General features: G+C 49.9%; 1 protein-coding gene, 1 long non-coding RNA gene and 1 pseudogene across 3 annotated transcripts in view; 1 reads left to right on the forward strand and 2 right to left on the reverse strand.

The window, feature by feature from the left end:
* Nucleotides 1-3,790: 3,790 nt before the first annotated feature.
* NEURL1B (neuralized E3 ubiquitin protein ligase 1B) lies at nt 3,791-43,687 on the forward strand. Of its 2 annotated transcripts, none has more exons than XM_017662913.3 (5): nt 3,791-3,991; nt 23,683-24,228; nt 36,896-37,615; nt 39,488-39,613; nt 40,015-43,687. In XM_017662913.3, the coding sequence occupies exons 1-5, from the start codon at nt 3,961-3,963 to the stop codon at nt 40,200-40,202; spliced, it is 1,611 nt and encodes a 536-aa protein (XP_017518402.2). In that variant the 5' UTR covers nt 3,791-3,960; the 3' UTR covers nt 40,203-43,687. The 2 variants fall into 2 exon arrangements, with proteins under 2 accessions (XP_017518402.2, XP_017518401.2); XM_017662912.3 differs by having other exon boundaries at nt 3,792-3,991; nt 39,958-43,687.
* LOC108398723 (cleavage and polyadenylation specificity factor subunit 5 pseudogene) lies at nt 24,239-32,224 on the reverse strand (annotated as a pseudogene).
* Nucleotides 43,688-44,578: 891 nt separating the features above from the next.
* The window catches only part of LOC140848487 (uncharacterized), a 44,129-nt gene continuing 18,100 nt past the window's right edge, over nt 44,579-70,607 (reverse strand). Inside the window, exons 2-3 of the long non-coding RNA XR_012129480.1 lie at nt 48,115-50,479; nt 44,579-47,472 (exon numbers count right to left, since the gene is read on the reverse strand). This is a non-coding gene — a long non-coding RNA (uncharacterized lncRNA). The remainder of the gene's footprint in view (nt 47,473-48,114; nt 50,480-70,607) is intronic.

Genomic DNA, 70,607 nt, shown 5'->3' on the forward strand with positions numbered 1-70,607 from the left:
TGAAGCAAGCAGGAGACAGAAATTGTTGGAGAGAGATGGCGGAGAGAAGAGGGCAGTTATCTTTCTACAGAGATGCTTTATTGGGTTTCAGGAAACTGTTGGCCCTTGGCCTTTTCAGAAGGCCAGCAGGAGACCCACCCAACAGAACACTGTTGATGTGTGTTGGGGCAAACTCAGGAGGAAGATTCTGTCCACTCAGCTATCCTGTGCACCAGTGACACACTCCGCTTTGCAACTGGCTGCAGCACCAAATTGCATGTGCAGGGGGAGAGGACAAGAAAAGCCATGGGATGAGCCTCTTTCCCTTTTTGCCTTGGCTGCCAGGTAAAGTGCAGCCAGATTCAGTTACACACAAATGTGATCTGCTCACCAAGTGGCTTCACTGCTGTGAGCCTGTTTCCTCATCTCTGGAGAGAACTGAGACCCTCCTGAGTTCTGCCTCCCTCTGGCTATGTGCACTCGGCAGTTCCTTCCTCTCTCTGTGCTGCAGTTTCCTCTCCTGCAGGCCCAGAATTGTGGTACTGGCTATGCTGCTAGATTGTGAGGAGGATCAGTCTAAGGGTGCAGCCTGGAGCCTGCAACCTGGTAGGCATTTTATAATCAAGAGCTGAAAATGTTGCTTTTGTGGGTGAAGTCCTGCTGTGCCTGGAAATTGAGTGTTTGATAGGCAGCATTTGCTGAAAAGTAGAGCCTTCTACAGCAATTTTAAAACCAGGGTTTCTGGTATGACTGCAGCCTGGATTCTTGGTTCTTGAGCTGCAGGGAGGAGTCTGGGCAAACCAGGTTCCCCTGAAGGAAGGAGTCTTTTCACCTAGGTGTCTGCAGTGGGCATACCCCTGAGTTGAGTGTGTGCTCTTTTCACAGGGTGCACCTGCCTGCTACTGTGTGGGGCAGGGCCTGCCAGGGCATGCCCCCAGGGAGCAGCACCAAGGAGCCCTGCCAGGGCTCTCCCTGTACGCACTGTCCGGGGAGGCTGTGCCAACACTGTACAAGCAAGAGAATCAGCCCCACCCAGGGGCCCCTATAACCTGATCCTGGTGCCAAGGGAGGGTGCCAGAGCTGCAGGGTTCTAGATGTGGTTAAGGGTGGGAGGTGCATGGAAGTCAAAGCCAGAAGAGGTTATGACTAGAGGCTGTTGCCCAGACCCCAGAATGCTTCCCTATCCCCTGCTTCTGTTTGCACACCTCCTGTGACACAGATCTCCCTCCCTCCCAAAGCCACCTTCCCCACTTTTGCAGAGCATCTTTGTCTTGCTATTCAAGTGTGATGCCCAGAGCCAAACCACCTTCTCCCAGAATGATCTACTCAGCATGCACTGGAGCCCAAGCCCTTCCTTTGTTCTGGACACTTTTCCGTTAATGCATCCCTATTTTGTTTCTCCTGCACATTTCACTATTGGTCACACCAGAGTACAGGGCAACTATCAACTAAGACTCATTCCTTCACAACTCTTTCCTACCCCTTCCTTCCTCCCTCCCCTCCTTCCCTCCTTCTTTCCATTCTTCTCCAAGTTCAGAGAAATACATTTCTTCAGTCAATGTGTACTGAAAACGTGTGTGCCAGTCCTGTTCTGGGCACGGGAGATTTAGAAATGTATACCACTGGGTCCTGCCCACAGGAGGTTTCCCATTTGCCAGGAGAGGATGGAAGGATGAAGCTATGGCATCTGCCCTGAGGGTATAATTGAGGCCAGAACAACATGCAGTAGACCTCAGAGGGGTGAGCAATTACCATATATGTACAAATATAAGGCAGCCCAAATAAGGGGTAAGGGTATAAACCTATTCTCTCAATAAAAAGATGCACAATAGAGTTGAATGATATAAATTGAGCTTAAGGGATAGAGATAAAATAGTCACACATCTACTTGTAATACTTGTTTCTTTAGTTAGACATATTTTAAAGCATTTTTATACAAAATATTAATTTGGAAATACTGCTTTTGTCTGATCTCAAGTTTCAAGAAACAATTTGGTTCAAACTCTTTATGTGTGGCTTTGACACTCATGCCACCATCACCTGGTGGAGGATGGGGCTTTTTCAATTTTCCAGATGACCAAGGACCAAGATGCTAAAACACAGCCCTTTTGGATCTATATGCCAGGTGGCCACTGGACCGTCCCCTCCATCTGCACAACAGTAGGTAGTTCATTTGCTGCAGGTGTGCATTTGCGATGGTTCAGCACAGCCACACCTGGATGCTCTGAAAGTGACCTTTAAAAGGCCTGTTTACGACAACCTCCCTTGCAGTCACCCTTTGTGACCTTCCCTATGTGACTCTTGCAGTTACAAAGTCCCATTTGCAATGCATTGCTTTATAAGAGTAAAATTTCCTCAGCTCCTTTTATGATAATGTTGATCTTGATATGCATCCCAACGTCACATGGATTGAGGGTGTATTGAACTATTGTACCTTTCCCAAACAGAATTTTGTGTTTACAAATTAAGTGACTGAGAGAGCACTTGAAATATGAGAAATTAGTAACTCTTGCAAGACCACCTTATATTCAGACATATATGATAAATTGGTTATAGAGAAGTCTTCCCAGAGGTGAAGGCTTTGAACTGACATTGAAGAATGAGAACCCTCTGAGATGAGTCAGGCACTCTAGGCAGAAGGCACTGACGAAACTGAGTTGGCAGGGTGGGGGTGGGGGCGTTTCTCCTGGATAACCCTCTTTCATTCACATAACTCCAGGCTAGCTTGGCTGGGAGATCTTGGGCACCTCTTTTCCATTCTCTGAACCTCAATTTCCCTATCTGTGAAGTGGGGGTAATAACACATATTTCATAAGGTCTTAAAGGTTATAGGAGCATGGAAAGTCGGAAAAAAAACTAGTCTTCTTGGGCAAGTTACTGCACCTTCTGAGCCTCAGTGTTTCAGTCTGCAAAATGGAGCTCAGTGAGGCAGACATGACAGGCTTCCCTTCTCGTTGGGTGTGGTCTGGGTTCCTGGGCAAGAGAGTTCTCATAAAATGCCTTTGGGGTGAATCAATGAATGAATGAATCAGGAGTGCAGTTACTCCCTCTGCCACTGACACGCTCCTCAGCTGTTCCTATTGCTGATTTCCTTGCTGTCCATTCCTTGATGACACTCCCCCCAATCCAGGTTCTCCTTGAGCCCCCATAGTTATTCCACTACTCCTATCTTGTTTCATTTTCTTCCTGTCATCATTATACTATGTGATCCCAACTCCTTATTTCTGTCTTCTCCACCAGCCTGCCTTATTTGTGTCTACAGTGCCAGCACCACACCTGGCACATAGGATACGCTTAATAAAATATTTTAATGGGTTTCCTCCTCCCAGACTTTGGACACCGCCTCGGTTTCTCCGACTTGTGGGTACGTGATCCCACTCCCACTACGGTCACCCTCATTAGATTGTCTTCACGCCCTTTACACCGTCCGACTTAATCTGCCTGTGTGTAACGTCCCCAACCCACACCCCGGAGACGTGCTCCGCCGGGGCGAGGTATTGTCCTCCTGCTGTCCAGAACCTGGAATAGGGCCTGGCACACAGTGGCCTTCTGAAAGTATTGGAATATAGGAATAAAAAAGGCCAGCAGGATGACGAGCTTGGCACTCCGAGGGCTCCCAGCTGCCGGGCGCGCCTTCCTGCCCCGGGCGCGGGAACTGCAAAGGCGGGAGGCTCTGCAGTCCCCTCCCGCCTCCCGGTGCAAACTTTCAAAAGATGCGGCGGCCACGGCCCCTCCCCTCCCTGCGCGGTTGGAGGCCTCGGGAGGCGGGGGCGGAGCCGGCGGGCCGGGCTGGTGGCTCCGCCTCCTCCTCCCGCCACCACCGCCTCCCTGCCGGCGCCCGCCGCAGCTGCCGCCCGCCAGCTCGCCCGTGCAGCCGCGATGCCCCGGAGCCTGACCCTGGCCCGGGTCCCCGGCCCAGGGGGTAATTAGCCTCTGGGCACCCCGAGCGCCCGGTCACCAACGCCGCACCCCGACGCAGCGATGGGCAACACCGTGCACAGGACCCTGCCAGGTACGCCGGGGAGCCCTGCCGGGCGGCGGACGCTGGGGTTCTCCTCCCTCCGGGAAACCCACTGGGTGACTTCCGGAGAGCCACCCAGCCCTCCTTGGAGACCTTGGCGCGCGGCGGGCTGGAGTCTTTGGTGTCTCACTGACCCCGTCTTCGCGCCCGCCCCGCGTCTGGGCTCTGAGCTCTAGGAGGGCGGGTACCGCGTCCTGGTTACCCTGGGGACCCCAGTCTCCGTTCTCCCGGCTTGGCGAGATGCGCAAAGGGGCCGCTGGGGGGCTGCTGCGCGCCCCCTCGCCTTTGTTCCAGCCGGAGGGCTGTGATGAGGGAGCCCCGGGCGCCTCGGGGGGTGACTGGAGCGAGGTTCCCCAAGGCTTCCGACGGTCAGAGGCCGCCGGTTGTGCCGAGACTGCAGCTGCTGAGAGTGCGGGGTGGAGGGTGGGGGTGGTGCTCGCTGGGATACCCCAGTTTCCAGCCTCTCAGCGCCCCCGCAGCACATGCTGCCTTGGTTTGGCCATGTTCCCACGCGCACCCCGGCTGCGCCCCCCTCTGGTATCTGCACTACTGGGGGCTCTCTAGCCCCTGGGAGTCTGCTGCAGAACGAGTGCATCACCCCCTAGTTAGCACAACCCCAGAATTTTCTTGGCCAGAGTAAGGGGATGGGAGGGTGGAGGGTGGGAGTGGGTAGAGGTCTCACTAGAAAATACCTGGTAATTATGGGAACAGATAGATCAGTGCATGGAGGCTCTGTGTCAGGCACATTGCATACCCCAGTGCAATGCAAAGAAGCTTTGCAGTATAAAGAGATGTATCTCAGTTTTACAAATGGATAAATTGAGGCTTAGAGGAAGGGAAATTACTCATCCAAGGTCACACCGCTAGTGGGAGGTGAGTCTGGATATCAGGATGGAAGTCTGCTTGCCCTCCCTACCCCCATCCACCAAATCTTTAGAATAAATCTATTTTGGTTTAAGGCTGGGCATTGGTAGCATCCTTTAGTCAGAAGGTGAGAGATGTGTTTATTTTTAAAGTACAAAGACCCAGCTCAGTAGGGAAGCAAGTCAGCTGTGGGGCAAATTTAGTGTGAAGCCAGGTAGAGCAGGACGTATGACCCAGTCTCTGCTCTGACACACTCTCATACAGCCCTCCCTTCTAGGCCTTATATAAAAAAGAATCTCTTCCCCCTGGAGGGGATTGAAATGGATGATGCTAAGCCAGGGATTCCCCAGGCCAGCTTATAAAAGAGGAGCCCACTCCTACTTTCTAAGCATTGGGGCAGCTTTAGAACCGCTGCTCTCAAACCGCCACATTCTGAAAACAGTGAAGTCACAAGCAGAGAGTCACCAGCTCATCAGAGGCAGAGGTGGGATTCAAACCCAGGTCTGCTCACTGAAGGGTGGCCTCCACCTCCTGTGACCAGGGCTCTTGCCCAGATGGGGAGAGCCCAGTCAGGAGGTGTCCAGGGATGTTGGCAAATATGGCAGCACATATTCTGCCAGCCACAAAGATGAGCCGAGGAACAGGCCCCTTTGTAGGATTTCTTAAATAAGAAATGTTTATACTGTTCTAGTAAAAAGTCATTTTACCACCTGTGGGTTAGCCTTGGGGTGGCTGAAAGGGCAGACACATGCCAGGTGGGCTAAATATAGCTAGAGATTTCTGTAGTCTCCATCCTCCTGACCCTCACTCTGGATTGGGCCATCCTGGGCTGAGAGGCCTGGGTTAAGGTCTGTTATCCATTGAAGAAGCTAAGTGTGGGAAATTCAAACTCCCCACTGGGCTGAAGCTTGCACTGACTTTGAGGTAGGTGACAGGACTGGAATTCTTGAGCTACATCAGGTTGTTGCCAAGAATATGAAGAACTGTTTATTGTTTTCTGACCTGCCTGTAATTAGTTTCTCACAGATACTGTGCCATTTTTAAACAGCTCTTTGCTCGGTATGTAATGCTTCCCACACCTGGAATATCTTTTCTTGTCTAGTCCATCTTTCAATTCCAGCTTAGTTGTCACCTCCTCCAGGAAGCTTTCTCTGACCACCCACACCCAATCCCTTCCTTCACTCTGCTACATAGATACCTTAAGTCTCTGCTTGTTCATTTGACCACATTGCATGGTCATCACCCATCTCCACACTCACCTTGGAGCTGTCAGGACAGACACCTTATCTTGATCATTTTGTATCCCTGGTTGCCCAGCCAGAGTCTGGTGCCCGGCAGGAGCTAAGAACCGGGTGGTAGAGCTCACATGTTGCCTGTATCTTAAGCTGACAGAACACTTGGCTCAGTCTTGTCCTGTAGAAACCCTTGTGCTTTCATTCTCGGGAAAAGGACACATGCGTGGGGTTCCTTCCAAAGGACTTGAAATACAGAGCTGGCATTTGCAAGCACCTGGCTTTCCTGCCAGGCTTCCTGCATATGTGGCTTCATTTACATGCCAAGCATGATGCTTCTTAAGGCTCTTGCACTTGCTGATCCCTCTGCCTGGAACATTCTCCTGCCAGACCTCCAAGTGATTTCCCCTCCCTTCCTTCAGGTCTCTGCTCCAGTGTGGGTCCTACCATTGCACCTGCCCCCAGTACTCCCCACTCCCTTTACCCTGCTTTGTGTCTCTCCTTAGCATGGATCACCATGTGCTGTGCTGTATGTGTAGTTAGCTGTTTATTATGTCTCCCCAGGGAGGATTTCATCTGTTGCATTCACTGCTGTATATTCAGCACCTGGAGCAGTGGCTGGTACCTAGCAGATGTTCAGTAAATATTTTATGAATGAATGAATGAACTTAATTCTCGCAACAACCCTGCAGACAGAGACTATTATCTCCATTTTACAGATTAGAAAACCAAGGCTCAGATAAAGACTTGCCCCAGCCTCATGGCTCATCCAGCTGGCTGAACTAGGATTGGAATCCACGTTGACTGAGCTCCAAAGTCCTGCATTCTTCCTCAAACATGCAGTATCTTCCCAAACCCTGGTTCAGATAACATTTATCAGGTTTGCCCCAGAGAAATTTGGCATGTTACTGTGTGTAATAAGGAAGTGCCAGAGGAAGGGAGGTCAGCTGTGGGGAAGCCCCTTGGCAGTCTCATGAAGGCGCCAGCCCATTTAGATGAATGCCCTATAAACAGAAGTGTTGGGGAGTCAGTGCAGGACCCCATATTTGCTAAGTTCCTACTGTGTGCACTACCATTCCCTTTCTAGGTGCAGCTCAGTCCTGCACAGTAAGATGTAGTTCTCCTCCATTTTATAGGTGAGGAGACTGAGGCACAGAGATTAAGACTCTTGCTCCAAGTCTCACAGGTAGTGGCAAAGCTAGGCTTAGAAGAAGGTCTGTGCTGTTCTCTGGACTGCATTAGCTTTGGTCTGGGTTTTGTAAGGGGAAAAAAAAAAGTGTAAACAGGTGGCAAGGGGGAAGAATTCCAGGGCAGGTGGTGGGGTTCAGGGAGGGGAACTCTTCCCCTTCTCTCAACAGCACATTTCAGTGCTTCCCTCAGTGCACCCCTGGGACTCACCTGTAGTTCTGGTTGGAAGGGAGGATGAATTCAAACTGCCAGTTGGGTTTAATCATTAAGTTGGTCCATGCTTGACCAAGTCAATGGCTCTTTTTAGTATTAGTTCAATAATCAGGCATCCTGGTGCTTTGGAGTGAGGGAAGTATATTGACCCTGCTCTGTGCCAAGCCCTGAGTCAGGGGCTTTACCCACATTACCTGATTTAAACCCTTATAACAGCTCTTTAGAGAGGCTATATTTGTCTCCATTTTACAGATTGGCAAACAGAGGCTCAGAGAGGTAAAGGACAAAGACACACTGGAGTAAGGGGGAGAACCAGGCCTCCTAACGTAGATGGACCGTCTGCAAGTGCTGAGTCCCGAATAGGAAATTGCCGTTCCTACTGGGCCACTCAGACGCCCTGCAGAGCTCCTGGTGAGGAAGTGTGTGGGTGCAGGCCTACATGGGTCAGATCTGCTGTCCCTGGACAGTGGGTAGAAATGCTGCCAGAGCCTGGCAGCCACCTTTCCCTGGATCTGGACATTCTCGGTCCTTGGGAGGGCAATGGCCTTGTCACTTTGCTTACAGCCACCGCAATGGCTGCATGGATGACCCCACCAATGACATTCCCCTCTCTCTATGGCTGTCTTCCTTCTGTACTAAGTCACAATGTAAAGTTAAGCTGGGCTTTCCTGCCTTATATTACCCCATCTGCCTTCCCCCCACCCCGTCTTGAGGAATCCCTTTTACAGTCTCCTGGGTGAGCAAGAGGCCTAAGCCAAGCCTCTCAAAGTGATAATAGTTCATCCAACAGCCCTGCAAACTCCGAGGCTGTCAACATATAGTTGCCCTGGAGAAAGGGCACCTGGCCTGTTGGCTCCAAAGCTGCAGACCCACAGCTTTACTCAGGGCTCCTATTGGGCTGAAAGCAACTGTAAGTAAGCAACTGGTCAAGGCTCCTCTGTGACAGCCTGCAAGTGTGCTGGGGGCCAGGGTGGGCTGGGCTGGAAGCAGCAAGTGGCCTTATCCATCAGTGAGGTAAGGAAGAGGGGATGGGTGTGTCCAGTGGGCAGGAAAAGTGGAGAAGTTGCCTGGGGAGAATCTAGAGCCGGAAGGGACTAGGGCCTCCTGTCTTTACCTTTCTCCTGCTACCATCTCTTCTCCTTTCACTCTCTCTCCCCGGACAGGAAAGGCGGGAGCTCTGGGGCTATGGGATTAGGGGAAGGTCTTCCTGGAGGAGGCGACACCTGAAGGAAAGCCATCTGAATGTCTGCCTTCCCCATTGGAATGTCATCTCTTTCTGCCTGCCTTTAGGGTCTTCTGGGGCTCAGTCACCCCAAGGCCACTCTGATTCCATTTAGGTGCTGTGCCCAGACTGGGGTGACTCTGGGGTCTGCCCTGCTCTGCATTTTCCTGAGTGTGCCCTTTATTCATTTATCTGACATCTTTTGGGCACCTGGCATATTCCAGGCCCTGGGGGTTTGGGTGTAAACTGTTGGTTATATACCCCAAACATGGCCTGGCCACCAGACCAAGTGGTCTATCTGCTGTGGGTCATGTGTGACCAGCTTTAAAAAAAATTTTAATGACATAGAATAGAATAAATAAAATATGGAATTTACTCATGTAGTAAGTTTATTTTTGCTTCATAAACTTTTGTTTCAGCTGTGTGCGTGCGCATGTGCTTTGTGTGTGTGTCGCAGCATAAAATGTATTGGTCTCCAGGGGGTTTGCTGATTAAGAGTTATGATAAGACCACTCACTGGTCTACAGCACGGGGAGATCTGGTGTCCAGATCTGGCACACAGATCTTGGGGTCAGGCTGTCTGCGTTCAAATCCCAGCCCAGCCCTGGCTCAGGGGGGTGACTTTGGGCAAGGCACTCCCCTCTGTACCTCAGCTTCCTCATCGTAAAATGCGGAGGAGAGAGGGGCTCCCTCATGGCTGGCAGTGGTGAGAGGTTAGTGAGCAGAGCCGGCAGTCTTTGCACAGTGCCCAGGGCTTTTGCTATCATGGTGATTGTTGCTGCTATGGGAAGGAGAGGCCTCAGGCCTGCCCCTGGGTTGGGGGTGCCCCAGGTGACTGCGAGCCTCAAACCAAGGCTCTGGATTGGGAGGTGTCCCTTTCATGTGTACTGGCAGCTATTCCCAAAGGCTCCTTGAGGTCTGTCTGGACACCTGATTTCCAAGGAGAAGAATCTTCTTGGCAGGTTGCATTTTGCAGTTATCATTTATTTGTTCACCAGAACTCCAGGCTGGGTTCTGTGCTGGGCCCAGTGTCACAGGCTGGGTTTAGGGACTCAAGGTCTAGTGAGAGAGGCCAACCAGGACAGGGCAGTTATAGTAAGTGGGGGGACCCGGGGAACCATGAGAGCCAGACGAGGATGCAGAAAAGTTCAGAGGAGGTGCTCTCAAGCCGAGACCAGAAAGCACAAAGTTAGCCAGGAGAAGGGAACAAGAAAGGCAGAGGAGCTAGAGGTGCAAAGGCTTGAGGGGAGTGTGGGGAGCGTAGGGTTCTCAGGGCCTTGGTGCACGTGGTAGCTGTGGGGTCAGAGTGATGGGCAGAGGCCAGGCTGGAGGAGGGAGTGGTTTCTTGCAGTCCTGCCATATTTAGGAGGCTTAGATTTCTCATCTGCCACAGGGATGATGCGCCATGTTTGCCAGGAGGGGCAGAGCATTTTCACTGGGCTGGGTCACAAGGACCCCTGAACAGACTGTTCAATCTTCCACATAGACAAGAAGAGTCAGCTCTGCTGTCTTTCGGACCAAAGGGCTTTCTGTACTTAGTGGGGTTCTCTGAGGGCTTAAAATAGAAGCCCAGAAGTCAGGTGTGTGATTAAAGTTGAAAGCAGAGAAGAAGAGAGGAGGTGTGTAGGTAGTAAGCACACATGTAGCACTAGTAGTAAAGTGGTCGGAACTTCAGCATGTTTGCCCCCATGCCTTTTATCTATTTCCTTTCATTTACCTATTTATTTCTATTTAAACCAGGATCAGCCTTCCAGAAATAGTCTTCCATTTCACAAATAATTAAACTGAGCTCACAAGGGTAATGAGACCTGCCTTGGGACAGACAGCCAGGAAGTGGCAGAGCAGAATTTGATCTCAGGCCTGCTCGGCTCCTAAGCTCATTCTCCATCACCAAGGGGCAATGTTCCTTAGGGCCTATTGGGGCCACTACCCTTTATCCTCATCCTGAGCCCCACTCCCGCCTCAAGCTGCCCTTGTCACCTTCTTTGTCTTGGGACAGTGAATTATTTCAGTCCACATCAGGCAGAGTGAAGCCACCTATGGAAAAGTCCATCCCCCATCCCACCCCCCTGTAGACTCTCACTCAAAAGGTGGAGGTGGCGTCTGGGAATCCTTCCCTGGAGAATTTGAGCTCCTTACCCTGTCTTCCTTCTGCATTAGGGCTCTGCCTGGTACAAACTAGTCATGGTTGGCCACCCCCACCTGCCCTTGGAAGGCATCACAGTGCACCTATACCCTTCCCTGGAGCCCATCTGCTCATAGGCCTTTCCCACCCAGAGCTCCAGGCATCCCCCACCATCAGTCAGCAAAGGCACGGGGCCGGGGTGACAGCCTTTTGTCCTGCCACACTCTGGCTTTCCTGCAGGCGAGAAGCATCCTGTCTCCCTGTGTTGTCACTCTCAGCAGAGTTGGTAAGAGCACAGGCTAGGGTCCTTCATCCCCGAGTCTGGGTCTGAGTCTTGGCCCTGCCCCTAATGAGCCAGACAAGCAACTGGATCTCTCTAAGCTTCCATCCCCTCTTCTGCAGAAAGGGGATAATGATGTTACCTTTCAGGCATGCAAAACATCTGACAGATAGTTAAGTGCTCACATGGGGTACCTGTCACGATTATATATTCACCGAGCAAACAAGCCCCTGCTCAGTGCCAAGCCCTGCACTCCCAAGGGAGACAGACACAAAAGAATAATATAACCACTAACTTGTATCACACAGCCAGTCTGCCAGACAGCTGTTCTAAGCAGGTACCTGCATTTAACCCTCAGGACAAGCCCTGTGAGATAGCTACTCTTATTAATCCCATGCAGCTATTAAGTGAACAGAGGGAGGCACAGAGAGGGAAGATAACTTGCCCCTGGGCACACAGGTCAGGTAGTCCAATATGACTGGTCTAGGAGGAAGGCATGTTGGGATGGGGAGGATGAAGGCCTGGTCAGGTGAAGGGCTTTTCACACTTGGACAGGAAGCCTTCACAGTACTGAGCAGAAATCTGAAAGCACTTACAAGTCCTGGCAGATTTGTTTTTAGCTGTTCACCTATGTCTTTAGCCGTTTGTCTCACATCCTCCCTCTAGGCATGGCAGAGTAGGGGCAGTCTCCAGGTGGCCTATGGGTTCACTGTAGGGACCCCAGCCGCTAGTCCCCAAAGTCTGATGTGTAGATTTCCAACTCCCTTCAAGGCAAGTCAGGGGATAGCTGATGTCCTGAGGGTTTTCTACACAGCAATGCAAAGGCTATGTCATCCCCAGGGGAGCAAAGAATCTCCAGCAGCCTGGCCTGGGGATCTCTGGAGCCTGAGAGCTGCCTGCAGATCCGTGAGGCTGCGGAGCTGACTTGATGGGGAAGGGCAGTGTTGGCCAAACGCAGACATGACCAGCGTGAGGACGTCACATGGAGGCAGATTCTAGCTCAAGGGAGGAACTCTGTGAAAGCTGTCTGGAAGTGGAATGAGGAGAGCAGGGAGGAAGCACCCTTTGCTGGAAGGGCACTGGTGTCTCTCCCAGCTGGAGCTTGACATGGCCACTGCAGAGGCAACTGGGGCATCAGAAGGATCCAGATGAATTGTCCACTGAGACACCTTTTTACCCTGGGGTCTTATGGGGAGTGCTGTCCTGTGCTCGTCTGCTGAATGCCTGCAGGGCCCTTCACAATGTTTCATTTATATAATCCTCCTGCCAGTTCTTCATATTGGAAGGTTTTGGCCCCATTTTTAAATCAGGAAACTGAGGCACAGAAAGATCAAGCTACCTGCTCTCGCCCAGGTCTGTTCCCTCCCCCGAACCACCCAGCCTCAGCACTTTTGCTGACTCAGCCACAGGTATTTCTGAGCAGGTGTGGGACAGCCATCCTCAGATGTCAGCCTCAGCTCACCCTCATCCCTGCTTCTCTCTTCATTCTTGTTACTGGGACTCAGGGCAGCTCAGAGCTGGCCTCTTGCCTCACCTCTGGGCAGAGGGGAGAAAGTTCTTTAATGAGTAAGCCATTTGGGGAAAGGGGTGGGGTGTGGGTATCTGGGATTGTACTGCTGCTCAGAAAAATGCCCTCAGCTATTAACAAATGTGTTCTGTTTACCTCCTCAACATTACACATTGTTTATATCACAATTACATCTTCGGGCATGCGTCTTCTTTCCTTTTCCTCCAAGGATGATGGATTTATGAGGTGGGTGGGCACATGCATCCCCTGTATCTCCAAACCTGGATCTGCTTGGTAACTTTCCACTTTGCAGAAGTGCTTCTCCTCCCCTCAAGGTTCAGAGAAATTCAAGGGCAGGAGATGGAAGAGCGGAATTTCCCTGTCTCTGGGGATGGTGCAGCCCTTCATCCCAACAGGTCAGCCAAGGGCTCTGTTCCCAGGACCAGAGAGTGCTTGGAATCATCATGTCCCACCTCCTGTTTGGTGGATGGGGGGCACTGAGGAGCAGAGCCTTGTACAGGGTCACACAGATTAAAGATGGGGTCTTTGGCTGGAATCCCAAGATGTGGTGGGAACAGCACTGGTTTTGGAGGTAGTCTCAAGTTCCTATCTCAGTTCTGCAATATCTAAGTTGTGTGATCCTGGACAAGTTACTTCCCTCTCTGAGCCCTGTTTCCTCATCTTTAAGATGGGAATAAGGATGGTATTTCCCTCATGGGGCTGTGATGAAGAGTAAGTAGGGGATTCCGTGAGAATTCTGAGCCCAACACAAGATGAGGGCTCCATTAAGTCCCCTTGAAGGCAAGGAATCTATGGGCCTGAAATTGATGTGGAAGAAAGAGCACTGGACCAAACAGTCCTGCTGGGTTGCTCTTCTCAAGTCCCTGTGATGGATTTACTAAAGTACCAGTGGGTCAGCTGGGGAAGCAATTCCACATAATGGTCAAGAGCATGCATGGACTTTAGATTCAGATCTAAGTCGATTCCTGTGCCTCCTGAGCCAAATGTCCTCATCTGAGAAATGGGTTCATAGGGCTGCAGAATGATCCCAGTGAGCTAATGATTCTCAAAACACAAGAATTTAGGGTATATATCAGGGCTCCTGAGTTTACATTCCCAACACTTTTCATTCAAGCTTCCTACAGTATCCTTAGCCCACACTCACCTGCTCTCGTGAACCCTCTGATGTTTGGAGGAATACCAGCATGATGGATGAGGGGGAAAGAAATGAGAAAGCTGGATCTTCAGAGAAGGAAGTAGAATGGGTCTTAGAGCCAAATACGACAGGGAAGGAAGTGACATTAGTTGAGGACCTACCATGTGCCAGGCACTGTGCTGTTCCTTCTCTTCAGGAGGGGATGACTTCTATACTTTGCCTGAAGCAGCCACAGCATCTTCACTCTAGCCTTGGGAGCCAGGCTGCTATGGGTTCAAATGCAAAGTCCACCACTTCCTCACTGTGTGGCCTCGGGCAGCTGTCCCAACCTCTCTGAGCCTCCCTTCCTCTGAAGCAGAGGTTTGGTAGCAGTCGACTCCAGCATGGTCAGGAACACCACAGGAGGTCTAGTGGGCAGCGGGCCAGTTGCAGTGTCTGCATGGCCCCGGGGAGGTCTGCCTTTCCCATCACGCCCCTCCCCCAATTCCTGTTGCAGACCTCAGGGACCGTAGGCGCTGGGGCTCCATCCTCCTGCTGTAATCAGTCACCCGCTTTCCTTTTTTAGATGCTGCTTATTGTTCATCCCAAGTCCTGCCAAACTGTAGCCTTTGAGCGGCTCAAAACAAGCTGATTAATGACATCCACCCCTCCTCACCCCTCCCCAGCCTGAGCCAGGGCATCTCACCCCCTCGTTCCCAGAAAGTGGCTTAAACGACTTGTACATAGTCTAGCTTGTTTTCTTGCAACTCAGGGGTAAGCAAGGGACCTTGGGGAGGAGCAAGGCATCAAACAGGAAGGATGCAGCCTTTGGAGTCAGATGGGACCAGCTTTGAAAACAAACACCGCCCTCACAGGCTGGGTGGCTGCTGGCAAGGACATTCTCCTCTCTGGGCCTTGGTCTCCTCATCTGGAAGCCACCAGGCAGGGTGTGGCAAGGAGTGAGTGAGCCACATAGCAAGTGCCTGGCACACACTGGGTGTGTCACAGAGGTGGGCTCCCCACCCCACAGGGCCAGCAAACATTGCCCAGTGGTGTGGCTTGTGAGGAACGTTTCTGTAGTTCTAGGAGCCAGAACAGCAGAGTTCCAGGGCAGCTTCTTCCCTCAGCGCTGCTTTTGACCCTGAAAAGCAAGACTAGAGGATCTATTGTTCCAAAAAGTCGGGATGGGGCCCTGCAGGTGCTTACATGGGGCTCAGGTTAGAGAACCTCAGGTTCCTGGGCCCTAGGCCCCAGGGAGTGGATACCCTCAAGGCAAAGAGGAGCCTCCTGGCCGACTCAGCCCTCTTATCAGCAGGCAGCTGCCAGAGGCTGCCTGGAGGAGAAGCAGGTGCCAAGGGGCAGGACTATGCCAGCCGTTGGAAGCAACATTTGAAACTTGGACTTTTTCCCATTCCCACTATGCTGTGTCATTTTGATAGGCAGAGAAAAGAGAAGGGACAGTTTCTATGGGAAGACATAGAGCTTGAATCACACTCTTCAAAGAGATGTATCCTCAGGAATTCCTTTCGTGCTCCAAACAGTTCATGGCCCTCAGAGCCTTCTTGAGAACCTTAACCTCCTCTGCACAGCCTCTAAGACCCTTTGTGATGCAGCCCTTGACTCCCTCTCCACTATCCCCCTCCCTTCTGCCCTCTATTCACTGTAGTTCCCCAAGTGCACTCTGCTCTTTCTCACCTCCAGGCCTTTGCATCTGCTCTTCCCTCTGCCTGAAACACACTTCATCCTTTATCATTCTCCCAGCCACTTCTTCCTGAGTCTACAGAGTGGCTCCTGTGAGAATCATCCCACAGCCCAAGCCCTCCTTGCCAGCCAGCCTGGCCAGTCATGGAGTCTGTCTGTGTCTGTGTCCCCTGCTGGTCTCTCAGCTCTGGGGGACAAGGGCTGTGTGTTGACTTGCCAGCACATGTGTCCCTGCAGCCAGCACAAGTCCTAGCATGGAGCAGATGGTCATAAATGTCAGATGAAGGAGGAAGTGATGTACTCAAGAAAGAATGAGGGAGCATTCTCCCCACTCCTCTATGCCAGTGGAGCCCTAACCCTGGGAGACAGTGCCTCCGAGACTGGAGAGTCCTGTGTCTGTTTATCAGGAAGAGACTTCAGTTGAGGGGCCCGGCAGAGGTTGGAAAAGGTTTGGAAATCCCAGCTTTGCTGAGCATATATCCAAGGGACGTCAGGATGACCTCACCCCCTGGGAACTTGGGGCATCCCAGCCCACTTGACCAAAGAGGGCTGCCACTTAGGCCTGGGAGGACTTTTCTCCCAACAAGGAGTGTTGCATGACCTCTAGCCTCTCTTGAGGCCTCCTTACCACTGTTGACAGGAGTGTGGGGCTTTCCCAACTGCACTGGGATGACCGGGTTTTGTATGCAAAGAAAAGGGGAGGGAGGAGCAGGGTGGCAGTTACTGCTGGCTGGCCCTTTGCCAGCCTGGGTGCTGGCCTACCAGGCCTCTGAAACAGAGAACAAAGTCTCATTAAATGAGTGTCTGTTTCCTGGGGGCATGTCACTGCCCCATTTGGCAGAGATGAGGGAGAGCTGGTTATTTTTTCTAGTCCCCTTTTAAACCCACCAACAGCAACGGTTCTTTCTGTTGCTCAAAGAGACTGATACCATTGCCCTGCCCTGGGTGGAGGCAGGCCTTGCCAAATAGCAGCCACTTTTTCTCTCTGAAGTATATGCAGTCTCCACCCCGATGCACGTGCCATGTTGCTTCCTACTGCCGACTGCATTGGTTGAAATTGTGGAATTGTGGACTTGGTCAAATGTCACTTGAACCAAAGACTTCTCACAGTCTGAGGTTGGATGTTCTGTAGGTCCAGGAAGTCCCTGAGGTTGTCAAATTGTGTGCATGGAATGTGGGTATGTTTCGGGGCAGAGAGGCCTGCATAACTCATTGTCCTTGGGCCACGGCTCCTGCCCAGTGGTTCAGGGAGCTGCTTCACAGAAGGGGTAGGTGGCGGGGGATGAACCCAACCCTGGCTCTCTCCTGCCACTGCCCATCTGTTAGGCCTTGGTTTCCTCCTCTGGAAAATGAAGGGGGCTACACCTGCCCCACAGGATGTTATGAAAACTAACACCAATAAACAAAGGCACATGCCAGCACCAAATAGGGCTCAGTAAAAGGCTAGTTGTGAAAGGGAGGGTGCAGAATAGGCTGTTCTCCCAGTTGGTGATTCCCTTTGCCTGTGTAGTAGAACCTGCTGGAAATTTCAGCCAGAATGCCATCTGCTGATGCCAGCATGCTGGAAGCCATCACTTCAGCAGCCAGAAAAGCCCGAGCTGTTGCTTCCTGCCGTCTTCCTGGCAGTATATGCCATTTCCTCAGGCTCTTTTTAGATCAGTTGAAAGGCTGGGTTGGGGCAATGAGTGAGGATCATTCAGGGGGTGGCACAGTACATGTCTGAGATCCTGCTGGGATGGTTTTAAAATGGGCCTCTGTCCTTGGACACCAAGGGAAGGCGACCCCAGGATTCTCAAGAGGCCTTTCCTGCTCAGGTCACCAGCCCTCCACAGAGAAATTAAATAAATCAAGATATGTTTCCCCAGACCCACAAATAGACTCCTCTGACCCAAAAATAAACCTTTTCTCATCAAAGGAACTAAGTGGCTAAAGGGAAGGACCAGTGTTTAGTGAGTACCTCTATGTGCCATGCACTGTGTCTGACAAATTTGCCTCATTTGTTCACACAACAGTCTTGCAGGATGGAGGTGACTTTTACCAGTTTTCTAGGTATGGTTGTAGGGGCCCAGAGAAGATAAGCATGTACCTTAAGATCACACAGCTATGAAAGGACACAACGAGAATCTAAGCCTGGGTCTGTCTGATTCCAAGCCTATTTTCTTTTTAACTGCCTCTCAAACTGAGATTTAAAAAATAAAAAACACAGGAGAGAAGGGGGTGAGAGGCTCACCCAGGGCTGGACCTGTTGTTCCCCATGGGGAAGGGAATGAACATTGAGTGAACATCTACTATGTGCTAGGACTTCTGCTGGGATCTTTTTGTGCTCTTACTACCACCTCCCACCCCCCGGTAGCCTGTGACCAGGTCCAATATCAACACCACTGGCAGATGACACACCTGCTGTGTCGGCCCTTGATGTGACTTAACCAAAGACCTTCAGACTCATCAGCCACAAAGCACAAGTCCAACCCAGAGCCTGTGAGCCACAGTGTTCTACAGCAGGTGAACCACAGAGCTGCCCCCAGAGCTGGTTTCTGTTCCCCTATCTTCCCCAGGCCTCTCCCGAGGCTAGCAGAGGTCAACCTCTATTTAGTCAGAAGAGGTCCTCTCTGCCCTAACCATCCATGGCCATTTCCTGCTTACACCCCAGAATCTCTGTCCATATGTTTTTAGAGTCAGGGAATTGCTTCCTTGACTAACTGATGGAAATACCCTCCCTTCCAGTCCTGGCAGGGCCAGAGCAGCCTTTGGTGAACCATGGGGTGGGGCCAGGACTGTCTCCTCCTCCCTCCCACATGAGGATGGGCTACTGCCAAGTTCTCTCCATGGGGTTCCCACATCACAGAAACCCCCTCCACTGTGCCTTGTTCTTAGAGCCCCTGGATGTGATTCCTAACCAGAAGAGGAGAGGGGCTCACTGGTCAGAGGTGGCACCCTGACAAGGCCAATGGATCCTCTGACTTTTGTGGAAGGAAAGAGGCATGGGGCCTAGTTGCTGGCATGGTGTGGGGGCCTCTTCCTGGCAGGTGCTGTCACTGGTGGCATGGGCCTGTCTGAATCCAGACCTGGCACCCGCAGCTGGGAACCTCTGTGTGCATATACCAAGCCATCAGGGGAGCAGCTGAAGTGATCACCAAGAGGGGAAAGGTGTGGGGTATTTTGGCCCTTAAAGGTAATATTCTGAAGCCATGAAACATGAACAAGGAAATGCTTAGAAACCATGTGGGAAAATGCTTCTTTTTTTTTTAATGTAATGTTGTGTTAGAAAAGGCAGGAAGCAAAATTGGACATGTGCTCTGATTGCTATGAAGTTAGAAAAGGTACTCAGTACTTCCTTGTGGTAATTTAAGTGGTGGAGTTCAGATATTCTGCTAACATCTTTAAACTAAGATGTTCCATGGGGCCCTGGGCCCCCTCCACACCACATCCACCCTTTTGTGTTTCTTGTAGAAGCCGCTTTCCCTGAGCCAAGCTCAGAGCAGATGTTGGTATACAATTTGGAGATTGCTTATTGTTCTTTTATTTTAAGCATTTTCAATTTGTGTAAACAACACATCCTCTTAGAAACATTTACACTCCGGTTTTCTTCATCTCAGGGCTCTGCCCTCTGAGGGGGGAAATGATTGTTTATCACTCACTCCCTGAAGGAAGTTGGATCGTACCATCAAGATTAAACAAATATGTAAACCTCATTGGTTGCTGGGCTGCGTTTTGTCCCAACGTATAGTTGGTTTTGCGGAAAACTTCCCCTTAAAACAAAGCAGTATCCCACTTTGCCCTAGCATTCATTCAAATCACCAGGCCACTCAGAGAACACCACTTAGGATTCCCCAGCCATTGTGTAGAGAAACTCTCTGACTGAGAGATAAGGTTGGAGAAGCCACAGTGATGGCAGGGGAGATAAAAATAACCAAATAAGAGTGGCTGTGGTCTTTGGTGATCAGAAGGGCTTTGACCTGTGATCATATTTAATGTTTCCTGGAGCGTTTGCCAGTTGTGGGGACCTTGGAGAGAATCCGCCTGTCGAACACAGGAGGCAAGCTGCAGCCCGGAAAAGCTGGGTGGTTTGCACAAGGCCACAGCGTGCCTGGAGAAGCCAGGGTCTGCAGCGCAGGGCTGCCTCTCCTGATGGTTTACACTCAGCTGGTATTTCCTTCATCCTTTTGCTTTTTGCCCTGCCTAAAGAGCTCTCCAGCGGGCCCCTGCCCTCATTCTTGTGGCCCTGGAGATGGCCTGTAGCCTGGCTCTAGCTGTCCTGGGAGCCTCTCCCTAGCAGGCAGTGCTGGCCTGCTGGGCTGGAAGCCCTCTCCCCTGTGCTGTGCGTGCGGGGCCTCTGGGCATCCAGGACCTTCCCAGCTGGCTCTGGCACTGTCAATGGCATCCTCACAAGGCACTGGCTGCCCACCCAGTGCCACACCTATATCATATTACTTACCGCTGTCCAATGCCCAGCTTCCCCCGCTCTGCTTCTAGTGTTCTCTCAGCCTGGAATGTTCTCTCTCCTCCCCTACCTCCTTCAAGACCGGGTTCTATGGGCACCAATCACCCCCTGCCTCCCAGCCCTTATCTGAGTCTGGGCTTCCCTCCAGGCCCTGTAGCTTCCAGGTGCTGATGCCTAAGGTGGTTTTTATCATGCTCCTCTGTCACTGTCTATTCATCTGTGTGTCTTCTCTCCCATGGAGAGACACAGATCTCCCAGGGACAGGATTGTACAGTTGTCCGCACATCCTCACTGCCTGGCACTAGAGTTGTGTCTGCAGAAAGGATGGATGGATAAATAGCAGAGTGAACATTCTGCCTACTGCCCTCCTCTACCAGTCCAGTGCCTAGAGAGTCTACAGCCCAGCCCTTTTGCCCGTCTTGTGTTGGTTTCTAAAGGGCCGAGAGAGTACAATAAACTGGCTGAAAGGGCAGGATGCGGGTCACACAAACTTAGCTTCAATCACAGCTCTGCCCTGAAGCTAAGCCACCCATGCGACTTTGTGCAAATAACTCAACCTTCTCGGAAACTCTACTCCTTCACCTGCATTGTGGGAATGCCAGTAGTCCTACCTCATTATTATAAAGTTATCGTAAGGACTAAATCAGGATGTCCAGTCGCTAGCCCAGAGCTGGTGGTGTCCCCACAAGGTTACTGAATGCATGGTCATTCTATCAGTCAGGGCAATTTTGGTTGCAAGTATCAGAAACCTAGTTCAACCTGGCTGATAAGCAAAAGAGGGCTCCCTGTGCTAAAAAGTATTCAGTGATCTGATTGGCCAGGTCTGAGTCACACCCCAATTTCTAGAGTTGGGGTGAGGTAAACCCACTAGCTGGGGGAAAGCTAGCATCCCAAGGGAAATTGTAGCACAGTAACCAGCAAAGTAGAAATGGATGCCTGGCATACACAGCACGTGTCCACATGGCTAACTGCTGTGGGAGCTACAGAAAACTGGAGTCCTCATTCAGAATGGCTCAGTCCCTAAGGGACGTGCCGCTTGACCAGCCCCTCCCAAGGCTCCCCTTCCCTTTCTTTAGTGGGAGTGACCTCAGACATTCTCCCTCTTATGCCAGAGATGGCTTGGCCAGAAGAACCTAAGAAAGGGGTTCCTGCCCAGACCCCAACTGACCTTGAGCTTGGCAGGCCCCTCTCCCTTCGTGGGCCCATTTTCCCATCTTTAAAATGGACTTATTGGAGGAGATGATTTCTGAGGTCTGCTCTAGCTCTAACAATAGTAAACACAGCAGCTGGCATTTATCAAGTGTCTGGTGTGTGCCAGGCCTTTGCTTACACGGGGGGACCAAAGATGAGATGGACAAGCCCCTGCCCTCCAAGATCCTACCCTGGAATCTCCCTATTCCCCTTCACCACCTCTGCTTCCCCTTCAAGTATCCATTATTTGTCTTATTCATTGAATACAGTTTGAACACAAAGCAGGTATATTGAATGTTTTCTATTTCTCTCATTAAAGACTAAAAACTTCAAAACATAGCTAGAATCTGACCCATTCTCACCACCTTGCCTGGTACTTCCCAATCTGCTCCTGCATCACCTCTGCCCTGAAATGACCCAGTAGCCTTGTCCTAACCCCCAGCTCCCTTGCCACCCCTCCCCAAAAGTCCACTCTCCGCATGGCAGCCTGACCAGTCCTTCCACTTCCCTGCTCCAAACCTCCTGTAGCGTCCTGTGTCACCCAGAGTACATGGGGTAAAGAAAAACCGAACCACCAAAGGATCTCCTCCCCCACCTCACCTCTCCCTACCACTCCACTCTACTCTCATTTCCTCCCACTCTGCCACTTGCTCACCCCTTTCCAGCTACACTGGCCTCCTTGCTTCTCGCCACACCAGCACACTCCCAACTCAGGGTCTTTACACTTGCTGTTACTCCTGCCTGGGATGCCCTTCCCCCAGATACCCTCATGGCTTACACCCTCACCTCCTTCTCTGCTCAAAAGTCGTTCACCAAAAAGGCCCTCTGAGATAACATCTCACTCTGCCCCACATCCTTGGCTGCATTTTTCTCCATAATGCATCCCACCAGGCAGAGTATGTTTTATTTATTGTCTGACTTTGCCCCCTGGAATGTCAGCGCTCTCAGAATGGGAACCTTGGTGGGAAGCAAGTCTCTCTTGGAGACTGCTGTAGTTCTAGCACCTGGCATGGTGCCTGGCACATACTAGATGCTCACTACACATTTGTTAAATGAATGAATGACTAAGGCCCTTTAACTTCTTTTTTCTCATTTGGGGTATTGGCTGTATTCTCTGTATTTTGCCTTCTGTGGGCCAGTGGCTTCTGTTTGGAGAGGGGCCTCCCAGCTTGGTCAGTGACTTGGGTGGCCTCACCCCTGGGCCTGGAGAGGGGAGCCATGGCTTGCGTGCCTCATCACTGCCTGTCTCTCTTCATTTTCTCCTGTTCTCACTCCCATTAGCCTCAATATTCATAGACCCCACTATGATGCCCAGAACACAGCGAGCCCCGTGGCTGAGCTTGGGAGGAGTGGTCCCTGCAGTGGTCTCTCATTCCCTGGGGTCTCCATTCTTCCCCCATGACTACAGACCATTGTGTGCCAGGGTTTGCTTGTGATTTATGAGCACTTGCCATGAAAATTGTACTTGGCTGCTATTGTGAGCAAGCAGCAGAGACTCGTGCAGTAATTACCCGCCCTGCCACCTCCCAGGCTGCCAGAGCCTCCCAGGAATTGCCCCTGGGATGGAGGAGGAAAGGTGAGAAGGATGAAGCCCCTACCTCATTCCCAGGCCTCCTAGGTTTGTGGCCAGCAGCCAGATCCTTTGAAAAGAGACATCCAAGATTCTCCAGGTCCTTTAGGGCAAAGTTCCCTTACAAATGAATCCTGATAAGTATATGTTCTTGAAGAGCCGACCATACTTGTGAAGAATCCCTTCATTTTCTGCAGATAGAAGGGGAAGTCACCAAACCCTGGCTTAGGTTTCCTGTGGAACATCAGTATTATGATCACATTATTAGTTGCCTATTAAACACATACTTTGTGCTAGGCTATAGTCTAGGAACATCATCCACCCAGTCTTTTAGCAGCTGTGTGAGGTGAGCAGTATCCCCATTTTACAGGCAAATAAACAGGCTAGAGAGGTGACAAGGGCCACCACATATCATGCAACCGGGAAGTGCCGAGTGGCTGCACTCTTTATATTGCTTTCTATTCTATTGTCAAGGTGCCCAAGACTGACTTTTTGTATGGCGTTTTCTGCCTTCCCTTTGAACAAAAACAGGAAGAAAAGCAGCCTGAGACCTCCACTACTCCCCCAAGAATTCAACGCCCCTGTTGCCTTTGGCGGGACTCTGCTGCTCAAAAGCGGCCCTTGGAGGAAGCCTGTAGATTCAGAAGGATTTGATGGGGGTGAAGTCAGATGAAGCCAGCCTGGCTGTTGGGACAAGCTCATTGGCCCACTTGGGAGTGAAACATCTCTGCACAAGTGCTTCACTGGGTGCATGCACACACACACACACACTCACTCTTACACACTCACACTCAGACACACTCATACGTGAAGCCTTGGTTTGCTCATCTGTGAAGTGGGTATAATGGCTTAGTTGTGGCAGTGTTGATCAGACTAGGGGTGGCTGGAACCTTCTCAAAGTTATCACTTACCAGTGTAATTACGATAGATTTTAAAGTGGAAATCATTATTAAAAGATGAATGCGGCCATAGAGTTCCGAAAGGCCCTAACTCCTGTGTGTTTCTTCCCGCAGACTCGAGCCCGCCGGCGCGTCTCCTGGCCACGCGGCCGTACTGCGGCCCTGGCCCTGAGCGGCGCGCAGTTCTGAGTGATGCGCCGCGTTTCCACGCACAGGCCAAGGGCAAGAATGTGCGGCTGGACGGCCACTCGCGCCGGGCCACGCGGCGCAACAGCTTCTGCAATGGCGTCACGTTCACGCAGCGGCCCATCCGGCTGTACGAACAGGTGCGGCTGCGCCTGGTGGCCGTGCGCCCGGGTTGGAGTGGCGCGCTGCGCTTCGGCTTCACCGTGCACGACCCATCGCTCATGAGCGCCCAGGACATCCCTAAGTACGCCTGCCCCGACCTCGTCACGCGGCCCGGCTACTGGGCCAAGGCGCTGCCCGAGAACCTGGCCCTGCGTGACACCGTGCTGGCCTACTGGGCGGACCGCCACGGCCGCGTCTTCTACAGCGTCAACGATGGCGAGCCTGTGCTCTTCCACTGCGGCGTGGCCGTGGGTGGCCCGCTCTGGGCGCTCATCGACGTCTACGGCATCACCGACGAGGTGCAGCTCCTTGGTAGGTCGTGGTCCCTGAGCGGGGAAGGGGGCGGCGCCTTCGCAACAGGCAGTGGTGCCCTGTGCACATGGATGCGATTCCATTAATACAACACTGAAGGCTCACTTTGCTTGGAGAGTTACACATTTTAACTCACATATTCTTATGACAGGCTGTGATCCCCTCTTGTAGGTGAGAAAACAGGCGTGGAGAGAGAGGTTAATAACTTGCATTGCAAAGTCAGGGCTGGAACCCACCCGGTTGAGTCCAGGGCCCATGCTCTGGCGCGGGTCATGCACTTACTCCGTCACTCAGTCACTTGTGCACTCACTCATTCTTTCATCCATTTCTTTGCTCATTCGTTCACTTCCTTGTTCATTTGATACTCAATCATTCATTCACTCACACATATACTTACTCAGCCATCAAATTTATACCCCAAATCTCAAGTATCTATACTGCCCAGGAAAAGTGACCAAGCATATGCATCAGATCCAGGCCCACCATTAAGGGGCTCAAGGTCCATTAGGGAGACAGGGAGGTAAGTGTGGCCCTGCTCTGAAAGAACACGCAGCTACTACTAGGCCACTAAGGCTGAACCTGGTGGTGAGAACTCATGGAAACAGAAGTTGCTGCCCTTATCTTGAGACTTTTCTTTCTTTCGTTCTTTCTTTTTTTAAGTAAAATTCACATAAAAGTAACCCCTTTTAAAGTGTACAATCCAGTGGCATTCAGTTGGTAACCATTACCTCTATCTAGTCCCTAAACATTTTCATTGCTCCAAAGGGGAACTCATACCCATCAAGCTGTTCCCATTCCTGCCCCATCTCCAGCCCCTGGTAACCACTCACCTGCTTTCTGTCTGTGGCCTTAGCTCTTGAACTCACAGATTGCCTCTAAGCCAACCCAGCCTCAACTGCCAGGGGACTAAAGGGAGAGCAGGTTTCTCAGGAGATCTGGACACAACCCTACATGTCATTTGCCAGCAATGAATGCACAGATCTAAAGTTTGAGTTTTGCAAGATTTGTACACCTGTCCATAACCCAAGAAAATTCCCACTTACCCCTTCTGAGTAGGCCCCCCTTTTTCCTGGAGGCAGCCACTTTTCTGATTTTTCACCATAGATTAGTTACACCTATTCTGAAGTTTCATATAAATGGAATCATACAGTATATATGCATTAATATCTGGCTTCTTTATCTCAGCCCAGTATTTTTGAGATTCATCCATGTTGTTGCCATGTTTGTTACTTGTTACTTTTTTATTGCTGAGTAGTATTTCATGATAAGGATGGATCACAGTTGTATATCTGAATATTTGGGCTGTTCTGGTTTTCAGCCCAGCTTCTTGAGGTTTGAAAACCCTGGGCTGGGCTCCTCCCTCATCCCCAACACTATTGGGCAAGGAGGGAAGATGCATCCAGGCTGTGTCCCCTCCTGAGAAGGAAGGCAGCAGAACTCTTGAGTGGTTAAGAGCAGAGAGTTGGGAATCACATGGACCTCTGTTCCACACCTGGCTCTCCACTTGCCAGCTGTGTGGCCTTGGCCAGGTGCCTGACCCTCTCTGTACCTCAGTTTCTTCATCTGTAAGATGGGCTCATGATATAACCCACTTCTTGGGACTGCTGGTGGGGTGACATGAGATGGTATATGAAAGGGGTGCAGCAAAGTACCTGGAACATAGAAGGCACTCAAGAAATAACCGCTAAGAAATAGGAATCTCTGCTCATTTTACATGGGCTGGCACAAGTGTCTGAATTCCAGGCTTAGGCAGACCAAATTGTGAATAGCAGCCTACCCTCCAAGCTGGAACTTTACTTGAACCTTGTATCCAAGTTCCCCCATGCTCTTTTCCATGGAAAGTTTTGGTATTTCACCTCCAGGAAATGCAGGTTTTGAAAACCTGATAGATCTCTTGTCATTCTCTTATGGAGCTCTTTATTCCTGTAGAGCAGGGAAATAATCACACCTCATTCCCTTGCTCTCTCAGGCCTTGTCTCGGGGTAACAGCCAAGAACTCATAGCCACTCTGTAATCTGCCCAAGTGGATTAGGATTTTTTAAAAATACAAATTGGAAGCAGCCCTTGATGCCTTAATGAGACTGAGTCAGCCTGTGAGGAGCCAGGCACTCTTCCTCGCATTCATGTGGGTCCTGACAAACCTTTACTGAGCGCTTGCCCCTTGGAGGGAAGGGGGAGAGCCCACTGGAACATCAGTGTTAGGAGGCAGACCTGAGCCTGATTCTTTATCTGCAAGTAGCGCCTGAGGTGTGCTCACGGGAAGCACCTGCACCACAGGTGTCCCAAGACCATGTTTACAAACACATGAAAAAGGGAAATGGATTCGAAGAAATTCAGTGTCTGAGGGATGGGACTTCTAGGTGAGTTTCACTTCTTTATATCTCTGAGTTAACTTAAAAAAAAAAACCATATATTTATATAAAGAGCTATTGCTCTTACAATCAGAAAGGGCAATAAAGTTATTTTCCTTTCTGAAGGTCATTAAGATAAGGAGGAAGTTTCTGGCATGTGATCAAGGCTCTTCCCAGGGGAAGGGCAAATTGACATGGGTTACATCTGGGTAGATGGATTATGGGTGATTCTTCCCCCCAAGTTATCAATAATGATTTATAATCAGAAAAAAAGTTATAATAAAAATAAGAAATCTAAACAGTGATTTTGTATGGTTTGAGTCCAGGCAAAAGACCTTCCTGTTGCCAGCATGGGGTGAGGCAACATGAGAATCACAAAATCCTTACCATAAACGGGGTCCCTCCCTCCCAATTCCTGGGGGAACTGGGCTTCCTGAGGGTAGTGTCCAAGGTATCAAATGGATAAACAAAAGGAAGCTGGTGTTCATATTGTGCAGAGCCCTCCAGCCTCCTTTTCCTCCCAAGGAATTAGGAGGGGGCATAGTTCCTTTAGAGATTCTCAGCTCTTAATCCCCGGGATAGAAAACTTCAGAGAAGGAACCTCTCAGCTATCCCTTCCGTCTCCCAGCCCCCACTGGGTGAAGATTGAAAACCAACCCATGAAAGTGTCATCTGGGTAAGGCTGTCAAGTTGAGCAAATAAAAATACAGGACACCCAGCTTCATTTGAATTTCAGAAACATAATGGATAATTTTTAATACAAGTATGTCCCATGCAATATTTGGGACATACTTATGAAAGAATTTGTTGTTTATCTGAAATTCAAGTGTAACAGGGCTCCTGTATTCTATCTGGCAACCCTCATCTGGGAAGCATCCTCGCCAATTTGTGGAGCAGGGGTGCACTGTTTTTGCCCTAGAATTTGAGCCAAAATTTCATCTCAGAAATACAAAGGGGTTCGTAGGCATCTTGTATTTCTTTTACCTGGTGGAGTTGTGTTTCCAGCCCAGCCCCCTTCGGCAAGGAAACCCAGCTGCCGCAGAGAATGCTGCATCTATGTAACCAGCACCAGGGTGCCTCTTCTCGGGACAATCTCAGTCATTCTTTCCTCATGACAGGGTGATTTAGCGCCTTTCAGGTAAAGAATCTAGGGCTCAGAAAAGGGAAGTAGCTTGCCTAAACCACCAAGCTGTGGGTGGCAGAGCCAGGATTAGAAGCCAGGTGCATCTGTATTTAGTTCAGTGGCTCCCAGATGTCTTACGACTCCTCTGGTGATCCCAGGGTGCGGCCAGGATTGTGAGCACAGTGATGGGTGTCTTTCCTCCCCCCCTGCTGGGTACAGAGCTGAGTTCTTCAGATCTCTCAGTTCAGGGCATGGTATTATCACTGGACCAGGCATGCCCTCTCTCTTGTCTTGTTTGACTTTTCTGCTTTGCCCCCAAGGCAACTCCCATTTGTACCTCCCCCTGCCCAGTTAGGCACCACTATGGCATTTGGTGTAAGCCCTTCCTTGCATGTGTGTATCTTTATAAAATATATCGACTTGTTTTATATATATAATATGCATATATGATGGTATTGTGCTAAGGATCTTACTCTGTTTTCTATTTTCACTTATCCCACTTTTAGGATGTCTCTGTGCTGTGTCTGTCTGGTTCCTTGTTCCCTAGGGGACTCCCACATTGATGAACAACTGGGTTGCTGCCAGTCCCTCTCCCCACCTCCCAAGCAACCCTCCGTGCAGGCACATTCTCCCACGGTGCTGCCCTATGGCTGCTAGTTTACTGTTCTCCAGGGCACCAGTCAGGATGGGCTCACTGCAGTCCAGAGTGGTCCATTCTGAAAACCTGTGATTTCTTCAGATGCTTCTCTGGGCCAGAGAGAAAGGGCTGAGCTCAGGCACATTATTTTCTGCTGGATTTAACAATTCCTGGACCCAGGAGAGGAAGGTTTAGCCAGGTTGTGCACACCTTTCCCACTCTTCTCCCTGGCTCCTTCCTGAGAAAGCCCTTGCCTGGAGCTCTGGGATTCAGGCCACATGCTGTCTGAGGCAGCCCTGTCCTTCAGGGCAGCTAAGCTGTGGTCAGTGTCATGGCGCCATCATCCCTACTCTGCCAAGTGGTGACCCACTGGTCAAACCAAACAAGCCATGCCAGCCCAGGGCCATGGCATTGCAGGCTGTTGTCAGGAGCCTCTGGCTGCAAGTGACAGAGACTGGTTCAATCTTCCTTAAGCAAAAAAAAAAAAAAAAAAAAAAGGAATTAATGTCTCATGCGACTGGAATTTCCAGGGGAATGGCTGCCTGTAAGTCCGGCTTGACACGAAGGCCCCAGAAGAGCACCTGGCATGCTGGGCTGCCTTTATTTCCTGCCCCCCTGTCATCTTTGTTGGCATCACCCTCAGCTGGGCATTCCCTCGGGGTGGGGGTGGGGCATCAAGGCCACTAGCAGCTCCAGTCCCATGTCCCAGCAGCTTACCAGACCCAGCAAAAGAGCTGTTTTCCCACAGGGGCTAGCTAATGTCTTGAGTTAGCTCATCCATCTCCATGGCCTGGAGAATAGGACTGTGTGGCCAGGTTAGAGCCCCTCTTCAGGTAATGAGTGGAAGTGGGAGGTAGGAGTGGGGCAGCTCCCTCAAAAGAAAAGCTGGGTACTGGGACCAGAAGAAGGGGGTCTGGATGCCAGGCAACAAAGCCACAGCTCTCCACATGCCTTGTAAGGAAGCCATTTACCCATCTTGAAAATTCTGAACCCCTCTGTCAATTTAGTTCCTTGGCACCTACTATGTGCCAGGCACATGCAGAGAGCTTTGTCTGGGTGAGGTCTTCTAGTCCTCACAAGAACCCTCTGAGGCAGGAAATAGTGTCATCCCCACTCATGGACTCAGCATGGATGGATAACCTGGCCAAAGTCACACAGTTGTTGGTGGTTCTAGAGTCAGCCTGTGTTCATTAGTGTTAGGAACAGTGTTTGATTACAAACTTTATCTTAAGGATCTAAATGCAGGGCCCAGAGGTCTGAGTACACCACTCCATGCTGCAAGTGAGAAAACAGAGGCCCAGAGAAGGGTGTGGCCTTTCCCAAGGTCACCCAGCTGATCAGTGGCCATGGTGGGGAAGTGGGGCTCAGTGTGCCTGTGAGCACCCCACATCTCTCTGAGCAGAATGGCTGCAGCTGACTTCATCCAGAGCCCCAGAGGGGAGCAGCACAGGGTAACTGGCTTTGCAGTTAATGTTTTCTTTGCAAACAATCCAGGCCAGAGCCCACCTCCCTGCCCTGAGAGTAAGGTGTTTGCCTGGCAGGGTGGCCTGAAGAGTTGTCCTCTTCCAATCTGGGGTGAAATCTCCAGTCTTGGCCACCAGCCTGTCCGACTAAGGCCTGCTCTGCCAGGCACATTGTTACTGCACAGTTCTTCCATGCTTCTGCCCCATGGGCCTGTGGGCAGGGTGCGGGTTCCCACATTGCAGAAGGAAACTGAGGTTTCCAGGACTGGCCAGGGTCCAACTAAGGTCTAACTTCCCCAGTCCAGTCTTCTTTGATTAGCAGAAGGGTGGCATCTGGAAATGCAGAGGGTCAGTGGCCTACAGACCTGGGGTTCACTCTCAGCATGCCTCAGACAACATCCACACCTCCTCTTGAACCCCAACACAGCTGTCTTTAACTCCTGCCTTCCTATGGCCATGGCTGAAGGATCTCTAGCTCCATTGCTTCTGTCATTTATCTTTCTCTTCCTCCTCACTTTCTCTTTCCACAGAATTTTCCCCCTAAGCATACAGAAGAACTCCAGTAGCTTCCGTCATTTTAAAAAATGCCCTTGAAAACCTCCTCCACCAGGTACTGTCCCATTTTTCTCCTCTCCTTCAGAGCAAAACTTTCTCAAAAATGTTTATACCACCCTCTCCATTTCCTTCTTTAGCTCATACCAATGATATCTTAGGTTTTAAATATGTGATGTGAAATTAAGAAGAATATACAAATAGAAGGAAGTCCACTTTCTTTAACATTGTACAAAAAGTATGAGTAGGACCAAAAGTAAATCTCACATCCTCATACCTGTTTACCCCACAGTCTGGTTCTCCATGTTAACTTTTCAAACAATAGAAAGTAGGTGGCCTTTTATGTATTGAGAAAGAGAGAAATCCCTCAAAAACTTTTCTACCATGTTTATTCTGAGGTCTGACTTCCCCAGTCCAGTCTTCTTTGGTTCACAGAGGTTGGCATCTGGAAATGCAGAGGCTCAGTGGCCCACAGACCTGGGGTCCACTCTCAGCATGCCCCAGACAACATCCACACCTCCTTTTGAACCCCAACACCCCTGTCTTAACTCCTGCCTTCCCATGGCCATGGCTGCCTGCCTACTGTCCCACCACACAGAATTCAGTTGTATATAAACTTGAACCTGCTCAGGAGCTGAGGGAGATGAGAATTCTATGATAGGTCCATAGCCTGGTACATTATCATAAAATTCAGTGATGCAGCTACCAGTTTGTCATTTTGAAGGACTTCAAACAAGGCTTTCTCTTGAAGGTGAACCGAAAACATGTCTTACATGTGCTTTGGAATATGTGCAGCAATACTTGGGTACTGAGGTCCACAATTTGGTCTCTCCCAGTTACCAGTGCAGTCAGCAATGACCCAGTGTGGCAGGACTCCATTATGATGTCCAGTATCTCTGTCAGTGAGCATTTTAGTCCTTCAGTTTCATCTTCTCCAGGGTTAAGTTCACCACCAGGTACTTTGAAGAAAGTGGTTCCCAGCTGGTGCAGTAACGTATGGGGCAGCTGGTGCTCGTATACCATCAGAATCCCTTCTGCAGACCTCCTCACTCCAGTTTTATCAAATTCCTCCCTCATGTGCTGGGCTGCAACAGAGCTGTCCTCACCACTTGACTGGACTTCAGCCTACAAGCTCATCCCTCAGCCCCCCACTGCCAAATCCAGAGCTCATGTCTCTGTCCTCTGTCCCAGTCTCCCACTTCCGGCGCAGGTGACCTCTCCCTGCCACTCTGATCTGCTCTTGGCTCTGGGCCTTGCAAACTCCTGGTTTTCCTCCCACCTCCCCACCAGTCCTCCTTGGCCTCCTTGCTGGCTCTCCCCTGCTTGTCTCTACATGCTGAGAGCCCCAGAGTTCTGAGGCTCTCTTCGATCTCCTTACTTTTAAATCAGGTAACACAACACACATATAGAAAAGTATATAAAACAACTGTAGAGTTTAACAAACCACCGTGAAGCAGAGCCATTTCTCTGTCTACCCTCTGTCACCATATGCCCCAAGCCTGTCATCAAGCCTTGGATCCATCTCCAGGCTGTGGGCTCCCAAGTCCCTGTTCCCAGCCCTGCCGCCTCCCCTGAACTCCAGACTTCCCTCTGCCTCCTCGCATCTCCTGGCATCCAAGAAGCATCTCACACCGAACATGTTCCGGCAGCATCCTCACTGCCAGGGAAAGGCACCACGCACTTGGTTATCAGTCCAAACCTCAAGGAGTCGTCCTTGAGTCTTCATGTCTATGTCCTACCCCCATTCTGTCGGCGTATCCTGCCTGTCCCTTCTGCCTCCAGTACACACCCTGAGTCAGTCCTTTGGACACAGTGAAGTGACCAGCGACCAGTTCATTCTGTCTCCTATTCTTACCGCCTTCATTTTCATCTTCACACAAAGATGGTTTCTTTTGGATCATAAATTCTGCTTTACTTGCAGCCCAGGCATATTTGACCTGAGAGCTAGGGAAAGGAAAAAAAGAACCCAGCCTCCTCCCATGTCCAGAGCCAGGCCCTAGAAGTGGCCCAGGGAGGGTGCCAGGTCACGAGCCCTTCCCAGCCACCCCAGCCTCCCTTCGCCTAGCCTGGGGCTGCGGCTGTATGATGGTACTCAGTAGATGTTGGGAGGTTGGGGGGTTGCTTTTGGACCCTTCCTGTGACTTGGCCTAAGGCTAAGTCCACATGCTGGGCAGTTCTAATAGCTGAACAAGGACAGATGAATTTTAGAAAGTGTTGCTAGTGATCAAGAGGCTTGGCTTTGGAATCGCAGAGCCTGAGACAAAATCCCAGTTCCATCACCCCTGGCTGTGTGACTTTGAATAACTCATCTCTCACAGCCTCTGTCCTCCTACTTTGTTATAGAGCTGATGGGATTAGTGGTTACGATTGATGGGGGATAATGAATGCATGGAGTTGCATCTGGTAGATGCTCAAGAAGGTGGCTGTGTATACTTTCATCAGGTCCAGAGAGTGGGTCTGGAGGCAAGTCACACAGGTTAGAAGCGGTGAGGTTTTGGTAAGCTCCCTTGGTGGCCTCTTGATGTTGTGGGATTTCTGCCTGCAGCTGCCTAGTTCTCCACAAACAACCTTTTAGGAGGTGGATTCTGAAATATCTGGCCTAGGCCAGCACTGCACTATCTTGGGCCTGTCTCACTCAGGGACAAAGCTCCTTGAATAGAAATAAAATGAGCAGACTCAACTTTTTTTTTTTTTTTTTTTTTTTGTGAGAGGGCATCTCTCATATTTATTGATCAAATGGTTGTTAACAACAATAAAATTCAGTATAGGGGGGTCAACGCTCAATGTACAATCATTAATCCATCTCAAGCCTAATTCTCGTCCAGACTCAACTTTTGAGGGGCTGCTGTGTGCCAGGTACCAGGCAGGCTAAGTGCTGTCACATGTGCTATAATGCCAGCCTCACAAACACACCAGTCTTTCACTTCAGAAATGCTGTTCCTTCACACAATCTATACCTTCTGCCTCGAATGCTTACACCCTGCTTCTGAGCCACCCCTCCTCTGTCCATCAGGTCTTAGCTTCATGATCACTTCAGGCCTGTTCTGACCCACTCTCAGACCCTGCTTCAAACCAAGTCCCCCTTTTACACACTCTCAGAGACTCCCAGTTCTGTGACTTGGAGAGACTCATTTCACCTCTCAGAGTCTGAGGTCCCCCATGGACATGTGCCCATTTTACAGAGCCACACAGGATGGTGGCTTTTGGTGGCACTCATCACAGTTTTCCTTCAGTTACCTCACTGAAGTCTGTCTCTCCCACTGGAATGGGGCTCCATGGACACAGGAGCCATGCCTGCCTGTGCACCTTGCTCCCTCCAGTGCCCAGCACAGCATGTGGCAAGAGCTCTGTACATTTTGTTCAATACATGCTGAAGAATAATGATAATAATTAACACATTTTGAGCACTTACTTTGTGGCATGTTCTATGCCACTCTCCTTATCAAGGCATCTAATTTAATCTCCATAACAACATAGGGGAAGGGACGCAATCATTATTCCATTTTTAGCTAAGGAAACTGAGGCTCTGAGAGGTGAAATGACTTAACCTCAAGTCACATAGCCAGGAAGGGCTGACCTCAGCACTTGAACCTAAGTCCACAGGCCATGGTCTTAAGTAGGATGCTGCACTGAAGAATGGGTCGTATAGATGTTAGGGGCAAGAAGGGAGGAGCATTAGAGGTGGGGGACAGAAGCAGAGTGTGTTGGCAAAAGCAAGGCAGGACAAGCCACGGCCAATGCCTTTAGGCTTGGCCTTGCTAGCAAGATGGATGGGGAAGAGAAGCCTGGGAAAGTGCCTTACACCAAGAGGCTCCACTAGAAGTGGATGCTACGCCGGAAACATCCACTTGTCTAAAATGCCTTTTCAAAAAAGTGCTTGTTTTAGTCTACTTTTATACATGCTTTTTTCTGATTACAAAATCAATACATGTTCATTAGAAAAAAATGAGAAAATCCAAAAACTATAAAAAAGCAAATTTCCATCTAGATAACCACCCTCAAATTTTTATGTATTTCCTTCCTGTATTTTTCCTATGCATCCAATACATACATTTCCCACACAATTAAAATCAGATCATATACGCAGTTTTGTATCCTCTTTTGTTCACTTAATGTTACACTATGGGCATTTTCCCACATTGTTAAATAGTAATTGAGAACCTGATTTTTAAAAATAACATTGGGGTTTTTGTGATGTTGAAACTCTGTAGTATGCATCTTTATTGTAGAAATGTTAGATAAATCTGGAGAGAAGTCCCTCATAATTTCAACCTGCCTGAGAGAGAATGACCATTAACATTCTATCTTTCCAGAATTTAATTTCCTATACTCACAAAGTAGTATAGACAAATATAGACATATATATTTTTCTTTAAAGAACCAAACTGAAAGCCCACTTCTTCCTCCAAGTTATAGGGAGGTAACCTCTAAGACAAGACATACACACTCAAATGCTCACAGATCCCAGGCAAGTGGCTGAGACAGGAAAGAGGGCCAGCTTGGGGCCATGGGAAAGGAGAGCAAACATCCTCAGCAAAAGGGCAAGCTTTAGCTAACTGCTGTCATGCCAGAATTCAAGCCCTGTGTTACCTGACCTCCTGATTTTCTAAGAGAGGCTGTAAGTCTACTTTAAGAGAAATCTCCTGGATACGTAAGTATTGGCTACTAATTCAAAAAAAATTTGAAGATCAAGTAGTGATTTACTCAACGAAAAAATGGAAGGGAGGAAGTAAAGAGATGAAGTGGCAACCCATAGCTTAAAAAAAGAAACCAGTGATAATGAATGAACTTCATTTGTATCTTCATTCAAACTGGGAAAAAAGCATATTTGCACATACAATATGACAAGAAATCTTTCCTTTGTAAGACATACTGCAATTTTTTAGATGAAATGGCATGTCTGGGATTGTTTTAAAATAATACAGGCGAGAGAGTTGTGTCAATGAAAGAAGATTGGCCATGAATTGATATTTGTTGCATCTGGATAATCAGCATTCACTATACATTTGTGTATGTGTTTACTTAAAAAAAGAAAGAAAAACACCAGTAGGCTACACAAACAGGTCTGTGAGCCAGGATCAGAACTTGGACAGCCAATTTGCAAAATCTGCTCTGTATGGAGGGGATGGGAGTGAGGATTAACACACCACACTCTCACGAGGGGCTAGCGCATGCTTTGTGAAAAAGCATGTTCATTATTATTTAATTTTGTATTTGGAAAACTAAAGAGGAAGAAATCTTTTTTTCATGATATAAATTACAGAGTGGTAACATTTAAGGAAATCTTACCTAAAGGGGTTGTGTTTCAAAAAGTTTGAGAAACACTTTTTCTGGCTTTGTCTACTTACTGTGGTTAACAATATATTTAATCCCTGAAAAACACTTCAAAATACTTTCATAACTGTTTCTTTCCTTGATTTCTTTGTTATTCAGAGTACCAGCCAGTCTCTTCTAGAAACCTCATTCATACATTTATTCATCCAATAAACAATGAAGGCTATTTGCCCAGGACTCTGCTTCTGCTAAACCCTGAGAACAAGGTGGTGAACAATCTGGCATAGCCCAACCCTCTAGGGACTCAAATTCTAGTTGGGGAGACAATCAACAATTTCCAAAGTATGAAGACCCATATTACCTAAATGACAGACATTACTTTTATTTTGTTTTTTTAATTTAACAGTATGTTATATCAAACATTTTTTTCACATTACTAAAAAATATTCAAAAATATTTTTATGACCGTGGCTTTTTAAAAAGTCTCCCTTAGTTTCCTATTCTATAGAATGAGAAAATCTCTTATAGAAACCTTATAAATTCAATGTTTGAGTACCACTCGGTTATTGTGCTCCATGCTGCCACTTTCCTGAGTCAGCATGTGGTGAAGAGCCAGACAGCCTAGTTCTTGTCTGGCTTTGCCACCTAATTGCTGTGTGATCTTGGTCATATTCCTTAACCCTCTGAACCTCAGCTCCCTTCTTTGTTAAGTGGTAGATGATAACTGTACATCTCACAGATTGTGTGAGGACTAAATGGCGTAATACGTGAAAGGAGCTTAGTATAGTACCTCTCACGTAATAAGAACACAAATAAAAAGCAAAAGGGTTCTCTCATTGTCTTGAACCTTACGTTCTAGTTAGAGAGGCAGACAATAAAGGGTTTTCAAATGCCCTTTAAATCTTCCAAAGTATGACAACCTCTGAGGGAGGGAGGGGAAAAGGAAGGAAGGAGGGAGAGAAAATGAGGGAAAAAAGGAGAGAAAAGGAGGGTGGAGAGAAAAGGGGGGAGGGGTGGAAGGAGGGAGAAAAAACAGCTTTATCTGTACATCCTGAAGACAAGAGTATGTCAAGTAAACTAAAGATTATGGTTAATTTGATTCAGTGCACTTGGTCTGAAATAAGTACACAAATGAACCAGTAAAAGAAGGGTGTGGGGGGCTACTTGAGTCATGGGTAGGTCCAGGCCCTGGGTAGGCCCCCCCATGTGGGCAGGGGGCTCCAGCATGGGCCGCACCCTCACCAGCCCATCTTCTGTTCTCGAGTAGAGAGTGCGTTTGCCGACACACTGACGTCCACCCGCCTCAGCCAGGCCCACTTCAGCGCCTGCGTGCCGTCCAGCAGCCACGACGCAGCCAACTTCGACAACAACGAGCTCGAGAACAACCAGGTGGTGGCCAAGCTAGGCCACCTGGCGCTGGGCCGTGGCCCAGGCCAGCAGCCTGCAGACGCCGCGGCCGCCTCTATCCCGTGTGGGCCCCGTGAGCGCACGCGGCCCTCGTCATCGCCCGCGCTGCTTGAGGCCGACCTGCGCTTTCACGCGACGCGTGGTTCTGACGTCAGCCTGTCCGCCGACCGCAAAGTGGCCTGTGCGCCGCGGCCTGAAGTCGGCCGCACACTTGTCTTCTCCGAGCGCCCGCTGCGACCCGGCGAGAGCCTCTTCGTGGAGGTGGGCCGCCCCGGGCTGGCGGCGCCCGGCTCGCTGGCCTTCGGCATCACATCGTGTGACCCTGGCGGACTCCGGCCCGCCGAGCTGCCGGCCGACCCCGACGCGCTGCTTGACCGCAAGGAGTACTGGGTGGTGGCGCACGTCGGACCGGTGCCCAGCGGCGGCGACGCACTCAGCTTCACGCTGCGGCCCGGCGGCGACGTGCTCCTGGGCGTCAACGGGCGCCCGCGTGGCCGCCTACTGTGCGTCGACACCACGCAGGCGCTCTGGGCCTTCTTTGCCGTGCGCGGTGGCGCCGCGGGCCAGCTGCGCCTCCTCGGTAAGTTCCCCGGGGGAGCGGGCCTGGGTGCATTTCTTACGGGTGCCCCTGGGATGCCCAGATTGCTCTCTGGAACACAATTTGTCCACACCCAACTAAGTACCAAAGTAATTGGCCTGGCAGGCTTTATGCAGCCGGTAAATGGCCCATGCGATTTTTATTCACGTTATGATTTATTACTTATTTTCTCCTATAATGCATAGGAGAAAAGGCAAATACAACTACACTTAAAAGAGGAAATAAAAATAACACCATCCACAGAAAATGGAATGGAGGCTTGATGTTTCTTACCTTCATTCATGCTACAAATAGACACGAGCACCCACCAGCTGTGGCCGAGGCCCTGGGGCTCCAAGACGGGGCACAGCGGAGGACAAGACACAGACCAGGCATAGCCACATGGAGAGCTCTTCTTGTGGTGTTTTCAGGGCAGAGGGGCTCCTCGCCCACTTGGTAGAGTTGCAGGTGGTGGTCAGGGGAGGTTCCCAGAGAGCACAGCTCCATTTTCCATGGTTCAAGAAGTAAAGCCCAAATGATAACAGAACCGATGAACATTTGTACATCACCTCAGTCAATGTTATCCTCCCACTGCCCTTATGAAACCAAATACCATTATCCCATCTACAGATAAGAAAAGTGAAGCACAGAGAGAATAAAGCACTGCCCCAATCCCATAACTGGTCAGCCAGGAAGCTGTTGGGCAAATCACAGGTCATCTCTGAGCCTCAGTTTCCTTCTGTGCAGAAAAGAAGTAATTACCTGCATCCTGGGGTTGTCGTGAGGATGAAATGAAATGTGAGGTACATATAATGCTTTCAGCAGGTGCCTGCCACCTACAGCTTATTTAATAAGTAGTAATAGAAATAACAGTGACTGTTGTTGTTTGAGGGCAGAGGAACAACAGCAGGTAGTGCTGGCTGCTTGGTAGGTTTTTGTTCTTTTAGGGACAATCAGACATAGTCATCATATCACCCTGAGGTGAGTTGCCCAAGTTCCCACTGGGGCTTTGCAAGAACTGAGCCTAGAGTCCTTCTCACCCCCTCCCAGCACCTCCAGAGGAACCAGGAGGAGCCCTTGAGAGGTCAGGAAGAGAAGGGAGGAGAAAGGAAGTGACTGCTTTTGGAGGCCAGGGACTTGCCCTCCTGATGGCTCCTTGACAGCAGGCCTGGTACTGCACTGTCTGTCCATCCATCCTCAAGTAAAGGAAGGGGAGGGGCATCTTTCTTCACCCAAGAAATAACCCATTATTATCTGAACTGGCAATGAGTTGGGGGAAGAAAACTCATCCATGTTAAACACTGCTTGTCAGGAATCTTGTAGCTAAAAGTGACAAAACCTCACTCAAAGTGCCCTAAGCCAAAAGGAAAGTGTATGGGTACACATACCTCAGAAGTCTGGGATTATATCAGATGGATTCAGGTACAGCTGGATGTAGGTGCTGAAAGGATAGCATCAGGATCCGATCTGAAATCTCACTTTTCTCTGAGTTGGTTTCACTCTCAAACGAAGGCCCAACAGTGCCAGGCTTACCTCCCTGTGGAATGGGCGCCTTCTTTTCCAACAGTTGTAGTGGAAATCCTTGGGAAGGCCCCATTGGCCTTTGTTGGATCATGTGAGGGAGGGTGAAGTGTTACCCCAAAACAAAATCCTGATTCTCTTTCTCAAATGGGAATGAAGGCTGGGCAGGCAACGAACAGATCTCCACCACACATGTGCAATTCCATCAGTACATCTTTTGCAGAATCCTGTGAGGTAGCTTTAGTCCTCCCATTAAGCAGGTGGGGAAGCTGAGATGCAAAGCAGTGAAGAGCCAGGGACCAGCAGAGCAGGGCCAAGCTCCCACCACCCCTGATGGAGTCTCTTTGCTCTCAGGCACGCTTCAGTCCAGCCCTGCAACCACATCCCCATCGGGGTCCCTCAGCGGCTCCCAGGATGATAGTGATTCCGACATGGCCTTCAGTGTCAACCAGTCCTCTTCAGCATCTGAGTCATCTCTGGGTAAGGAAGGGCAAACCCTACAGGGGGTACGGGCTGGCAGCTGGCTTGGCTCCTTCCTGGGGCTCAGCAAGGCTGGCCACCTCAACCCCCTGCATCCTCTCCTTCCTCAGCTAGAGGGAGGAGAAGCATCTAGATGTGGCATCCCAAAGGGTGATACCAGTGCTTGATGCTTGGGGAAGTGAGGGTGGGGAAGGGCAAAACCTAGAAGAGAAACCAAAATTGGTGCCTCCCAAAATCGTTCCCCTATGGGTTCCGCCACAGAACCTCTGCCTTCTGGGGTTGCCCCAGCACAACCCACCTGAGAACCACATTATTAAGGTCTGTCCTATTCTCCCTTTCTGCAGTGACAGCCCCCAGCTCCCCGCTGAGCCCCCCGGTGTCCCCCGTATTCTCCCCCCCAGAGCCGGCAGGCAGCAAGAACAGCGAGTGCACGGTGTGCTTTGACGGTGAAGTGGACACAGTTATCTACACGTGTGGACACATGTGCCTGTGCCACAGTTGTGGCCTGCGGCTCAAGAGGCAGACCCGGGCCTGCTGCCCCATCTGCCGGCAGCCCATCAAGGACGTCATCAAGATCTACAGGCCATAGCCTGGCCCACTGACAGGCCTTGGCCAGAGCACAGTCACCTTTCTGAAGCCCTCTGGGCTGAGCAACCACCATGGCCACCAGGGAGTCAAGAGCAGCCATCTCGTCTGCCATTCTTCAATGGTGGGCAAGGCATGACAGTTATGGAGATGAGGCCCTGTGGGTCTGAGCCCCAGCAGGGGCTGCTTCTGGCTCAAAAGTGCTATGCCCCCAAGAGGCCGTCCCAAGAGCAAGCTCAGGAACTGCCTGGCAGGCCACCCTGTCCTTTGGTGACCCCTCAGCTGGGAAACAGCATGCTCAGTGCAATGCTTTTGGCTGGGTGGGATTGAGTGTGTGGGAGGGAGGGGTCAGAGGAGAGACGAGGAATGTGTGAGAATGAGTGAGAGAGAATGCACAGGTATTTATCATGGGATCCTGGCTTTAGGAGGTTACTTAACATGAAGGAATGTGCAATCCAGAGCCCAGAAGTTAGCGTGGCTAGAAATGGTTCACTTTCTGGGACTGTGACATCAGCTGGTTTTGAAGATATGAAAACCTGCACCTAAACAGAACTCCCTTGGATGGTATAGAAAGGGAACACTCAGATTTTCTAAGGGGAGGAAAAAATAGCTCATTGTTTACAGCTCCAAAGCAACAGCTCCATGGGGAGAAGGTGGGCGGAGAACATAAAAGAACAATTTGCTTTTTTAGTTTCTTAGTCCTCAAGAGGAGTTCTGATGGGTGCTGCTGCCTAGAGCTCTGGGTGGTGTCACCCCAAAGCCTTCACCCTTTCACCCCCTAGACAGCCTAATCCTAAGCACACCACACCTCGGTGTGACCCGGGCCCTAGATGCTCTTAGACTGTAGCCCCCTTGCCCTCCCCAAGGAGGAGACAAGCGGCAGGTTCTCTTTTCCTGGGGGAGGGAAAGGATCCTAGAGAAGGGTGACTCATGCAGAGTTGGAAGGGCCCCCCCGTCGAGCAGACAGGTCTGCACATCTGTGTAGGCCTGGGTCTGGCATTCACCAGTGGCTCTGGGCGTGCATCACCGGGCTGATCTGCTGTCAGAGTCCGAGGGAGAGTCAGGGCCGCACCACTGCTCCTTGTTCTGCATCTCGGCTTTTGTTCCCCTGCTGATCACTAAGATATTAATTGATCACTAGGAAGTTAGTAAGTGAGGCAGTAACTGAACATGCTGACACTGGGACTCCCCACCTCCCAGGGCTGTGTGCTGGGCACTTCCTGTGACCCTGGCCTTGCCTCCACCCCCTCATCCCTGCCCAGGCCCATCTCTGCAGACTCCCAGGCCACACCTGGGTGGATGGGCTGGCCCAGGCCTGCATCTCCCTTCCTAGCCCCAGTTCTGGGCCCCACCTCTGCACTGTCTTGTGGGGAAGTCCCTGGGCCTCTCTGATTCCCAGTTCCCAATCTTTCCAAGAGGAAGCCTAGTACCTGCCCACTCCAGAGCCCTTGGGAGGACCAGCACAACATTTGAAAAAGCCCAAGACACCTTGCAGAGAGCAGGTACCATTTTTTTACAACTCCTAATCTGCTCGTCTGCTGAATGTGCGTTGGGTGTCTGGGAGCCTGGAGCCCAGCTCTGCTGAGCCCTCAACAAATGAAGTCCCTGAAGCCGGTTGGTCTCTGCTCTTCTGATGCTGCAGGTCTTGGACCAACTGCTGTTCTGCCTGAAAGTGGTCACAGTGTTCTGACCTATCTCAACTTCAGAAACTCCACTCTTGGCCCTACAAGGACCCCTGACTGGTTATTTTTACCTAGTGAGTTTGGGGAACACACCCACATTTTAATTTTACAGCAGAATCTTTTGGGGAGCTAGTGGAACTCCAGCATTTGCCAAAATGAGAGTGAGAATCTAGGCAGCACCAAGGACACAGCTGAATTTGGTCACCTTCCATCTCCCCAGTGTGCCAGGTGTGGGCAGGCACAGGCCCTGTGTGAGAGGCCTTGCTGCACCCAGGACTGTGGTTCTCCAGGCAGCACCTACTGCCTGGATGGAGCCACACGCAAGCTCCCGGTGTCTCAGCAGCTGGGAGGTGGGCCGGGGGTGTCTCTCTCCTGCCCCTTGCCCTTTCTGACTGCCTACTAGGGTTCCAGCCCGGGTCATGTATAGCTACCACCAGGAAGCAAGTGACTGAGGGCCTGGACCCCAGGTAGGCCAGGCCACACCCCTGGTGACCTGTTACCTGAGATGAAGGGAGCCAGTGGCCTGTTTAACTTGCTCTACAGCTGCTATAAATAACCTCCCCATTTTCAAGAGGAATTAAGGGGGCGTTTATCTTCTAAAAACCAGACATTTCAGGATGCTCTAAGCTGATTGATTCAGTGCTACAGGGGAGTTGTTCATAGGCCCTCTTTGTTCTGGTGGAGAAGAGGCAGAGGAAAGGGAACCACTCTTGTGTATTTTGCATCACTGTGCACCTCAGCACAGGGCTGGGAAGGTCTCATGCATCAATCCCGCGAGCCAGGTCTTATTACCACATAGGGTCATATCTAAGACACCACCGATTATCAAACACGCCATTTTATGTACTGCTGAGGAAAAACACTGCCAATTTTGACTGTAAGATGCCACAGCTATACAACTCATTCTAATCAGAGATACTTAAATGTAAAAAACCTGTGCTGCTTAGAACTGATGAACTACGGTACAATCTCCATTGGCAGGTAAGAGAACTGAGGTCCTGTAAGTGAAGTGAGTTAGGCCTGCAGCCCGGGAGGGGGCAGGGCTGGGGTGCAAATCCAGGAGTCTCTGGTGCCAAATCCCACACCCTCCACCGCCTGGCCCCAAATCGCAGAAAGCTCGACTGGCTGAGTTTTCTTGTTTAAAATGAACGTGGGCAGCCCTGTGGAGAGAGGCCAGGCTCCTGCACTTATGTAGAGGATTCCAGCCCCAGACTGTGGTCCTCCTGCCACCCATACACTAGAAGGACAAGTGTCCTTTCCAGGCGCACCTGCCCACTGCCCCCTTCTCCCAGAGGAACCGAGCTGTGTGGGGTCTTACATCTGACCCCAGGGCCTCCTGTTATGGGGGCTCCCATGTAGGGCAGCTTTGGAGGGGGCTGAGGGCCGTGTCCCACCAGCTTCCTGAGCCTCATGACCACCACCCCTCCTAGCAGGGACTCCAGGGGTAGGATGGGGGAGACCAAAGGATACCCACCTTTGGTGTGTGGTCTTGTGCCTGAGGATCACCAGGGAAACTGGGCTGTTTCCAAGTTGAAAACAAACTATTTCTAGTCCATTCCCAGAACTGGGAGTTTCTGGAATTTAGCTACCTGGACTTTCTGGGTAACAGTTCTCCTCACTGCAGCAACACTTTCTCAGTCATTTAACACCCACTCGTCAGCAGGCCTGTGTTCTGGACACGGGGCTGGGAACTGGGAGTAAAGACAGAGCCTGCAGTGAGCCTGCGGTCCAGAGCAGGAGATGGACAGATTTATGAACTCTTATTTGACCCCTCTGGTGTCAGGTCCTTGTACTAGCACATGGTAGTTTCTCATTAAATGTTTACTGAATAAATCAGAAATCAAACTACGTGTGTTGAGGGGTTTGGTAAAATACTACCTACACGTGCACATAAAGTCAACCCACCTCTGCTGAGTGCCTACTAGGTGTGGCGTGCTGGGGTCTGAGAGTACAGTGCCCCAGCTCTGCCTTCAGAGATAAAGACAATGAGAGGATGAGACATTTGGGGAGAATCCTTTGGGCCTTCTTAGCCATTCTCTTGCTTCAGGGCTCTATCTTGGCAAGTGCGCACAACTGCTTTCCTTCCCCAGAGCCTCCTGCTTGCTTCGAAAAGCCTCTGTGTCAGAGATGCCAGGCACCTTGTTACAGTGAGCAGCTGCCCCAATGGCCTTGGGCAGAATCCCCAAAGGCATCACTGGTTGATGATCACCCTCAGGTCCTGCCAGGGAGATGGAGGGGTGGGGGGCGCAGTTGGCTACCTGCTACTTTCAGCCCTTGGGACTGGTTGCTGGAAATCAGTCCCCAAGTCCCCAGAGAACCCCCAGTCAGTTCCAGTTGAGAAATGGGGCTGTGTGAAGTCTTGGAGAGGCAGTGACTTCCCCTGCTTGGTTCCGTCTCTGCCCCAGTTCTGGCAGACGCACACCGGCTCAGGAACACGTGGCCTCCTGGCAGTTCTTGGTATTTAATTGCCCCACTGTCTTTTCCAAATCCCTAATGAGATGACTTGTACAACAATCTGTCTGTGCCTTATGAAAGCGTCTGTGCACTTTTAATCTTTTTTAAAAGCAACTTTTAGAAAGTGGGCAGGGGACTAGCGTACATGGTAATGTTCTAGAAATCTGTGATAATCACAGAAACCTCTCTGCATTATGTTGCTGATGTTGGAGTGATGGAAGTCCCTCATCCCACCCCCAGCTACCTGTGTACAGACCTTTTAAACAATGTCTATTATTATTACTTTTCTGATTCAGTACTGTGACCTCTCCAATACAGTCTAATCTTTGGTGGATCTGTAATAAAGGGTTTAAAACCTGGGGGATTGGTTGGGAAGGGTTTGCACTGGTCCTGTGTGTTGTGTTTTGTGTTGTGTGTTTCAGTTTTGTCTGTTTTTATCAGTTTTATATTAACATAATTTTACTGTTTAAAAAACAAATACAACTTTTAACTTGTTCAAAGAAAGTCTCACAACTCAATTTTCAAAACCACAGCTCCATACACTGCTGGGGAGTGAAGGTGAAGCCGTTACCATCCTTAAGGAAATAGCTGGCAAAATGTTTACAGAGCCCCAACAACGTTTGAGCCTTTTGCCTAGTAGCTCCTGAGAAAATATCACAATAATTCTAATCAAGGATAAGTTCTATATGTAAAGATGTTCACTGTAGCATTATTTATAATGGCAAAAAAACTATAAGCTGCCCCAATGTCCAACAACCAGGGTGTACTTCCCAGAACTCTTGGTTACAAGTAACAGAAATCCAACTTGCTTAAAGGGATGAAAGGGCTCAGGTAATGGAGAAGTCCAGTGTCAGAACAGCAGAGCCCGCTGCAGGTACAACTGCATCCAGAATCTGAAATGTTGAGACAAGATTGGGTCTCTCCCCTCACTAGCTCTGCCCTCCTTTGTTCTGGCCCCATCCCAGCAGGTTCTCGGGGCAGCTGGCTGCAGGTCCACACTATACAACCTGCCTTTGAACGATTCCTGCGTGGACCAACCTGGATCACATGCCCCTTCCTGAACCAATCATGGAGGCCAGGGAGATACGGGGCTCTGATGGGCCAGACCCAAGGCATGTGTTCAACTCCGCCCAATAGCTGCCCCCCTCAAACTGAAAGTGGAGGATCTCAGTTCCCGGGGGAAATAGGAACAGTGAAGGAGGAATGCAGGGTAGGGGAAAACAACGGGTCCCTCCAAGAAAGGTTGAATAAGCCATGTTGCAGACACATACCTGGCTAATAGCGTGGGCGGGGAAGCCAGACAGCCTGGTCCTCACCACAATACTGAGTGAGACACTTAACTGCTTTGTGCCTCAGTTTCCTCATTTGTAAAGCAAGAAGAATAAGAGCTCCTAGTTTTAGGGTGGGTGTGAACATTATTGAGATCATACTGATCATGTGCCAGGCATGGCATCTGGCCCTCAGCAAAGACATTATAGCATGGAGATGTGTTTATGTTACAATATGGTGGGAAAATCAAGATACAAAACTGAACATACACTCCAATGTTGTGATTGTAAAAAAAAAAAAAGTCCAACAGCCCTCAAACTTGACCATGTATTGGAAGGACCAACAGAAAATAAGCAAAATGTCCCTGGGGGCTCTGTCTGGGTGATTGGTGACGTTTTTCCCTGTGTTTTCCAAGTTTTGTATAATGACAAATTATTGCTTTTAACTTAAATTTCTTCTTGGAAGAATTATCTCCCTTCTCTGCAAAAAACAATAGCAGCTGGCCCTTGCTGGAATTCGTCAGGAATTCCCAAGCTGACTGAGTTTGAGATCCAAATTTAGTCACAGTGGAGATAAGGGCCTGCAGGTTTCTAGTGGAGGCCCATCCAGGCTGACCAGTTTGGTTGGGTTTCCTCCAGGCCAGGCTTTATTGCCCAGATTTCTGGGATGGAGTCTTGCAGTGGTATTGGTGTGAGGGGATGGGGGTGGGGGACATTGGTATTGTGTGAACCCATATTTAGATTTACAATTGCCGGAAGTTAAATATCAGCTCTCCATAAGGCATGACTGGATCACAGAAGTCACAGCACAGTTGGAAATTCTAACAAAGAAAATGGCTCCTCCTGGCTTGTTGACACTGAGTTTTAAGATCAATGGGATAAGAGAAATGAACCAGCATTTATTAAGCAGAAGACATGATGATTTTCACAATTACTCTCAACGAATCTTCACAACATTTGTCTCCTCATCTTAGAAGCAAGGGCAGTAGGGTCCTTCCCAGGTGGCAGGAGGATTGAACCCTCGGCATGCCTGCTCCGGAGTTAAGGCAAAATGTGCCTCTGAAATATACCACCCACTTATGCTGGGCCAGCAGACATTTTTAATAGGTGCCATTTGATAATCAAGACTTTTTTTAATATAGGGGGGAAAGACCATATTGACCTAGGCTCTCTTGGTTGTAAGAGATTGAAATCCAACTCAAGAAAAACAACTTAAGAAACAACTCCCAGAACTGAACAGGTCAATTCTAGCTTCTGGAGTGGCTGGATCCAGGTGTTCACATGATGTCATCATGCTTTCCTCTGGGTTGACATCACTCTCAGGCATGCTCTCTCTTTGTGGTAACCAAGATGATCTCCAGTGGCTCCTAACTCATGTCATGCCAGCTTAGTAACCTTTTAAAAAACTTTCAGGAAAAGTTCAAGGTCTGTCTTTCCTTTGACCCCTTGGATCAAAGCCCAGTCCCTAAACCCATCTCGGTCACATGTCCACACTTGATACAAAACGAAGTCCGACATGGCCTTGCCCTCAAGGACCAGCCAATCTGGAGGAGAAGGCAGAGCCACAAACGGACATGTTCAGAGCAGTGTGGTTCTGAGGCTGCTGGGACAGATGGAAGTCAAGGCATACAGGCTGTAGATCATTTAGTGATGTAATTTCGGCATCCTTTCTCCTTGCTGTTCAGACTCTCACTAATGCCCCAGCCATGCTCCCAGGCACATCATATTTCTCCTCTAATGCTTCCGTGCCCGAGCCTGCACGCTAACCCTCACCGCCCCTGCTGCCTGAGGCACAGCAGGCCTCGGAGGAGTTTTGTATGGATGCTTCTCTTTCCCTTAGTCCCTGGGTTCCTGGAGGCAAAACAAGGCTCTGCAAAGATAATAACAATAACAAGTGATACAATGAGCACTCACTATGTGCTGAGGACATCCACTAGATCACTGAATCCTCACAGCTACTCTCCATGGTAGGTCCCAGCATTTACTTGCACTTCATAGGAGAGAAAAACCAAGACTCCAAGAGATGAAGTAATTTTATCCCATTTTGTAGGGCCTCTCAACAACCAAAAGATTTCTCTTATTTTCATTAAGAATTTCCCTGGATCTACACCCAGGGGTTTTCATGGACAAATGGTCCTGGAGCAGGTGTTTCCAGTGTGATGCCCTCTAGCATAGTGATTTCACTGACCCCACAAACAGCCCATCAGGTAGGTATTATCATCCCATCTTACAGATAAGGGAAGTCAGGCTCAGAGAGGGCAGTGACTAGCCCTGAATCACACAGCCTGTGAGCAGTGGAGCCACAGTGTGAATCTGGTCTGATTCCAGAGCATCACAGCTTGTCTGTGGGCAAATTGTCAGAAGGAGGAGCGGGGGAGGAGCCAGGCAGAGAAGAGAAGAGAAGGGAGGTGAAGAGAGGAAGGCTGGGTGAAGAGGGGGGAAAGGAGGGAAGGGAAGGGAACCCGAGCGCACCTAGAAGAGCAAGGAGAGAAAAGCTGGGTCCTTGACTTACACACTGTCCCTTTGTCCAATTCCAGGAACAGGGAATCTTTGCTTCTCCCTTCAGGCTCAACCCTCCTGGCTCTTGGAAGCTGGTTTTGGCTCCTACACAGGGATGTGGAAAACATGAATATCCCAGGCATCCACTATGGGAACAGAGTCCTGACCTTGGCGTTACATGCACCCAGGGAGGAGAATCTTCCAGAAGCCTGGGGTCGGCTGCACCAACAGAGAAGGCCTCAGGATCTGGACCCCTTTCCTCAGCCCCCTCTCCCACTGGCTAGGGCCTGCATGAGGTTAAGCCTTTCTCTCTGAATGGAGAGCCTGAGACTCTCTGAGAGTTACCCTCTGAGAAGTCCAAAGGGCCTGCCTAGGAGTCAGCTGCACAGGCCTGAGCTCACGTCCACGTTCTGCCCGCAGCAAGCAGGGACCCTGGGAGTGCTGCTCACCCGAAGTTTGTGTGGGTGTGCCCCCCTGGACCTGTGCAACGGGGAGGCCCCTTTGCCCATGCCTCAATTCCCCGCCTCTAGGTGGAGCAACAGGGACTACACCCTCCAGCCCTTGGAGGGAGGAAGAGGCTGGTTGTGTGAAGGGAAGCATCCTGGGGGGATCTCTCATGGGGTGGGGGAGGCGGCATCCCGGCCTCCCATCCTGGAGCAGGTGTTGCCAGTGTGATGCACTCTAGCACAGTGAGGTGAGAGCACTGGGTCGGGAGACAGACAGGCCTGGGATCAGCCTGCCTCCCCTGTGGGATCTTGGGGACCTTGTTAACCCTCCCTGAGCCTGAGGTTCTGAATCTATGAGGTGAGATAGTGTCGGCTCGCCCGTGGGTTGTGTCAGGACGAATCCTGCTGGGAAGTGCTGGCATTCAGGAGGTGCTCGGTAATGGTGGTCACTGTTTCCAGTATTATAGGTCCTAGGACACCACTCCCTCCCTCATCCCACTCCTCCCCACACCCCCACCCCTGCATCCCAGTTGGGCTGTGGGCTGCCTGCCTCTGTCCCCCTACAGCCCCCTGGGCCTCCCTTCAAGCCCTGTACTGCCTCAAGGAGTGAGCCCTGTGACACTGTTAGCAGCATCTAAGGTGACCAGCACAGCGGCTCCACACAGCAGAACCTTGGTATTTACATCCCTGTCCTCCAAGTGTGGAATTCCTGGCATCAGCACACCTCCTCCCCACAAGGAATGAAAGCAAAGGGCGATCAGATGCAGGGGGCTCGCCAGGCCTCTGAGCTTCGCCAGCCCCTCTCCCCTTGCTTGTTTTGGCTCCCCATCAAGAATGCTGGCCCAGGCCTGGGAGGCTGACTGACCTCGGACTCCAGAGGGAAAGTCACACTTCTGCTCAACTCCCAGGAGCAGCTCTACATTCCAGGAGGGGCGTGGGAAGGGCCAGGCCATCCCTCATCGGAGCTGAGCAGGGAGCTGCCTGCAGCCTGGCCTCAGCACTGGCCCCTGCCTACCTAGGCACACCTCAGGGAGAACCATCCCCACAGAGGAATGGAGACGGAGTGTGGGAGAAGATTCTCTCTGCCACCCCAGGATAGAAAGGTCAGAAACTTCCTGGTGAGATGTCTCTGGCCTTCATCCACTCCAGTCTCTCTTGTTAGCTAACCCACATCTCCCTTTTCTGGTGTCATCCCCCACCTCCACCAAACAAGAATCCTCTCCATTATTCTGAGTAATTCCAGGCCTGCGTTACCCTCTGTCTTCTCTGACAGGTAGTCCCAGCTGGTCCCAGTCTAGATGGTCCCAGGGCCATCCCTCCAGGTCCAGCCTTGCTGTCTTTATACCCTGGGGTTTTTTCAGCTGGAGTTGTTCTTAACAGAGGCCTTGGTACTGGGGCAGGCTTCCCTGAGGAGGTCACATGGAAGCTGAGCCTCGGAGGGTGGACAGTAGTTGGGCAGCCGAGAAGAACAGCCAGAGCCCCCTCTGCAGAAGGGAGCTGCCCAAGCAGAGGGTGGAGGGCAGCATGCTGGAGGAGCTGCCCAGGGCCAGGGCAAAGGTCCCCAGGAGACATTTTCCTTCTGCTACAACCAGCCTGCTTTCTCCAAGAGGTTCCCATGACTCTGCTGGCTGGCAGCTCTGCCCACAGGCTGGGGTCCCTGAGCTCCAGGTGGAACAGATGGATGGGCAGAGGGCCGTGGAGTAGCCTGGGCAGGGGTGTGGGAGGTAGGGTAGCTACGTGACGCTGAGTGAGGGCCCCAGCCCCTTGGGACTGCCTTTTTGCCCGTTCTCATCAGAAAGCAGTGAACCTGGATGTCCTCGAGTCCAGAGAAGGGGCTTTCTGAGCTCTTGGTAGGGAGCTGCTGGTTTCTTTTTAGAAGATGGAGCACTGACGCCATCTAGTGGTCCTGGTGAAAGGCAGCAAAGATCTGAGCTGAAAGAAACTGAGGGTCAGGCAGTCGAGTTGTGGGATCCACCCCAGCAGATCCCGGAGACCTGGGGAGCCAGGCTCCTACGAACAGCCTTGTGAATCAGGCCAGCTTAAGGAGGGTATGGGAGGTCATAGAGGTGACACGGGCTGAGCTGAGGTCACATCTGAGTCTGCGGTTGGGCTGGAGCTACAGTGGGGGTGGACTGGGGCTAGGACCAGAATAAGGTCCTTCTCTGGACCCTGCAATGCTAGGAGGGTAGTACATGGTCCCTAATTCTGGTCTCTACCTCAGGCCACTGACCTGACTGGCTCAGTTTAATCCACACATGCAACCCTGGGTCAGGGACAGTTAACTAAAACAAGCAGGGGGAAATGTAATAAAAAGAACCCCTCAAGACATTATGCTAAATGAGACAAGCTGGTTATAAAAGACAAATACTATATGAGTCACCTTCATGAAGTCCTTAGAGTAGTCACATTCACAGAGACAGAAAGCAGAATGGAGGCTACCAGCGCCTGGGGAGGGCAACAGGGCAGTTAATACTGAATGGGGAAGAGCTTCAGTTCTGCAAGATGGAAAGAGTTCTAGAGACGGATGGTGGTGATAGTCGCACAGCAATGCAAACATACGTAATGCTACTGAGCTGTACACTTTGCAATGGTTAAGACGGTAAATGTTATGTGTATTTCAGTATTTCACCACACTTTTAATAATTGGAAAGAAAAAGAAACTCTTAAATATAGACAAGGAATGGCAATAGTGCTAAAACCATCTTTAGCCATCAAGGTGATCCCCCTACACTTCAGCCTTTGTTTGCTGAGGCAGCTATAATAGAACACCATAAACTGGATGGCTTGAACAACAGAAATTTATTTTCTGAGTTCTGGAGGCTGGAAGTCCAAGATCAGGTGCTGTCAGGTGGTCTGTGATGCCCTTTCCTCCTGTCTTCTTCCTGGGTCCTGGCATGGCTTTTCCTCTGTGTGGATGTAGAATGAGAAATCTCTGGTGTCCCCCTCTCTTCTTATAAAGACACCAGACCTGTTAGATGAGGGCCCCACCCTTGTGACCTCATTGAACTTTTTTTTTTGGTATCATTAATCTACAACTACATGAGGAGCATTATGTTTACTAGACTCCCCCATGCCCAAGTCCACCCCACATACCCCACTACAGTCACTGTCCATCAGCCTAGTAAGATACTATAGAATCACTACTTGTCTTCTCTGTGTTGTACAACCCTCCCCATGCCTGTCCTACATTATGTCTGCTAATCGTAATGCCCCCCTTTTTTCCCCCTCATCCCTCCCCAGTCCCTTTCGCTTTGGTAACTGTTAGTCCATTCTTGGGTTCTGTGATTCTGCTGCTGTTTTGTTCCTTCAGTTTTTTCTTTGTTCTTATGCTTCACAGATGAGTGAAATCATTTGATACTTGTCTTTCTCTGCCTGGCTTATTTCACTGAGCATAATACCCTCTAGCTCCATCCATGTTGTTGCAAATGGTAGGATTTGTTTTCTTCTTATGGCTGAATAATATTCCATTGTGTACATGTACCACATCTTCTTTATCCATTCATCTACTGATGGACACTTAGGTTGCTTCCATTTCTTGACTATTGTAAATAGTGCTGCGATAAACATAGGGATTCATATATCTTTTTCAAACTGGGCTCCTGCATTCTTAGGGTAAATTCCTAGGCGTGGAATTCCTGGGTCAAATGGTATTTCTATTTTTAGTTTTTTGAGGAACCTCCATATTGCTTTCCACAATGGTTAACTAATTTACATTCCCACAAGCAGTGTAGGAGGGTTCCCCTTTCTCCACAACCTCGCTGATATTTGTTGTTGTTTGTCTTTTGGATGGTGGCCATCCTTACTGGTGTGAAGTGATATCTCATTGTGGTTTTAATTTGCATTTGTCTGATGATTAGGGATGTGGAGCATCTTTCCAATGGCCTGTTGGCCATCTGAATTTCTTCTTTGGAGAAGTGTCTGTTCGCATCCTGTGCCCATTTTTTAATTGAATTATTTGCTTTTTGTTTGTTGAGGTGTGTGAGCTCTTTATATATTTTGAATGTCAACCCTTTATTGGATCTGTCATTTATGAATATATTCTCCCATACTGTAGGATACCTTTTTGTTCTATTGATGGTGTCCTTTGCTGTACAGAAGCCTTTCAGCTTGATATAGTCCCACTTGTTCATTTTTGCTTTTGTTTCCCTTGCCCAGGGAGATATGTTCATGAAGAAATTGCTCATATTTATGTCCAAGAGATTTTTGTCAATGTTTTTTTCTAAGAGTTTTATGGTTTCCTGACTTACATTCAGGTCTTTGATCCATTTCGAATTTACTTTTGTGTATGGGGTTAGACAGTGATCCAGTTTCATTCTCTTACATGTAGCTGTCCAGTTTTGCCAGCACCAGCTGTTGAAGAGCTCATTTAACTTTAATTACCTCCCTAAAGGCCCATCTTTAAAAACAGTCACCTTGGGGGTTACAGCTTTGACATAGGTGTCTTGGAAATACTATGATTATTGTTTAATGCAAGAGTCTGGGCAATGGGCACGAAAAGAGAATGGACAAGGTGAGACGACCTTCTAAAGAAAGTCGGTGAAGTGGGGCCCAGTGAATGAGCAAATCACCGACACAGCGTGCTCTCTGCCCTCCCAACCTCGCCACCTGGGGGTGGGACAGAAATGAGGGCAGAAGTGGCAGAGCCCCAAGTTATGACCAGGGGAAGCCCAGAGTGTGGGAGCCCTGATCTAGCCTGAGGAGTTCAGGGGAGGCTTCCAAGAGGAGGGAGCCCTTGAGTAGCATTTTTAAGGGGAGCAGGTAGTGTACAGGTGGTGAAGAGGATGAAGGGTTTGCCGGGCAGTTGGAACAGTGGGTGCAAAGGCCTGAAGCAGCTTCATTCCAGCCTGGGTGACTCATCAGGCCAGTAACCAAAAAAAAAAAAGTATAAGAGGGCTTAGAGAGGATATATATTTCACCTTGAGGGTAGCTTTTGAATATTTCTTTTTAAATAGTCCCTTTTATTCTTCCTTCCTCCTTCACATGTAACAGAAAACACTTAAGCTCTGATTCACCTGTTAAGCCTCTCCCCAGAGGTGTGGTTTTCCTGTAAGTTGCAGAATTGCCCTGCTAATGCTGAGCAGTGAAATCAGATTAAATCAGAGGAGCAAGTCTCCTAGGGGTGTTTATCATTCCCTGCTTATCTGCAAGGGAAAAAGGAAGGTTGCAGGTGAAATGTGGGCTCTCTTAGCTCCATGACCCCACCACAGTGATTAGGCCTTGTTCCCTTGGCTCTGTAGTAACAGAATAGGTGCGTGATATTCCAACCCGCCTGGAAGACCTCTCCCTGCATGATCTGGGTAGAGTGAAAGTGTGAGGTCCCCGGTGGCCTAAAAGAGCCCACCCACCTCTGCGGGAGAGAGCAGTGACCCCTGCCAGGCCCAGGCCACACCCTCTGCACAGCTGAAAGAGAAAGGACGGGTGGGGCCCACCCCAACTATGCCCCCCAATACTTCCCCACAGTTCTCCCCCACATCCTGCACTTTGTGCGCCCCAGCCAGAGTAAACCACCTTTGCCAATGTGGGAGCTCATAGTTTTTCAATAAGTGAGCCTCCTTGCCCCTGGCACTTCCTGCCCTTACATGGGATTTCCTCCTCCCTCTGTACTCAAAGGGAAGGCACCACAGTGCAGAAAGCCAGGAGAGGACAAGGGACGTCACTGCTGCAGCGGGACCAGCTGGGGTACCACGCAGACAGGCAGGACGGAGGGTCGGCTCCTGTGTTCTGCACCTACTCCCCATCAACATCTTGGCACAATATAAGCCCTGGAATTTGGCCATGACCTTGGGAAAAAGGCAGGGAAGCCTGGTGGAACGGGGTCTCAAAATAGAAATGAAGTTGTGGAGGAAATAAGTTCATTTCATGCATGCCTGGGCTTATGGACTGAGAGTCATCCTCGCGGTACACATGCTTCCCTCCCATCTGGAGTGCCCCACCGCCCACAGCCCCAGTGCACACACACTCATTTTGCCTGCATCAGCCTACTCACCAGCATTCAAACCTCACAGTTCCATATGACCTCTGCTAGAACGTCTCTCCCCTACAACCCCAATGCCTCCCCCACACACACACCAGCTGGGTTAATCAGTAATCATTTGCTTACTCTTCTCTTTCAGTAAACCATTATTTCCTGAAGGGCAGGGACAATATCTTGTATCCCTGATACTCAGAACAGTCCCCGGCTCTTAGTAGGCACCTTATAGATAGTTCTTCACTTAAACATGTGACTACATGGTGTGACCACATGGTGGTGTGGTGGCAGGGGGGCTGTCCAGGAGAGAGTTATTTCTGTTAGCCTCAGAAACTGGCTCCAGGCCAGGCCCATGGGACAGTCACTCCTGAGTGAGCATGTTCTGAGCCTTTCTCACCTCTGACCTGCTGACTTGGCCCCGCTTCTCTCCTGTCTGCTTTTTGGGAGGGTTCTGAGGGAAAGGCAGAAAGGGAGGGGCCCAAGAGGTTGGGGCAGGCGGAGGGCTGTGTGGAACCTGGAAGACAGAATCAGAGCCCCTGTGGGAGGGAGAGGGATGCAGGACATTAGTCGTCTTTGTGGCAGCTGAAAAACACAGGCGGAGGAAGTGTGCTGTGTGCCTCCTGCTTTTTTCGTTTGCTGGACTGTGGCCTCCGTCCCACAGGCTGTTCCCAGACTGGGCTGTGTGGACCCCAGCCTCATAAGCATAACATCCCCAAGCAACGAAGATAGTTCCTTATTCCATCTCTGCCTGAGTCAGCAGAAAGGGAGATCTCTCCTTCCTGGCACGGGCAGCCCTCTGTACTTTATACCTACGTTCGTTCTTCATTCAACAGACTTTTATTGAGCCGCCCAGAGTCCCAGGTGTAGAAGGCCCTTCACTTTGTCACGCTCTTCACTCCCTAATATTCCCTTCAGTACATTTCGCTTTGGTCTCTGACATGGACAGCTATTAATTTTTGCTGCCCAGCCCTCATTCTCCTTCTTTGGGAAACTGCACCTCAGTTTTCCTCCGGGGAGCGCCGCCATCACTGTGGATCCCGCCAGGGGACTCATGCCCTTGGCCGAGGGCGGTGCACATGGCCTGGCCCATAGGTGCTTTCCACCTCTTCTTCACCTCACCCCATCTTAATCCACTATCCACAGAGCAGCGGAAGGGATGTTCTTAAACATAAACCAGATTATATAATTCCTCTGCTTAACATCCTTCAAAGATTCTCCTAGCAGGCCCAAAGCTTCTTACCGGGCCGCAAGGACTTGCCACGTTCGTTTCAGCTTAAATGTCATTTATTCAGAAATTCCCTTCATGACCCTCGCTCTGCAGCCTTCTGTTGATTTTGGCACCCTGTTTATTTTTGTCACAGCATTTATCACCTTCCGTCAGTTTACTTTCACTCCCACCCTTTCAGGAGGTGAGTGGAAGCAGAGATAGGTCTCTTACTCCCTTTTCATCCCCAGCACCTGGTACATGGTAGGGGCTCAGTCAGTCTTTGGAGAAGGTTGTGGCCAATGGCCTGCAGGTGGAGAGGCCAAGCAGAGAGCTGCACTGGGTTGGGAGCAGAGACAAGGCAGGCTGCCCTCAGGGGCTGTGGGGTCCGGAGACACCGGGGGCACTGGGACGAGGTGGCGCTGCGAGGCCCGGGGTCACTTGCTCCCATGAGCATCAAATCTCCTGTGACGAGCTCAAGTCTCCTGTGAAGTAGAGGCTGTCCAGGGACTGGGCTGATGGCAGCCATGAGACAGGAGAGAGGACGGCAAGCCAGATGATGGGGTCTCGAAGGGGATGAGAGAGCCAGGAATCTGCAAACCCATCCCTGGACTCCCAGGCAGCCACTGTGAGGGTGGAAACATCTTTCACCCCATACCTGGAATTCTGTGTCCTCAAGGGAAGGGACTCCTCAGACCAGCAGCCAGCCAGGGACAAGCCAGCTTGCTGACCTCAGAGAACAGAAGGCATAGTAGTGAGTGAGTGAGTGAATGGGTGTGAGTGTGTAAATGAATGTGAGTGTAGGAGTGTATGTGAAGGCGTGGGCCAGCACATGAGCATGTTTGAATACAGCACTGGTGAGTGTTAGTGTGTATGAAAGTGGGAGGTTTGCGTGTGTCAAGTGTGAGGACCGGGGTGTATGTAAAAGTGGGTGTGCATGTCAGTGTGTGGGTGCATGTGAATACAGGTGGATGAGTGTTTATATGTGTGATGAGTGTGTGCATCTGTGAGTGTGTGGGTGAGGGTGAGTATGGGAACGTGTGTGAGTTTATGGGTGTGGTGAGCATGTGGAAGTGTGTGTGAATGTGTGGGCAGGTGTGTGAATGAATGCAGGAGTATGTGTTGTGTGGGGAGAGGAGAGGGAGAGAGAGAAGAGGGAAGATGGGTCAGATGCAGTCAGGGTGGGTGTAAAGGGTGGCACAGGCACAAGTGAAAGTCTGGAAGATGATGGAAGGCTGGGAGGGCTGTGGCGCACGCTGGGATCATCCTAAGGGCCCGATGGGGGGCTCTCACCCCACTCTCCTCATGCGGTCTGATGCCCCCTCAGCTGAGTGGCGGCTCCTACGGCAGCTGCTCCCCAGGGTTCCGTACCATGTACTGGCATTTCTGAATCGCTACAGTATATTTTTATCATTAATTCTAAGCATAGCACAGTATTTCTTGATTGGATGATCCATAAATTTTTTCATCATTCCTCTAATAAGCATTTTGATTGCATGCAAGATTTTCCAGTTATTAACAGCACTGTCCTGCTGGTCCTTGAAGCTGTCATTTTGCTCATCTCCCAGTTGCTTCCATAGGCTAAATTCCTTGAAGAGGAATTGTTAGGTCAAAAACTATGCAAAGATCTGAGCCATTAGACCTTTGCTGCCAGAACACTCTCCGAAGAGACTAAAACAATCTACAGCTCCACCAGCAAGGGGGGAGTATCCACCTCCCCGTGGCCTCACCAGCTCTGGACACTATGTATTTTTCATCTTTGATCAATTAGGTACTTTAAATAAATGACATCCCAGTGATGTTGCAGTTTACTGAGCACGTGTTATGTGCCATCTCACTCTTGCCTCTGCACAGGAGCTATCTGGGAACCCGCCCAGGAGCTCCTGCAAGACAGAACCTCCATTTATGGACCTCCTGTTACTTTGGTAACCTCTTCAAAGGCTTCTTGGCAGGTACAGTCCCATTCTGAGGTACTTGGGGTTAGGGCTTCAACATATGAATTTAGGAGGGGGACACAATTTAGCCCATAACACACACATGAAATCTGGACTAAAAGAGGAGAGAATAAAGGGAAAAGAGTAGAAGCAATAGTAAAGAGATAGTGGCTAAAATTTTACAAAAGTTATGAAAGACCTCGATCCACAGTTTGAAGAAAAGAATCACCAAGCAAAACAAATACAAATAAAAAAATCACCAAGGCACATTATAGAAAAAGGGTTGAAAATCAAAGCCAAAGAGGAAATCTTACAGGGAGCCAGAGGGGAAAAAAGACATCTAAGTTTCAAAGGAACATGAGATTGGCAGCTAATTTCTCAACAGTAATAGTAGAAACAAAAGATAATGCAATAATGCCTTAAAAGGGGTTAAATGTTTTAAATACCTGCAACTTGGAATTTGACATGCAGTGGTTATAGCCTTCCCAATGAAGGAAAAATGCTTTCTAGGGGACTAAAATATTTGTCACCAGTAAATCCCCTCCAAAGGAATCATTAAAGGAATTTCTTTAGGCAGAAAGAAAATAAGTTCAGATGGAAGAATCAGAGGAAGAAAGATACATAGAAAGGTAACTATATAGGGTTATATAATTGGAGATGACCTCATAAAGCAAGAATAATGTTTCATGGAATTTCAAGTGCACGTACAGTTAAAATATATCTGGCAACAATAGCACAAAAAATATGACAGAAAATGCAATTAAAGTGCTCCAAAGTTTTTGCATTGTTCAAAAAATGGAAAAAAACACTAATTAATATTAGGCTTGAATAAATATGGGATACACATTGCAATGGATAGGATAATCACCAAAAGCATAGTAAAAGAATGTGCAACTAAAAAATAAATAGGAGATGAATACTAAAAAGTATTTAATTCAAAAGAAGGCTGTTATGGGCTGAACTATATCCTCCAAACATGGTATGTTGAAGTCCTGACCCCCCAGTACCTCAAAATCTGACCTCATTTGGAAAAAGGGATCATTGCTGATGTAATTAGTTAAGGTAAGACTAAGTCATACTAGAGTAAGGTGGGTCCTTAATCCAGTATGATTGGTGTCCTTTTAAGAAGACCATGTAAAGACAGAGACAGGAAAACACCATGGGAAGACGAATGTGGAGATTGGAGTGACACATCTGCAGGCCAGGGAACACAAGGGATTGCTGGCCATCACCAGAAGGAAGGGGAGAGGCGGGGAGGGGGCTGCAGTTCCCTCCTTCAGAGACTCCAGAAGAAAACAACACCACTGACACCTTACTTTTGGACTTCCGGCCTTCTGAACTGTGTGAGAATAAATTTCTGTCCTTTTCCAACCATTCAGTTTGTGGTACTTTGTTATGACAGCCCTATGAACTGGTACAAAGGGGAAAAAATGATAGCAAAGGGAACATAGAATAGGTAGGAGAAATAGAAAACACATAATAATAGGGTAGGCATAAACTCAAATGTGTAGGTAATTTGAAGAAATTACAATAGACTAAATATTGCAATTAATATTAGTAATATATTAATAATTAGTAATATATTAATATAAAGAATATCAGACTGGACTTTTTTGAAACCACAACTTAAATATTAGGATAATAAATGTAAAAAAGATGGAAAGAGATACATCATGCAAATGATAATAAAAAATGTAGCTGTACAAATATCCAAAAAAAGCAGACTTTAAGGCAAACATTACCAGAGAGAGACTTTAGTCCACTAAGAAGCTCTTAACAGTTCCAAGTTTATATATACTTAATGACATAGCCCCAAAGTGTATAAAGTAAAAATTGACGGAAAGAGGAATACAAACCCATAGTCACAGGGAGGAGGAGGAAGGCCATGACATGGGACTGGCCTCCCACAGGGCCAGCAAAGTCACCCAAGATGACGGCAAAGCCTGGGGCACAGAGGATGCCGGCAGGTGTCAAAGCCCTCTGTGAAGGAGCAGAGAATGGTTGGGAAGACGGTCAGGGAAATCAGTGCTGACGAGGTGGGAGAGCAGAACACAGCAGAGCTGACCACAGTGGGCCTCAAGGGCGCAGGCTGCTCTCAAGCAGGTGGAAAGTCCTGGAGAGGCTCAGGGGGTCCAGGAAGATACCCACCCATCTACTTGCCCTGGGATCTACTACTTTTGAAAACTCAAGCCATTCCCATTTGAGGAAGCTCAAGAAGAGCCTCCAGAGGGTGCAGGGGTAGCGGGAAGCACAGGATGAGCCAGGTGTGGGGCCGTTGGTGACATCCTTACGGCGTAGGCTGAGCTGGGGCTCACAGAGGAAGGATAGGGAAAGACAGCAGGAGGCAGGGAAGTAGGAAGCATTGCCAAACAAAATAACCACACAGTGGAGAACGGGCAGTGGAGAAGGGGCATTTGAAAGAAACAGGGAGAATGCACATGGTGGACTGAGGCTAAATAGGCCCTTTGAGGAAGGAGACCCATGCTGGGGCTGACAGAGATGTGCTTTCCTGCACTAGGTGCTGGTAGATCCAGAAACACTAACCCCAGGGGTTGTTTCCAGCCCACCCTTCCCTAAGCAGCATTGCAAGTGGCCTCACCTCCTGTACCTCTGCATCCTTTCCCTCCAGGTAGCATCCTTGGAGGCTTTCCTAGTCAGGGGATCCAGAATACCTTCTCCCCGGGGCCACCCTCTGGGCACTGTACTCTGCAGCCATGGCCACTGTCTCCTGAACAGCTCCCCCAGGCTGCAAACTACTCCTGGACTCCCTGCACATTGCCGTGCACCCACCCATCCTGCCGTGAATCAATTCTCAACATCAGTCAATCAAATAACAATGATCTCCTGTTCTATACCCAGCTGTGAAGCCATGGGTTGTGGGAGTCCTGTTGGGCCCTCTCTCTCCCTCACCCCTCATATCCCATCCATCAACAAGCCTCACTGATTCTGCCTCTTCATTACACCTGGAGGCTGTCCTCACCTCCCCACCAGCTCACTGGTCCATGTGGCTCCAGTAACAAAAGCAACAGCAATAATAGTATCCTCAGGCATTCCCAAGGGCCCTGCACTCTTCCAGGCAGACTCATTACTCCTCACAGGAGCCAGATGAGGGGAGTTCTGTTACCACCCCAATTACCCAAATAAGAAAACTGAGGCAGAGAGAGCTTAAGCAACTTGCCCAGGGTCACTCAGCCGGCAAAAGACAGAAAGAGGATTCAAACCCAGGCAGCCAGGGGTGAGAATCCACACCTTTATCCATGACACCAGCTTGATACACCAAAGAGACAAACAAAGCTCCCTGCTAAGGCTCAGAAGGCCCCCCAGAGCGGGTCTGCCGTCTCCCCACCCATTCTTCCACCACCGTCCTCCCTCCCACCTGCCCCACTAGGCTAGGCTCCCGCTTCTGTTCTCCTGGGTAGACCGTAAGTGTGGCCAGAGCAGCCATTGTATCTGTCTTGGCCCCAGTGCCTATCCCAGGGGCGAGCAACAGTAGGCACCTAAAAATGTTTGTGGAATGGGTGGATGAATAAACCAATGAGTAAAATCCCTGGCAGAGAGAGCTGTCAGGTTCTGGAGCCGGGCTCCGTGCCTCCCTTGCCTTTGCACGCTGACCACCAGAGGGCGTCCTAACCTGAGAAATGGCCCAGCTGACTGACAGGTCTGCCCTAGAGGGGTGGCGGTTCCCACGGGCGTCTGGTAGCTCTCCCTTCAGGAGTGAGCGCGGTGGCCTCACTGAGAAGTGATGCGGGCGGCTGGAGACTTGATACCTGGCTTGACTCCTTGCCCGGCTTGTTTCCCAGCTGTGTGAGCACAGGACACTCAGCCTCAGTGTCCGCAACTGTCAAATGGGATTGTTGACCCAGCAGCCCCTGCCCCAAAGAACTGGTGCTTCAAGTCCCACCAAACTCAAGCTAGTGGCAAAAATTCTCACTGTGCCTGTGGGAACCAGAGCCCAGGAGACTCAGGGAAACAGATTTCTTTGCTGGGAAAGATTTGTTGAAGGAGCCAACCTGGAAAGTATTTCTGAATAGCAAAGTAAAACAAATAAACCATTCAAACCTCACAACATCTCAGAAGTAGGTGTCATTTGATTTCTGATGGAGGAGGAAACTGAGGCACAGCTGTACTGGTGGAGCGTGGTGACACCCTGCCCACCCTGCCTGCCTCCTCCACACTAGTGGTTTTCAAAATGTGTCCCGGAGCAGCAGTTTTCAAAGTGTGTCCCAGAGCAGCAGCAATATCACCTGAGCCCTTGTTAGGAGCACATGCTCTGGGCCCGCCCAGACCTCAAAGTCAGATTCAGGGGAGAGCCAGGCCATCTGTGTCTAAAAGCCTTCCAGGGCACTCTGAAGCACGGTCAAGTGTGAGAGCTTCTGGTCTGCATCAACCCTTCTTCAGGTGTGCAAAACGCACCCGCCCTGCAGGAAGGTGAGGGCAGTGGGAAGTGAAATATGGAGTAGCCTGCTGGACCCCGAGGTAGGTGGTGAGGAGTCAGGGCTGCTCTGCAGGAGAGGTGGTCTCTGGCTGGTATGAGCCCTGGATGGGAAGGTCTCTGGCAGGTATGAGCCCTGGATGAGCCCTGGATGGAAAAGCCCCACAGGATCCAAGTCTTACAGCTTGTCACACCAGGGAGTCCACCAGACAGGCCTGAGGCTTCAGAGGGCTGGGGAGCCAAGGTTTGCAGAGTCACCAGGGGAGATCCCTAACAGTGCAGGTGCCCAAGCCCATCCCCTGCATCTCCCTGGTTGGGCAGGAAGCTGCCATTCAAACAGACCCAGCCTCCTCTGTGCTACAGTATTTGGGACCTCAGGCCTGGAAGACTCTGAACAAACCAGACCCAAGTGTGAATTCTGACTGTCACCCATCAGTTCTCTGACCTGATGCAAATTCGGTCCCCTCTTTGACTTTCAATTCCTCCCCTATAAAACAGGTCATAATGAAAAAATGAGGGTGGTTTCAGGAATCAGCAGTGGCTAGATACATTTAAAGGAGGAAACCTGGCTGGGGATGTGGGAGCAGCAGGGGATAAAGGGCACAGAATGCTATCCTCAGAGCATGGATTTTTCTCCCTGGGGCAAAAGGGAGCCACAGAAGGGGTTAGCCCAGGAGAAATAGGATCAGATTTGCATTTTCTAACAGTACAGTGGCAGGGGCTGAGCTGGTGATGAGGCTGTACCAGGTGGGGCTCTGAGTGCTAGACTCTGGGTCTAAATCCCTGCCCTGACCACTCCCACTGCTACGGGACTTTTGATACATGGTTGGACCTGCCAGTGCCTCAGTTTCCTCATCTATCAAAGGATGCTAAGAGGATTGTTTATGAGAACTAAGTGAGAGAACTCATGTAAAATGCACAGCCAGGTAAGTGCTCAACCCACGATAGGCACAATTGTTAATCAGTGAGACTAACTGTGATCAATGAGAGTGCAACAGCTTGTGGAGACCAAAGGATAAAGTCACTGAAGGCCCTTTGTCATGCCTTGGGAACAGTGTGACCTTGGGCGCACATTATAACATGACCCCCTGGCCCTCCCCAGATGCCCCCCGGCCAGGCTGGGAACTGATGCCTGGACTGGACGCCCACCTCCTCCTCCTGATGCCCTGGCCTGACCCACCCACATGACCCAGCTTCCTGTTTGTGATGCCAGTACTGGAAGGAGGAAATCGTGCCCCCACCCTGGGGCTGGAGGGCAGGAATGTGGACGTGTTGACGTCAAAGCGTGTCCCAGTTCTGGGGAAGTCGGGATGGGAAGGGCTTCCTGCAGGGCTGCCTTTGATCCCAGGCCTGAGCTTGGGGTTCATGCCAGCCTTGAGGGAGTCCAGCTACCTGGAGCTTTCTCTAATGGATGCCTCTGGGGGCAAGTCAGGGTCCTATCCCAACATAGCTGTGTAACCTTGGGCAAATCACCGACCCGTTCTAAACCTCCGTTCCCACATCTGTAAAGTGGGGATAAAAATGTGCATCTCAGAGCACCATTCATTCATTAGATACATACAGGATGGAGTCTTCCCTGGCTCAGTGGGTTCCCTCTGTTACCATTCCCAGGCTGGTAGGGAAGGGATGGAGTGCAGGCACAGAAGCCAGCAGTCAGAGGCATGAAGCATTTCTGGAGGTGGCTACAAGGAGGTTTCCCAGGGTTAGGCTTGTGACTCAGGCTGAAGCCTGGGTCCAGGCACTTCCTGGCCCAGTGACTCAGTTTCCCAATGTTGCAAAGGCATTACACAACATCTGTTTCTCAGCCTTAAGAGGCATTAAAGCATGGTTGCTATGTGTCTGTGGGGGTCATTCATAATACCATTTATCCATAATACCATTACTCTGCACGCAGGGCTTTATATTCATGTTCTCACTTGATTCCTAAGTGAGCCCTCTGAGGGAGGGACCGGGATTCTTCCCATGTTATAGAAGGGTAAACTGTGGTTCAGAGAGCTGAAGGAAGTTGCCCAAGACCACAGAGCTAGAAAGTGGCAGAGCCAGGAAAAGAGCATTGGTCTTTCTGACATCAGCAACATGCTCCCCACTGGAAAGACCTCCTGACAGCAGCAGAGGGCCCTTTACCCTGCACGTGCCCAGGAATCTATCCCATAGCTGGCCTCCCATCCCACTCTGCCAGTCTGACGCTGAGGCCCCCGGAACATGAGAACCTGACCCATCTGCCTCCCCCTCTCCAGCTTGCTCCCAGTGCCCACGAGCGCCAGGCCCAGGGCCTGCAGTCAGCCCCTCCTCCGCCCCACACTCCCTAGCGGTGATGTTGGCTGAGGGCACGGCATCCAGCATTGCTGGGAGGACACCCTGAGGAGGGCTCAGAGCAAGGCTGGGGGACAGCGTGGGTAGAGTGACTGTGAGGAAGCCTTCCTGGGAAAGGTGCCAGGAGTGGCCTGGGAGCTCCCTGGGGCCCTCATCTCTGTCCTCCCACCTTCCCTGCCCACCCTCTCATTCCCTCTCTGCCTTTCACCAGGACACTGCTCAGTCCCACTTTGGGGCCAGAGAAACCTGAGTTAGAATCCAGCCTCGGCCACTCACTAGCTGTATGACTGGTCATTCTTATTTCTGAGCCTGAGTTTCCCCCATCTCTCTATAAATACATAGGGGAATGCCAGCCACATTTCAAGGTTGTTGAAGATGAAGACATAATGTCTTTAAAGACTCTGATACAATGTTTGACGCAGAGTAATCATTTGATAAATTATGGCTGTTATTCTAGCTGTTGATGTTGGTATTTATTTATAATGCCCAGATAAAATGCTGGGGGTGGGGGACGCTGCCCAGGTGACTGTAAGAGCCCTTTCCCCAGATGCTCAGTAGGTGGCAGCAGAGGCCCCATGTTCAAGGAAACCTTCATATCCCTGGGGTCTCCCTGTCCCAATTAATCCCATCGGCAGGTGCATCCTAGCTCCTCAACAGAGTGCCCTGGTCCAAGGGCACAGGGAGTGGGGGGAAGGGCAGTGACCTCTGACTGACAAACACCTGGAGAAGGAGACTACTGACCTCCTTGAAAGAAAGTTTGGTTTCAATTCTTCTGGATGCATATACCTAGGTGGAACTGCTGGATCATATTGTAGTTTGATTTTTAATTTCTGAAGGAACCCCCATAGTGCTTCCCACTATGGCTGCACCATTTTGCATTCCTACCAGCAGTTCACAAGGATTTCAATTTCTCCACATCCTTGCCAACACTTCTTGTCTTCGTTTTTTTAATAATAGCCAACCTGACAGGTGTAAGGTTTTGATTTGCATTTCCCCGGTGATTAGTGACATTGAGGCTTTTTTCTTATACCTGCTGGCCATCTGTGTGTCTCCCATGAAGAAAAATCTATTCGTCCTTAGTCCATTTTTTAAATTGGGTTATTAGTTTTTTTTGCTGTTGGGTTGTAGGAGTTCTTTATGTTTGGATATATATTCCTTATCAGGTACATGGTTTGTAAATATTTTCTCGTATTCTGTAGGTGGCCTTTTTGCTCTGTTGTTTCCTTTGCTGTGCAGAAACTTTTCAGTTTGATGTTCACTGTGGAACTATTCACAATAGCCAAAATGTGGCAACAACCTAAATGTTCATGGACAGATGAATAAATAAAGAAAATGTGGTGTATACATACAATGGAATATTATTCAGTCTTTTAAAAAAAAAGAAGGAAATCCTGCCATGTGCAACAATGTGGATGAAACTTGAGGATGTTATGCTAAATGAAATAATCAGTCACAGAAGGACAAATACTTATATGAGGTATCTAAAATAATCGACTCCTAGAGCAGAGAGGAGAAAGGTTGGGACCTTGGGGAGCAGGGTGGGGAGAAGTGGGGAGGTGCTGATCAACAGGTATAAAGTTTCACTTATGCAAGATGGGTAAGTTCTAGAGATCTGCTGTACTACATTGTGCGTATAGTCAAGAACACTGTGTTATGCACTTAAACAATCTGCTAAGAGAGTAAATGTCTTAAGTGTTCCTACCACAATAAATAAAAATTAAAAAGAAAGCAAGCTCAGGTGAAAGCCACCATCAGAATCTGAAAATGGATTGTGGAGAGAAGCAGAGGAGAGGTCTGGGGCTCCCCTTCCCTAGCCACACCTCCTGGCCGCCCTCCACAGGCTCCTCTGCCCTCTGTCTCCACTCCTTCATTTTTTCTACCTCCTTCTTCCTTCCTTCTCTCAGCAAATCTTCAGTGTGCATCAGCTCTGTGCTGGGCTCTGTACCATGAGCTGGGAGTACAGCAGGGAGCAAGACAAAAGCTATGTCCTCTGCAAGCTCCAGACTAACAGGGTGACAGATAACAAACAGACAAATAGAAGAAATAAAGATCCTTTCCCATCCTAGCAACTATCAGGAGAACATAAAACAGAGTGATGTGACAGAGTGCCCAAGGAGAGGGGGTGAGGGGGGCTGCAGGGAGTCAGCCAGAGGGGAGGGGAAGCCAGGCGGAAGGGGCAGCTTGAGTAAAAGCCCTGAGGCATACGAGTCCATGATTTCATAGGGAAGGCAAGGGGTGGCCATGGGGTCAGGGACAGACAGGGTGAGAAACGCCAGCAGCGGCCAGACTCAGAAGGGGGTCTGCAAGGCACAGGCCAAAGGCTCATCCCCCTGCTGCGGCAACCGCAAGGGCCCTGACACTGACTGACACTTCCTAGGGACCACATGCATTACTACCTCATTTACAGACAGGGAAAGCCACAAGTAGGAGGAGCTACAGCCAAAGTGGAGTGTTCAGGGCCCCTGAAAATCTCCAGGGCCAGTAGTGAGAAGAAGGAAGAGAGAAATGGACAGTGAAAATTAACATTTATTTAGCACCTCCTGGGTGCCTGGTGCCCTGCTGAGTTATTTGATGGTATTTATGTACATTATCATCATCATTCAAGAGGACTGTCCGTTATGATTCCCATTGTAGACATTATGGAATTGAGAGGGTCCAAGAGGGGAAGTGATTTGCCCAAGGTCATTTAGTCACAGAGTGGCAGACCCAAGATTTGAACTCAGGTTTTCCTGTTTGGGGCAGTGGGTCCCCTGTGCCCAGAAGTCTCAGAGCCATCTGGGGGCCATCCTTCCTCAGCCCTGCAAGTTCTCTGGCTACAGCCCTTTAGGATCCCTTGACCCTGCCCATCAACAAGTCCAGTCCACATGCCCCCAGGGCGCCTGTGCCTTCGCTGCCAGCACTCCACAAATTCCATCAACTCTACCTGGATGGCTTACATTTTCCAGAACAAAAAGACTGTGCATAAGAGCAGGCGTGAGTCCTCATTCATCCCGCTCTCCCCAGAGCTTAGCATTGCACCCGGTACAGAGATGGGGCTTGAGGAGGATGACTGGGTGGACGGAGGGGGAGTGGAGGAGGGTGGATGGGTGGGCAGATGGATGGATGGCTGAGAGACTGTTAGGCTTGAACTGTGTTGTCCCCAGGAAGGAGGTCAGAGCACAGATGGCTGCAGTGACCCAGGTAAGAGAGGCCTCCAGTGTGGGGCCATCCAGGGTGGGGGCAGGTGATGGGCCATCAGCAGGTGTTGGCAACCTTCTGAGTGCACAAAGCAATGACGAGTGAACCCAGGACGTGACCTAGAGCAACTGCTGGAAAAGGCAAGAGCGGGTGGAGTCTCTGCAGCTGGGAACTAGGCAGTGAAGCACATCAAAGCACTGATTCAGCTAGGTGCTATGACAGTTTAAGAAACTGGGTGCAAACTCCCACCCCATGAATGCACGTGGCCCTGTACAAGGCCCGAAGGACTCTTGCTTGAGGTTCCTTGGCTGAGCTTCACTGTGACCCTTGAAGCAAGTGGGTTCTGCCCGTGGTGCTAGTGAGGAAACGGTGACTTCTCAAGGAGAAGCAGCCTGTCCAAGACCACCCAGCCAAACAATGGCAGAGCAGGGCCAGGTGACTGGATCAAGGTGACCCAGTCTTTGCTCAGCACGTTTAGCAAAGCTTTGTTTTGCTTGGCCTCCTTCTTGGAAGCCATGGCTCAGGCAGGAGTTAATGGGGCCAAAGCCTCTGAAGTGGGTAGAGGCTAAGGGTAGAGGGACTGTAGGTCAGGTTTGAGAAAGTCCTCACGACTCCAGGCATCGTGACCCTGTGACCTCTGCAGCCTCTCCCCCAAGCTCTGTGTCCGGCACCCCACCCCTTGAAATGCCTCCACATTTTCTGGAATAAACACAGTGTGTGCTCTCTAAGGCTGCACATCTTTATGTCAGGAACACCCTCCCAGTCTTCTCCATTCCAACAGTCCTCCACGGTCTTCAAGACCTCACTCTGACTTCAGCACCATCTCTGACCTCCTGCCCACACCTTTGCTGGGCGAGGCAACCCCACTCCCCACTGCTTCAATTACGTGCTGTACTGAGCCCTGTCCTCAGGGCCGTCCCCACAGGGCCGTAATTATCCGGTGACTGGTCTGCCTCCCCAGCTGGCCTGTGAATTCCAGGAGGACAGGCTTCCTGACTTTTTCACCTGTGCAGCTGCAGTGCCCAGCACAGCACCTAGGTGCCCAGCACAGCACCTAGCCCAAGTCTTTGTTAGGAGCCGTGCAAGGAGGGAGGGAGGGAGGGGGAGGAGGACGGGAGAGGAGAGGAAGGATGGCACGAGGGAAAGAGAAAGGAAGGGAGGAGGGCACTTTACACTTTGCAGTGTTCTTTCATGTACATTATTTTAGGGAAAAGTTGGGACAGTAAAGAATCCTGCAGACGAGGGTCCTCACCTCACACTGCACTGTATTGATGATTTTTGTGAAGTCTGCAGACCACTTATTTTTAAGCTTAATCTTTGTTTTTAATTGCTCACTGAATTAAATGTATCTTAAAAGGAAAAGTGGCACCACTATCCTGAAGGGAAAGTGAGAGAATCACTTTCCATCATCCGAAGGTTCTCATAAAAATGAATATAATTGGTGCTTACCATGTGCCAGGTACTCTGCCTGGCATATTACTAATATTAACTTGCTCATCACCATAACAATCCTATGATGGGCATTATTATATCTCAAACATATAGATGGGAAAACTGAGGCACAGAGACTCTAAGTGTCTTGTGCCAGGCCACTGCTGGAAAGCAGCAGGTTCACCATTTAAAATCAGGTAGCCTGGTTCTAAGAAACAAACAAATAGATTAATAAAACGATGTTGTCTTCTCTGTAAATATTGTTGCCTTCTGCAGGCTCTGTGCCTGACGTCTCTACTTCTTCATTACAAAGGGGGATCAGTAAGTGCTGGAAAGGCAGAAAATCAACCTGTGACGCTCAAAGTGATCAGAGAATGGAAGAGAAACCAGAAAAAGAATGCATTTCTCACAGTGTGATTAACTGCTATTTAATGCCAAGTCTGCATACCATTGTCTCTGCTAGAGCCAGGACTGTGCAGTCTACACTTTGGGAAACCTGAAGCAGAAGGAGCTTTTTTAGGTCAGGATAATGTCCAACACTGCAGGAAGCAGAGCCAGAAAGGAGTTAAGCGAGGTGTTAAAGTAAATCAGTAAGAATAGGCAGAAATCTAAAATTAAATACTATTACAAGCAAATTAAGTAACAATATTGCAAATTGGTAACATATCACTGTCATCATGATTCCAAAGAAAGGGGGAAAAATGAATCCAAGCAAACTCTTAACATAGCCAAAGGACTATGCTACCCTCAATCTAAAGGCAGTAGAATTGGAAAGGAAACCTGAACTTTATTTAACAGCTTTCCTGGTGTTCACCAGGTCTGAAACTCTTTTGCGGTTACTGTAGCCCCGACCGAATGAGCAAACACATTAATGTGGTCGGGAGTCAGGTTTTTCAGCAAGGGAGATACAAATATGGAAATGGGCAATGGGAGGAAGCCGTGGTGTTGAGCTGGAAGTTGGAGTTTTAAGTATGAGCTCATGGGGTAAATATATTTGAACAGGAATGGATGTTGGTTTCTGCTGAAAGGGTCCAGGATCAATGACACTGCAAGAGCAGTGTGCCCGCCTACCACCCAAGTCTTGGTTTCTAGGTATCATTCCCCGGTGCAAGGAACCAGGGTAGTTTGGGGAAATGGATGATTCCAAGGCTGGGGCAGGAAAAATACAAGATGAGCCTGGAGCATTAAATTTTTGGCAGAAAATGCAAAGTGACCAAAGAATGGTGAAAGTGACCGAAACAGGTCAAAAGGACACAGGAACCAGCCTGAAGAGGCCACTGTTCCCAACTACGGAACAATTTGACATTGACTTATAGAGGACAATTGAGCACTGAATAATGTTGGCAATGGATTATAACATATTGAATAAAAAAGAATCCATGAATTCACCCTGATAAACAAAAGATAGAGAAAAAAGGAGGGAAGGAAAGATGAAAGGGAGGAGAGAGAGAGGAAAGGTGGAAGAAGCCCCTCCTTGCAGAGGAATGCCAACTAACAGATGAAGAGGCCATGGTGGATGTATAAAAGCATCATCTGACAACCATCACAGGAAAGGCTAATTCACTAATCATCAGTGAATGCTGGGGAGTCATCAAGGAATG

Source organism: Manis javanica, chromosome 1 (genome assembly GCF_040802235.1).
Source record: "Manis javanica isolate MJ-LG chromosome 1, MJ_LKY, whole genome shotgun sequence".
NCBI lineage: Eukaryota > Metazoa > Chordata > Mammalia > Pholidota > Manidae > Manis > Manis javanica.

Coding starts and splice junctions, on each gene's coding strand:
- NEURL1B (XM_017662912.3), top strand. CDS start 3,961: ATGGGCAACACCGTGCACAGGACCCTGCCAG. Junction 3,992..23,682: donor CGTGCACAGGACCCTGCCAG/GTACGCCGGGGA, acceptor TTCTTCCCGCAG/ACTCGAGCCCGCCGGCGCGT. Junction 39,614..39,957: donor AGCATCTGAGTCATCTCTGG/GTAAGGAAGGGC, acceptor CCCTTTCTGCAG/TGACAGCCCCCAGCTCCCCG.